At 47.7% G+C, this 70,842-nt stretch overlaps 3 protein-coding genes, 1 long non-coding RNA gene and 2 pseudogenes across 5 annotated transcripts; 5 read left to right on the forward strand and 1 right to left on the reverse strand.

The window, feature by feature from the left end:
• The first annotated feature begins 6,617 nt into the window (after positions 1-6,617).
• Positions 6,618-10,921, forward strand: LOC123077124 (protein IWS1 homolog 1). The gene is made up of 11 exons (XM_044499340.1): positions 6,618-6,749; positions 6,828-7,395; positions 7,981-8,100; positions 8,830-9,050; positions 9,167-9,296; positions 9,413-9,475; positions 9,569-9,646; positions 9,734-9,825; positions 9,960-10,022; positions 10,126-10,276; positions 10,387-10,921. Exons 1-11 carry the CDS (start codon positions 6,742-6,744, stop codon positions 10,483-10,485), a joined length of 1,593 nt encoding a protein of 530 aa, XP_044355275.1. The 5' UTR covers positions 6,618-6,741; the 3' UTR covers positions 10,486-10,921.
• Positions 10,922-11,681: 760 nt separating this feature from the next.
• On the forward strand, positions 11,682-13,310 carry LOC123073941 (uncharacterized). 2 transcript variants are annotated; one of them, XR_006435805.1, is made up of 5 exons: positions 11,682-11,784; positions 11,909-11,992; positions 12,329-12,535; positions 12,964-13,053; positions 13,141-13,310. XR_006435805.1 is itself a non-coding variant. In XM_044496926.1 (5 exons), exons 1-4 carry the CDS (start codon positions 11,758-11,760, stop codon positions 13,000-13,002), a joined length of 357 nt encoding a protein of 118 aa, XP_044352861.1. In that variant the 5' UTR covers positions 11,682-11,757; the 3' UTR covers positions 13,003-13,049; positions 13,141-13,261. The 2 variants fall into 2 exon arrangements, 1 of the variants encoding a protein (XP_044352861.1); XM_044496926.1 differs by having other exon boundaries at positions 12,964-13,049; positions 13,141-13,261.
• A 615-nt stretch (positions 13,311-13,925) lies between these two features.
• LOC123073942 (uncharacterized) lies at positions 13,926-15,075 on the forward strand. Its single transcript, XR_006435806.1, has 4 exons — positions 13,926-13,973; positions 14,076-14,151; positions 14,257-14,315; positions 14,780-15,075. It is a non-coding gene; the product is annotated as an uncharacterized lncRNA (long non-coding RNA).
• A 17,076-nt stretch (positions 15,076-32,151) lies between these two features.
• LOC123073945 (RHOMBOID-like protein 1) lies at positions 32,152-39,993 on the forward strand. The gene is made up of 6 exons (XM_044496927.1): positions 32,152-32,524; positions 32,934-33,097; positions 33,211-33,374; positions 33,463-33,722; positions 33,812-33,941; positions 39,552-39,993. Exons 1-5 carry the CDS (start codon positions 32,244-32,246, stop codon positions 33,858-33,860), a joined length of 918 nt encoding a protein of 305 aa, XP_044352862.1. The 5' UTR covers positions 32,152-32,243; the 3' UTR covers positions 33,861-33,941; positions 39,552-39,993.
• Positions 39,994-40,499: 506 nt separating this feature from the next.
• On the reverse strand, positions 40,500-42,903 carry LOC123076098 (formamidase-like; annotated as a pseudogene).
• Positions 42,904-58,869: 15,966 nt separating this feature from the next.
• On the forward strand, positions 58,870-59,493 carry LOC123076099 (ethylene-responsive transcription factor ERF010-like; annotated as a pseudogene).
• Positions 59,494-70,842: the final 11,349 nt, after the last annotated feature.

Raw genomic sequence — 70,842 nt, forward strand, 5'->3', positions numbered from 1 at the left:
CACCCTCCTGGCCAGGGTGTGGGCCCCCTCTGGTATTTTCTTCGCTCAATAATTCTTAATAATTCCAAAAATAACTTTCGTGGAGTTTCAGGACTTTTGGAGCTGTGCAGAATAGGTTTCCAATATTTGCTCCTTTTCCAGCCCAGAATCCCAGCTGCCGGCATTCTCCCTCTTCATGATAAACCTTGTGAAATAAGAGAGAATAGCCATAAGTATTCTGACATAATATGTAATAACAACCCATAATGCAATAAATATCGATATAAAAGCATGATGCAAAATGGACGTATCAGTCATGGTGGACAAATTCACCAAGTGGATAGAAGCCAAACCAGTCAAAACGGCCGAATCCGGACCCGTGATAGGCTTCATATCGGGTGTAGTACACCGTTACGGTGTGCCCCACGGCATCATCACTGACAACGGCTCCAATTTCACGGCCGATGAGGTGAAAACTTGGTGCGGCAAGATGGGCATTAAGCTCGATTATGCCTCCGTCTATCACCTTCAAACAAACGGTCAAGTCAAACGAGCCAATGGTCTTATTATGAGCGGCATTAAACCTAGACTAGTGCGATCCTTAAAAGAATCAGACACGCACTGGGTTGAGGAGCTTGACTCCGTACTCTGGGGGTTGCGGACCACGCCAAATCGCACTACTGGATATACACCCTTCTTCATGGTGTACGGCGCAGAGGCTGTGCTGCCCTGCGATATTATTCATGACTCACCTCGAGTGCGCATGTACAAAGAGAGAGAGGCCGAGCTCGATTGGCAGGACAGTTTAGATGCCCTGGAAGAGGAGCGCGACGTCGCAAAAGCCCGTTCCGCATTCTATCAACAACAGGCTCACGGGTATCAAAGCAAAGAAGTACGGGCCAAGACTTATAACATTGGCGAACTCGTTCTACGTTTACCGGAGAAGAAAAAGGACAAGCTCAAGCCCAAGTGGGAGGGTCCCTTCATTATTGACAAAGTCCTCACCAGAGGAGCGTACCGACTGCGGGATGCATCCGATAATCGCCTCGAGCCGAACCCATGGAACGCAGCCAGACTCCAAAGATTCTATGCCTAGCGCCGAACTCCCTGTTCGTCTCCTTCCCTCTGTTGCTTTTTTTGATTTACTTCTTAGCCCTCTTCTCACCTTTCCTTTTTGAAAAGCTTTATAGTGGCCAGACTACATACTTGTAACGCACTAATTTTCAAGTATGTGCACTCATCATACCTGGGGGCTTCTTATACAGAAGCTTAATATAATGGTACAATTGCATTTTTGCCCCTAGTTGGTTCCTACCCACGGGTTTTGCCCTTACTTTTCGAGCTTGCTCAGTTTTGCCCTTACTTTTTCTGTCGTGGTCCCTCGAATGCCCTTTGACCGTTTGACCAAAACTTTGAAAATTCATAACTAATTCATATGAACTCAGAAAAATGCAAATAAGATATCAAAATGTTCACATAAACATTACCTTTATGTGCATATCATTTGCATTCAGGACAAAAGCACTCTTTAAAGTACCTAAGGTAATTAATGTTATTAACATTATTAAAAATAAAAATGTATAAACAATATTTTTTTCATGAATAAAAATTACATGCAAATGTAAGTGATGTTTTCTGAACATCCAGATATCTTATTTTCATTTTTCTGAGTTCATATCATCTTGTTATGAATGTTCTAACGACTTTGACCATTATTTGGAAACTTCATAACAAGTTCATACGAACTCAGAAAAATGCAAATAAGATATGGGGCTATTGATAATCCGGACTGAGCGAGTATTCTTATCTTGCTCATCAATTGAAGGACCTCCCTGTTATCTTCCTCTATGGGGCTCCGGGGACGCCAGTTAAGGCGTTTTTTCAGCGGGGCGTTTGTAAACTCAGGAAGACCCATTCGGATTGGGTCGGGAAGGGAGACGTCCTCAATATAAAACCACTCGGAGGGCCACTCTTCGGGTGCCTTCTTCGGTGTGCCAGACAAGTATCCGGTACCAGCGACGCGCCATATCTCGGCTCCGCCCACTTGGAATATTGATCCCCCTAGATTACGGGGGACGAGGCAGAACAACTTCTTCCATAGCTCGAAATGGGCTTCGCAGCCCAAGAATAGCTCGCAAAGAGCGACGTAACCTGCGATGTGCAGGATGGAGGCAGGTGTGAAGTTGTGCAACTAGAGGCCGTAGAACTCCAGAAGCCCGTGGAGAAACGGATGGATTGGAAATCCGACACCCTGCAACAAGTAGGAAACGAGGCATACTCGCTCCCCCTGGATGGGTTGGGAAAGTTCTCCGCCTGCTCCCCGCCGTCAAAGGAAGCCAGTCCGGCTCGAACGGGGACTAAATATGCAGGAGGTAGGTACCCTTGGGTCTGCAACTTCACTAATCGGCCGTGGGATACGGTACACTTCTCCCAATCGCCCGACTTGGTGTTGCGAGAGCGGGAGGAAGAGCTGCAAGCGTCGGCCATGTTGGAGTGGTTTTTTCGGGCACGCTCTGATGATTCCTCGCTTGGGGGGGGGTGGTGTGGATCAGATCTGAAGATCCCCGTCTCTTTAATAGACAATTTATTTACATGGCTAGGGTGGCAAATGTAAAAATGCCCCGACTTCTCGCATTCGCTCGACACGTGTAGGCTGAGACTGTTAAGGCGCAGAAGCGGATGAGCGTAACATTAAATGGGGAGCCGGACACTGCTTTTTATGATAGGTATTTTGAAGAATTTGGAGAAGGAACCCGCCTTGCAATGCCGAAGACAATCTGCGCACCGGACTCATCGTCATTGAGCCTGGTTCGGGGGCTACTGAGGGAGTCCTGGATTAAGGGGTCCTCGGACAGCCGGACTATATGCGTATGCCGGACTGTTGGACTGTGAAGATACAAGATAGAAGACTTCGTCTCGTGTCCGGATGGGACTCTCCTTTGCGTGGAAGGCAAGCTTGGCAGTTAGGATATGAAGATTCCTTTCTCTGTAACCGACCCTGTGTAACCCTAGCCCCCTCCGGTGTCTATATAAACCGGAGGGTTTAGTCCGTAGGACAACAACAATCATAATCATAGGCTAGCTCCTAGGGTTTAGCCTCTACGATCTCGTGGTAGATCTACTCTTGTAATATTCATATCATCAAGATCAATCAAGCAGGAAGTAGGGTATTACCTCCATCGAGATGGCCCGAACCTGGGTAAACATCGTGTCCCCCGCCTCCTGTTACCATCAGCCTTAGACGCACAGTTCGGGACCCCCTATCCGAGATCCGTCGGTTTTGACACCGACAGCTGTGGGGAGGTGCACTCGTCAAGGGCAGCAGGGGGGAACGGCGGTGATGTACAGGAGGCACGCGGCGCTGGGTAGCGCACGGCCGACGCGACGGTGTGTAGGCGGCAGCGGGGCGCTAGAGCGGGGCTGCACGGGGGCACGCAGGGTTGCGGCCGGACGAGGCGTAGGCAGACGGCGGGGCGCGTGTTGCGCGGCACGGGGGTCGAGCGCGCGCGGGGGGGGGGGAGGAGTCGGGGACGGGGTCCGGGGCGGTTGCAGCAAGCGGCGCAGCAGCAGCAGGGCGGCCGCGCGTGCGTGGGTGCGAGGTCGTCGCGGGCGTGCGCGTGCGCGGGACGAGGCCGCGGCCGTGTCGCGAGCGCGAGGGCGGCATGAGGAGGAGAGGGGGGAAGAGGCTCACGGGGGGCAGTATGCACGGGCAGCGGGGGTCGGGGTAGATGACGGGGACGCGCGACGACGGAGAGAAGGCAGGCCGGCGAGGAGGAGGAGGCAGGCCGGCGAGGTGGCCGTCGACGAGGTCCAGGCGGCGGCGCGGTCGGGCGTCGCGGGATGAGCGCCCAAGCCCCGATCCGATCTGGATCGGGGGAAGGAGAGGAGAGCGAGTGAGGGGTGGGAAGTGGGGTGAGTGGGGGCGACGGCTAGGGTTTTGGGAGGGAGTAAGGGTTAAGGTGGGATGGGATGGGCCGGCCGGCTGGGCCTGGGTGGCCAGTTGGGCCGAGCCCAAGGAGAGGGGGGCTTTGCTTTTTTTAGTTTTGTTTTCTGTTTTGTCCTTTTTCCTTTTTCCTTATTTTCTTTCCTGTTTTCATTCATTTTAAATAATTAGGCTTTTTATAAAAGCATTTTTTTTCACTATAAATACTTAGAAATTTATTGGCACGCTCCGAACATTTTAGTTTTAGGATTTGAATTTTTTTGATGTTTGACAAAAACTCAATTTGGAATTCGAATAATTTTGTACTAACGTGAGATTAGCAACAACATTAGAGGTGAACTGGCACCATTAGCTAGGTTTACTGTAGCATAATTATCCGGGCGTTACACCAGCAACCCCTGACCATGCTGTCTCCACTACTGCCTTCAACGTCGGATCCTGTTTCCAGCATTGCTCATATCGAAACTGCCGCCGCACCCTTGTGCAAGCATGCACGTCCGCATGCTTTAAGAAGATTGGGTCGTGATCACTGGTCGCCGCTGATTTGTGCTCCAAGGTCGCTATGGGGAAAGCTAAAGACCAGGCCAGGTTGGCCACAGCTATGTCAAGCCTAACCCGCGTATATGTTCCTCCACTGACTTTCTTCTCCCATGTCGGTATAACCAATATCAGATAATCCGCAAGTGTCCAGCGCATCATGAAAAGCGTCCATCTGAGCTTGACTCCTTTCTCCCACTCCGTCATGTTCATGAGCTTGTAGTACCTCATTAAAGTTTCCCATAACTACCCAAGGCATCGTGCTTGATCCAACTATTCCTCATAGCTTATCTCATGTTTTGTATCGCTGGTTAACTTGGGCTTCCCCGTAGACGAAGGTCACCCCAGTTTTTGTATCCATGGGAGCATCAACTGTCACATCAATGTGATATTCCAAATAACCAACAATTTCAAGCTGAATTTCATCATTCCAAAATATTCCAAGACCTCCACTTCTACCATTACTACTGACTGCAAAACTTTTATTGAAACCTAAAGTGTCTACCAAACTTTCAACTCTAGAGCCCTATATTTGAGTTTCTACGATACATAATATAGAGGGGGCAAGTTGCCTCGTGATATCACGAAGCTCTCGAACTGTCGCTGGATTGCCAACACCGCGACAGTTCCAGCATAACAGACTCATTGCACGTGGCGCGACCCCCTCCTGGGGGCCAGCCAAACGCACATCAGAAGTGGTGTTCTTGTCCTTGCCTTTTTCAGTCAGAGAAGTCTTGGTTCTCTTTGGTTCTTGCTTCGCAGATGGGCTCTCTGGCACAGTTGAGGAGGTTAAGGCTAGCTTTAGCTTCCCATCAGTCTCAGGTGGGAGGGCCGGCACATTGCTCCTGTCAGAAGGTTGGCCATGAGCCAGCAACATCAGCGTTTGATTTGGGGCAACCCTCTTCCGGTTCTTGTCAACATCCTCCATCTCTGTATCGGTCCTCTCGACACTGAGATCTTCACAGAACTGACTAGTCTGAGAGCTGCCCCTGCCTTGGCCTCTACCAAAACCTACGCGACCCCTGCCGCGTCCTCTTCCAGAGCCCCGTCCTGCTCCTGGGCTGCGCCCTGGTCCTCTGTACCATACCGCTTGGAGGTCTTTGTAAACCAGTGCTGCCGGGAGATGGATTCCATCTCCACACTCCTTGTACTTGTGGCTGAGGTGACCACAAACCGCACACCAGTCCGGCATTCTTTCGTACTTGACCCTGGAAATTTCTCTGATGACCTCCTTGTTCTTCTTTATGAGAAGCGACACAGCATTATTTAGAGGCTTTCTGACATCAATTCTGATCCGAACCCTATAGAAGTTGCCCTCGAAATCCTGGGACTTTGGCTTGACGAAGATGAACTCACCAACCGTGGCCGCGAAAGACTTGATCTTGCAGAAGTACCCATCAGGTAGGTCGTGGATTTGAATCCAGATCTCCACCTTGTTTAGCTCAATCGTGGATGGTTTTGTGAAGCCATCATACGGTGATAGGACCACCGTCTTCCCCTTGAAGGTCCAGGGCCCCTCCTCCATCACACGTTCCCAATCGCCCAGGCAGGAAAACTGCAAAGTGTAGAGGTTCTCCTCGAGGGGACGGATCTTCACCTCCTGGGCAAGATCCCAAGCCACTCGCATATTGCGAAAATACCAGTATTGACTGTAGGTTTTGTACGTGTGGACACGAGCGCAGCGCCATCCATCTGGATGCCTCTAGCGGAAGTTCGTCGACCTCGATCACCACGTCCTCTAGGTCATCTTCCTTAAGCCCCAGCTCTTTCATCATCGCCTCCACATCGCTCACGGCCATGCCCGAGCTTGAAGATGGTTCATCCATTGTAACTCTCGCCCGAAGAAAACTGTTGTTCCGCGAGCGGTGGTTCCCTAGCGTCTCCCTAGATTGCCGTCACCAGAGATGAGCTCCGACGAGGAACAATCGGCGGGAAGGGTAGGGGATCGTGGATCTCTAAAGCGACCACCGTCTCCTGGAGGACAGGAAACCCTAACTCAAGGGGATTTTTACACCTAGGCATGTTGCTTGTCATTTATCATGTGCATTTCATCAATGAACCTTGCTACGAGTTAACCAATGGGCCCAAAGGCCCCAAACGCACGACGCGGTAACCAATGGGCTTAAACGTGCCCCTAGCTAACCCAAAGCCCAGAGGGCGGCCCGGTGATCTCTTCCTCCTTCCCCGATCCTTCTCCTGCTCCAGCTCCTCCTCTCTAATCCATCTCTGTCACGCACTCACACCGAGGCTAGGGTTCCGATCCGCATCTCGCCGACGTCGCCATGGACGAGTAAGTTCCCTCCCCCCCTCCCCCGGCCCTCCCCCCCTCTCCCGCACCTCGCGCTAACCCCCCGATCCCTCGCCGCAGCTTCTTCGACGAGGACGGCGAGCAGCTCATGGACCCCGACGCCCGCTCCCCCTCGCCCGAGCGCGGGGCGCAGCCCTACGACGGCCTCGAGGACGACCTCGACGACGACGGCGCCGACTGGAACCGCGACCGCTCCCCGACCCCCGTGCACGGCGGCGGCGGCGACGACGGGTCCTCCTCCAGGCCCCGGAAGCGCCTCCTCAAGAAGGGCGGGGGCGGGAAGGGCGACGGCGGCGGCGGCATGCCCGCCGACGACCTGGAGGACTGGGGCGAGGACGCGGCCGCGGGGCTGGCCGACGACGACGTGGGCGGGGACCCGGACGCCGACAGGAAGAGGAAGGGGTCCTCGAGCCTCAGGGACCTCGCGAGGGGCGGCGGCAAGGACAAGCATGAGAAGAAGAGGAGGAAGGAGGACGTGGGCATGGTGAGGGAGAAGAGGGGCTCGTCTTCGGGCGGCAAGGGCTCCGGCGGCGGACGCGGGGGTGGGGATAGGGGTGAGGATCAGGATGAAGAGGGGGAGAAGGAGATCCAGGAGCTCTGGAATACCATCGCCGGGGACGGCTCAGAGGTGAGGACCATTGCTTCCAATCTTCTTTCAGTCTGTTGTTCATCACTCTTTATCAGTTGTAGGTGCTTGTATGTTGTAGTAGTAAAGACTTGCGCCTTATATCGGTTTTAGCAGCTCATGAGCTTGGTTAGAAAGGGTTCTAGGATAATCCAGATTGAAGTGGTGATTCTATTGGTTAAACTGTGGTTAAGTTGATGTTATTTGTATGTTTATTAAGTGTTTGTGCTTATTATTGAACCAGTTGTGCTTAGGCAATGCATTTGTTCCGGGTCCATCAAGATTCTGCTGTCTTAATTTTGCAAGCAAAGCTCTGTTAGAGATAACTGGGATAGCTTTTGGTTTCTTCTCAGGATATTGAACTGTTCTCCTTGATCCATTGTTCTGATGATAACCTGTCGCCAGCCTCTTGTTCTGATGATACTAATTGGAACACTGTTCCACTGAATTCTATGTGCATAATACCATATTTTTAAATTATGCTTTGTTTCCTAAGGTTTTTCTCTTGCCATGATAATTGAGTTTGTTTCTGCTCCATGATAGCGGCAAATTAACTGGCTGTGCTAACATCTTTTTCTCATGGAACAGGATGATGAAGAAGGTGTTAGAACCTTAGATGATGATAATTTCATCGATGACACTGGGGTTGACCCAGCTGACCGTTATGACAATGATAATGATGGCCACTCTCCTCGACGTTTTGCACAGGTGTTCATACTTAACTGCTCATATACCATTGTTAATTCTTTTAGTTTCAGTTTTTAGACAAAACATCGTAATGGTCAAATCAAAGGTTTCTTTAGCTGAAGGTGACCGATTGAAGTGATCAATGTATTTTAACCCTACATCAGACCAATGGTTTATATGGGCTTTGACTAAGTTTTTTATTTCATATATATCCATGGTTTAGTATGATGATTTCCAAGCCGGCAAGGTTATGGACTCTCTCGGTGAATAACGATATATAAATATGTCATGCCCTATGATTCACGCAAGGTAACCGATTAAGGTGTTCATTGTGTATTTTGCCCCTACATCAGATCAATGGTTTACATGGGCTTTGGCTAGGGTGTTTTATTTCATATCAATGGTTATCATGGTGACTTCCAAGCCGGCCAGGTTATGGACTTCCTGGGTGAATAACGAAATACACATATGTCATGTGCTATGATTGTCTTAATGGGTGCTGGTATTCAACTAGAAGAATGATGCTAGTATATACCTGTCATGTAATCAGATAACCCTGGGGAATAGATAGTAGTTTTACGGGGTAAAGGGGCCTTTTTGACTGAGCTTTGACACCCTGTCGTATTTTAGCAGTTTCCAATTAAAATGACATGCTTTTACATTTTTTGGGATTTATTACAGAACATTTTGTTGACCCTGTTTGTTTCTTGTTTGCGTAAGCACGATGTGAATTTGTTCTTTTCATTACAGGCAGAGGAAGCTGAAGAGGACGACGAAATTGAGCGGCTCTTTAAGGGTGGTAAGAAGAAGAAGAAGAATGACCGACCACGTGCAGATATTGGTCTTATAGTTGAACAGTTCATTGCTGAGTTTGAAGTAGCCTCTGAAGAAGATGCCAACCTAAATAGGCAACATAAACCAGCCATTAACAAACTCATGAAGCTTCCGCTCCTCATAGAAGTTCTCTCAAAGTAAGATATTCAGATGTAGTCATTCGTAGCATCAGAACTTTCTCTCTGGTGCTAATCTGGTTGCTATCTATTGTAACTAGTTCTAATTCTTATCATTTGTATATGACTATTCACAGGAAGAATCTCCAGCAGGAATTCCTTGATCATGGAATACTCACTCTTCTGAAGAACTGGCTTGAGCCTCTACCTGATGGGAGCATGCCCAATATGAATATTCGATCTGCTGTACTGAAGTTACTATCTGATGTAGGCAAAAACTTTTTTTCCCTTCTGAGACATGGAACCACATTAGTTACAGCATAAGAGCACTGTTATACTTCGGGACCTACTTTCTCATTTAAGATTTGTTTCTGTTTACACAGTTCCCAATTGATCTTGAGCAATTCGACAGAAGAGAGCAGCTCAAGAAAAGTGGCTTGGGAAAGGTATGTCTTCTTAAGGATTGCATTCTGGAAAGTTTTGTTCAGATTATTGGGGGTGTGCTTAACTGCTGACTATATCCCATTATCGATGTCTAGGTTATTATGTTTTTGTCAAAATCTGACGAGGAGACTACTTCCAACAGAAAATTAGCCAAGGAACTGGTTGATAAATGGGTAATTTCTTGTTCTTCCTAATCATTTCTATTTGGTGCTGAAGGTTCATAGTCTTATATATGACTAACTGTGAATGAACAAATACAGAGTCGACCAATATTCCAAAAGAGCACAAGATTTGAGGATATGAGGACATATGATGGTGAAAGAGCTCCTTACAGGAGGCCTCAGATGAAGAAGTTAGTACTGCACTTTTCATTGACTGAATGACTGATGATCTATTAGATGGCATATCATCCAAATGACAACATTCTAATTTGAGTTAGCTGTCCTTATTCTGTATTCTTATTTGTTATGTTTTCTCTCGATTTAGGCCTTCGTCAAGTAGTTCTGGAATGGAATCAAGAGACGATGATCTTGATGCTGACTTCTCTCAGTAAGTCTACTCACACATCGTATTTGAGTTACATTTGACATCTGGTGCAGGTCGCATACTATTCCCCTTTCCTCAATTAATTTTTTCTGTGCTCCGAATACAGGCGCAAGTCCGGGCAAAGTGGTTCTAGGCAGCATGCTTCTAGGCCAGAAGCATCACCTTTGGACTTTGTCATTCGTCCACAGTCCAAAATTGACCCCGAACAGATACGGGCTCGTGCTAAGCAACAAGTTCAAGACCAGCGCCGGCTGAAGGTTCTGCCCCCACCTCTAGACTGATTTTTTTTCTAGCATATTTTTTAGCTGGCATGTGGTATGTCATGCTGTGGAAGTTAGATCACTAATCCTTAATGTTGTGCATGCAGATGAACAAGAAACTGCAGCAGCTGAAAGCGCCGAAGAAGAAAAACCTCCAGGCTTCGAAGCTTAGTGTTGAAGGCCGTGGGATGGTCAAGTACTTGTAAGCTAGACACCCCCGACAGCCTTGCGATGCATATGATTGTGTGCGCTCAGCAGCGTGCTGCTGAAGCAGTATCAAGCACTCTTCCACCATCGCCATCGGAGGGCAACAAGATCGGTGGAAACGGAATTGCTTGGCTAATATAGTACTTGTTCCCGTACTCTCCAAAGCCTGGCAGGGTACATTGGGCGAGCTTCCGAAAACTTGGTGATTTGGGTTATTTATCAGATGCTCATATATAATACCGTTATTGTGGACGATTACAGCATGGTGCCTTTACTGTACAAATGTTTGGCATGTTTGAGAAAGGCACCTGACTGGGCTGTAAGTTTAAGTTGGAATCTTTTGACTGGCTTTTCATGCATCTCTACTTGTACTGGAAGGGCCTGATGCATTATATAATCGAAACATGGCGCAATAAACAGATTAACTGTGCTTGAGTGACTATGGTCATAGATAGTGAAGCTTGGCTAGGATTTTCATGCAACTAGAAAATGTTGTGCTGTACAAACTGTACTTGAATGAAGATTATAACTATAGATATTAGCAAGGAATGTACACAAGGAAAATTAATATAAAGTTTGTTACTAAAAATGACTGAACATTGAACATATAAACCCTCCTATACTGCTAGGCAGAACGAACCCCTCCACGTCGCCCCTAAAACGAAGCCCTCCACGTCGCCCCTAAATTGGTGCCACCGCCTGTAAATTTTAAACCCTGCCGAGGGCATTTTAGTCTTTTTACGTGCAGGGCTATAAATTGCAGCCGCTCCCCTGGAGAAACCCTCGCCGCCGCCTCCCGTCCCACTCGCCTCCCCCTCCTCGTCGCCCTCCTCTCTCTCTCTCGCTGACCCCTCTCTCTCCCCGTGCAAGCCAGCCTCGGATCTGGAGGAAGAGGAGAGATGCGGGCGCCTCCCGTCCCACTCGCCTCCCCCTCCTCGTCGCCCTCCTCTCTCTCTCTCTCTCTCTCTCTCTCTCTCTCTCTCTCTCTCTCTCTCTCTCTCTCTCTCTCTCTCTCGCTAACCCCTCTCTCCCCCCGTGCAAGCCAGCCCCGGATTTGGAGGAAGAGGAGAGATGCGGGATCTGGAGGAGGAAGAGGAGATCCGGGCGTCCCGGCGGTGGATCGACCGATGCCAGATCGGGCGGAGGTCGCCGCCATGGGAGGAGCGGGAAAGGGTGAGGCCTGGGCTCCACCGGCAGCGCACGCTCTTTAGGCTGGTGCTAGGCTGCATCTTTTCCTGCCCCCGTCCTGGTGCCTCCTCCTACCCGCGTAAATGGCGAGCAGAGGGCGTGAGTACCAGGTGAGATCTTCCTCCACACTGTTCCTCCATCCTGCAAGTGTGATTTCTTTCGTTTTCTATGAAGATCATTCACATCTATTTATTTTTCGTTCCTCTCCCATCTTAATTTCTGATTTGATTCCAGAGTTTGGATGTGGATGTTACTTCAGGGAGGAAGTTGGTTACAATTTTCATTTGTATGATGCAGCAGGCACAAACTAATTTACATGTAAGTTTTCTTTCAATGATTGGTGAGTTACAGGTCAACCCTGTCTCACCTCACTAAATCTGGAACTCATGCTTTTTTCCTTGCTTGATATTAATTCTCGATATTCTTGGCACATCCTTACAGGGATATCATGTGCAATGTATGAGTTGCTTTGCTTCGGTTGAAGATATATGTGTGCATGTAGATATAATCTTACATGCGTTTTCAGTATGATATGAGCACTCTTTTGTTCTCTGGGTGTACATAGGTTGCAAGAATGAAAAGGCTTAGGGGATTATTGTAGAGTTTTGATTCACATGGATGCTCTATTCATGACTAAACTTTCTTTATTTGCAGAATTTGTTGGTGTTGCGGTCTCTCCCCATCTTAACATTGTCTTCCGCTGCAAGGAGAGGAAATTTGTGTATATCACACCTATCAGCTACATCCCATGGAGAGGAATTTTGTGTCAGGCATTGTCATTGGAGAAGCTTTCACAGGCATGGCCCTTCTTTCGGTCATAAGATTTACAGATATACTGATTCTAAAAGATTTGATTCACAGGTTAGTTCTAATGGAGCGACACGTATTGTGTTTGTGGTCTTCCAGTTTGCCTTTCTTCCATGCATCTGAAGGACTCATACTTCCATTTCCTCTTGCGAATTCATCCATCCATTCCTCTCCTTGCAGCTTTAAATTTGTGAAATCCAACGTATTTAGTTAAGAGAACATTTGCCACATAATTATGCTAATATTCTATGAATAATTGCACTTTTGTGGCTGTGCTAATAGTAATAGATGACTCTTAGCGACCCTGCGCATTCTCTAATTTTCCGTACATGAAAGTTTATTAAATGCATGCAGTGCTTTATCCTGATTTGCAAGAGGAACAACATGAAATTCCTATTTCACATAAGTGAAGAAAATCTATAACACTGATTGTTATAGTTGGTGGTCCGGTGATTCCAGTTTATTTCTCTAATTTGATGTAGGAAATGGATTGTAAATTGCAAGTGAGTTGGGGCTTCTGATTGGACCTTGTGGTGGTTGGATCTGCTGACAGATAGGGAGAAGCATGATAGGTTGCTACTGCTGCACCTATTATTTGATTTCTCTCAATGTTTCAATCAGTTTATCTAAAGCATGATTTTAATATGCAATTTTATCAGTCCGAGATTACCTGAATGATTCGTGGAAATTAGAATGTGGGGATCTCAAAGAATGTTTCACAAGAAAAACAAATATTGGCCATTTCCAAACTTGCTCGGTGGTCGAGGTACTATAGAGGACATCAATAGAATGAAAGCAAGAGCAACCTGACAACATTATTGATAGTCAACTTCCATTATCAGCAGCTTCACATGTGTATGTATTCTTTTGTTCATTTTCATCTTTGTGGTATTTTCTTACTTCCCCTTGTTGGGATTCTTGACAGATCAAGAATTGTTGATGCAGGTATATCTTTCTTTTCGAAATGGAAGTTGTTGTTTCTTCCCAGGTGAGCTGAGGTGATAACTGAACTCTCTTCTTGCACTAGCAATCCATCTATTTTGATTTCATGATCATGGTTCTCCCGTCATGCTCTTATGATTTTATACATGCCAACAAGCATCCACGCGATTTGTTCTTTACTTCTGCACATATTACCATGTTTTCTCACAAAAATACACACGCCGCGGCGCCGCGGCAATCATGTTCTCAAGTTTTAAAGCGTATAAGATAAGAGCATGTATCTTAGTTATTTTGGCACTGCCATCCTTTACATTATAGGGTGTCTACATATGCAAATTTGCAAGTTAAATTTACCACACCTTTGAAACCTGCAGTTGTTTACTATTCTCTTAAATCTTTAAACTATGTGCTCCATTCCTTTAATTTCAGAACTAGGAAGGTGCGGATAATAAGAGTTGTTCACAGAGGCAACCTGCACATGTGTAAACAGTGGCTATGGTGGCTCAAAGGGAAGCAGCGGCGGCTCCATGGAAACACGCAACTTAGTGATGTACTTTTTGTTTCTAGATTTTGTTCACTCTCATTAAATTTTAAGCAAGAAAATCCACTACCCTGCAAAAAGTTCTTCCAACAAATATTTTTGTGTGTGCAGCTAAGATCAATCTTCCTATTCATTCATTGCACGCTGTTATTCTGCAGGACCGGCGAAGTGCAAGGTCATGTACAAGGTGGGGGTTGATTGTCTCAGTTTTCTCTTTTGGTGTCTTGATTCTGTTTCTTCCTGGTTTGCACAAGATTCACTTATGAAATTGATTTTCTTGCCAACTTTTCAGGGATAAGCTGGTCAATGAAGGAAATTCTAAAAGAAAGCGACTACAAGCAACATTTGAAGGTACAGCTTGTATTATGTTACTTTAGAAATTAATATCATGGTCTGTTATTGAGAATCACGAGTTTCTTGACAATGAGACTCATTACATTTTCTTTTCATAAAAAAATCCTTGGAAGAGATTGTAAAGTTTAACGAGCATGTCCCTTTTACATCTCTTTACAGTGTGTTTTCTTTTGGTTTCACAACATTTTAAGTTTTATATTTTTTACAGGCTGTGTATAGAGTAGGAGGTATTGATGATGAAATATGAATGTCCCTTGTTCTTGTCTGCTCCTGATCACAGTAGACTTGTCTGATGTGCTCTAGATCCTTTCTCTTTTTTCATTAAATGATTATGTGACTGAGGAGAGCATGTTCTTAATTAGGTTGCCATTGTGAAACTTGTTTTCGGTTTTTTTATTGTATAATACAGAGCTTCCAAATGGTTTAATCCTAGATATAAGTTACCAATTTTCGGTGTGTAGTGAGCTGGGAGCCGGGGTCATCCTTCTCACCACCAGTCGAACATACTACTTCAGCCACCATGTTGAGCGATATAAAAGTGTTCTCTATTTCAGAGAGCAACAACACGAGATTGTGCCCCCTCTTGCTCCAGGTGCATGTTGCTGTAATTAGTATCAACAGATTAAATCATGGGCCATGTCTCTGTTTCATACCACCTCTGTTCATAAATAGATAGCTTCCTAGAGATTGTGCAGTCCTAAGGCCATCCACACTATTGGCCGTTAAAGCGTATTGAGTGCATCAAGCCTAATTTTCTATTGGACAGATTTTGTTCTGTAATCTATTAGTGTTAGAACAATACAAATTTTCCTATTTTGCAGAAACTAACTTAGTGCTTCCTTCTTTCGGGTTTGAAATTCAGCAATTCTTTTCCTTAATCACAAACTGAATTGTTCGTCGTTGCTATTTGGTTTCCCTTCTGTCTGTGGCATATTGATGATTTGATCCGCATTCAAGAAAGAAATATTCCATGCAAGCCTCCAGCCTAAGTAAAGAAATTTATTTGCTTGCCATTTGAATAAAAAATTTGAGCACGACATTACAAATGAGAAAAAAAATATTTTTATGCAGATCCACGACACTTCGCAAAAGAGTATACATCAACATTGTCTGCTAAAAAAACAAAGTAGTCTTTTAGTTCTTGCTTCAAATTTGTCTCGCGTGCCAAATGGCGCGACAGGTCATCTAGTGAAGTGAACAACTAAGCGAGGGTAGCTCACCATTCAGAGACCGAAAGTAGATGAGATTTTAAAAATTGACGGTTGTGGCTGGGACATGGAGTTTTTGCTCCTGAGCTGAAATGCATCCTCGTGTGAACAGTAAAATTTGAAAATAGTAAAAAAGATCATTTTTTTGCAACAAACACTGTTGGATGTTCTAAAAAGAATATTTCTAAAACACTTTAAAGAGCTGTTTTTTGTTAATTTTTCTGGACCTTCACGAATGTGATTTCATCACGAAAATTTGCCCGCAGACAGAAAACTAAGCAATATTTGTTGTGAAGATTTTTTTTAAAAATACTGTTCATAGGAGGAGCATTTGAGCTCGGGATTAGAATGACTGCCATGTCCTCCACCACCGTGCCCTCCACCACCAAGCCCTCCACCACTGTGTCCTCCACCACCAAGCCCTTCCTCGCCATGGATCATGGTGATCTCTAAGAGGTTCTCATGGATGGTCTATTGCACTGGGATTTCAATCCTGGCCTTGCAGTGGCTGAACAGGTTCGTCGTCGTTTCATATCCACGGTTCATTTCTCTCCTTCTGCCTCTACCAAGGAATTCTTCTTGGTGGTCACTTTCTCATCTGCCTCTTTCAAGCTCTCCGTTTCTTCAGTTAGTCTTGCGCTTCAATGCTGCATTGGTGGATTTGCGGATGGTTTCAATGTGATTCATCTACATGATCGTGCCTATCGGTTTTCTGTGGCTTCGAATAAAGTTGGTCATTTCATTTATGGGCTTAGAGACCGCATCTGGCCGGATTTCTGTCATTTCAATCTTTTTGGCCCTCATCATCATTTCTGGTTGACGGTTGATCACAATTACGATGATGACGAGTTGGGTATTCCTTTGGCTCTTTCTCGTAGCCCTATCGCGGTCAAGACCAATTTAGATTTCCTACGTAATTCTGAGGCACCTATTGGTCATCAATCTTCTGAATTGCTTAAATTTGGTTTGATTCAAGTTCTTGATCATGGTGTTCATCCCGATCAGCCAAGTATGAAGGTGCTCCGGGGAAAACATATATGGACGTCTCCGCTGATAAAGGGATTGTTTTTGGTCAATTTGCTCCGGTGAAATCACAGGATATATTGCCAACCAAGAAATTTGTGGGTATTAATTGTCCTTCCAAGTGTTGGGATTTGATTCCGGATACCACCCTTTATGATATTCTTGATTTTTGGCAAGCCAAGTATGAGAATGATGATATTATGGCAGCTTTGAATTTAGTGTCAGTGCCTAATCGGCAATATATTATTGCCCGTTTGGGTCTATGCCATCTTTGTTCTAGACTGGGCCACATTGCTGCTGATTGCACGTTGCAGTTCCGTAATTCCGTTAATTACTCTGGGAAGGTTCCTTCAGGCAACATGAGAAATGCTGATACACGCCGAACTAGTTGTGATTTTTGCAATAGTGTCTCTCATATTGCTGCCTGCTGCCAGTCTAAGTTAATTTGTATACATTATGGATTACTGGGCCACCTGGGCCGCCAATGTGGAGCGGATACAGCCTTATATCTCCGCTGGCAAGTTTCCTGCCAGGCCCACAAGCCTCCAGCGAGTATATCGAGGAGTCCCAAACCTTCCTTGGTCACATAGATTTGGGTACCCAAAAACAGGACTACTGGGGATTCTGTGCTACAGAAAGGTACTCTCTCGACGCCTCCTCCGCTTCTGGCTCTTTCTCATTCGTCGAGTCTGCCACCCATAGCTCTGTCATTGCAACCTCCCCCTGCTCCTCCACCCCTGCCTGTCCCCAAACTGCACACTGGGGTGGCAATGGCGAACTTCCCTGCTGTGCCTTTCCGTTTTGTGCCGGAGGGAGCTGCGCTCGAGCGGGGGCCGGACCACCGGCTGCAGAGGAACACCATAGTCGTGGATGACCCTCCGTTGAGCCACGATAGGTATGCTATTGTCACTGTTACCCCTGCAATTCCGGATCATCGCAAGGAGTTAGTGCTGCAAGATGTACTTAATATTCTTCGAGATGATTTTCATCTGAATATCCCCGATGCTTTTGTGTATCCGATTGGAATTGGCATGGTTGCTTTTGAGGATGTTTTTATCCGGGATGAGTACATCAGACAAAGCCCTCACCAACTGGATCCTGTTGATGAAAGCATGACATTTTCTCTCGTTCCGCATGATGAAGGGGAAAATATGCGGTTGTGTCCGTTTCAGTATGTGGCCTGGATACTCTTTCTTGCTTTCCCAATGGACTATCAAACAGATCACTATATCAATAAAGCACTATCCTGTTTTGGTAAACTTGAGCTTTGGCACAGACCTGGGCAGAGCAAAGAGAGAGTGTTGGTGCGTGCCATAGTCAGCGATATTGCTTTGGTTCCACATAGTCTGATTGTTAGGAGGTCCAGTCACCTGCCAGGGATGGGGCGCTCGTGGTCGGTGCCAGTTTATATATTGAATGGTCGTCACACGCTGCCTGGATTAGTTGGTAATGAGGATGCCCCCCCGCCCATGAATGCTTCGCCACACCCATACGAGCTGCCGTTCCTGTCTGCAGCACAGCAGTGGCAACTTGACCATCAGCAATGGATCCAACAGCAGGTCGATGAAGCTTGGGCTCAGGGGCTTCCGCAGCAGCAGCATGAACGGATGCAAGAAAATGGCTGGGGAGCTTGGCCTGTTGTACCACCACCGTACCGAGGCTTTAGTTTCAGAACATATTTTCAGTACACTGGAAACTCTCTGATGGATGGCGTGGAGTATGATAGTAATTTTTCTGATGATCCGCGGGATGAATGGTCTATGTACTCAGATATTTCTGAGGCGGCAGATAACTTTGTTCGTGGTGTTGACACCCCTGGGTTGCAGTTTGTCCGTGCTTCTGGCTCTGAGAGGTCCGTGGTTGTTGACCCTTTGGCTGCTCTGCTTGACACCTTTGGTCTCATTTACGCCGGCATCTGGACTCCTAGGCTCTGCTATGATAGCTCTCCACCCAACTCTTTTGGTGCCTTTCAGTTCCCTATCAATCCGCTCAACTTGTTTGCAATTGTGGGCACTGCTATGGTTCATGCCTGGAATCAATGCGGCAATGATCTCATGAGGGAGGACTGTATCTGGGTCAGACTCCCTAAAGCTCTCTTTTTGGATAATGGGACCTACACTATCTGCATTTCTGTTGAGCCTGCTGGGTCGGGGTCCATTCCACCACTTGCTCTTTCTAGGACTGGGAGCAGTGGGAATGTTGGTTTGGTTTCTGATGGAGATGCGACCAGTGGGTCTGACCGTTTTGGCAAAATGATTCTGGATGAGTCTGGTCATGTGGACACCATCCAACTACGTCGCAGTACTCGATCCACCCGTTATGATGGGTTTCGTGTCCCTCAGCCTTCTGATCTCAAAAGAGGAATGTCCAAGGTGAAACCAAGGAAACTTCCTGTTGTCACTCGCAACTTGTTTGCTACGGCCCCGTCTGGTCTTCCTGCTATTTTGGATGTTAGTTCAGAGTCTATCCCTGAGCCTACACCAATCCCAGTTATCCAGGAGATTGGCATTGTCAGATGTGGAGTGTCGCCTGAGCATCTCACTGCTGAGAAGCTGATGGTCGACCCGCAAGCTCCACCCCCCCTCAACGATGCCGCAAACTAGGAGGTGGAATATCCTTTGCTGGAATGTTCGTGGGCTTAACGCGGACAAAAAACACCTTGCTATCCGTAATGCTATTGATATAAGTGGTTGTGATGTTTTATGTTTGCAAGAAACTAAGCGTGAGAATTTCGATAGGGCTTTTGTTAAAACTATTTGTCCCAAGCGACTTGATATGTTTGCTTTTATTCCCTCTAATGGGGCATCGGGTGGTCTGTTTACTGCTTGGAATTCGTCTGTTTTCTCTGGTATGGTTTTCCTTGAGGAGTCTTTTGCCCTTGGAACTAAATTCACTTCTTTACACTCCAATGCTGTATGGACTCTAATCAATGTCTATGGCCCATGTGATGGTATTGATCGCTCTAACTTTACGGCGTGGCTGTTCAGTATGCACATTCCAGTCTCTGAAGATTGGATCTTGGCTGGCGATTTTAATTACTGTCGAGCACCTGATAACAGAAGTAGGCCGGGTGGTAACGCCAATGATATGTTGATCTTCAATGATTTTATCCGCACCCAGTCATTAGTGGAACTACCCATCAAAGGTAGGACGTACACGTGGAGTAATATGCAGAACGACCCTTTGCTGGTGCAGTTGGATTGGTTTTTCTCATCGGTTCACTGGACTTCTTCATATCCTAATACCACTATCTCGCCCTTGGGTAAACCTGTCTCAGATCACATCCCCTGCGTCATTGGTATTGATTCGTGTATCCCTAAGAGCAAAGTGTTTCGTTTCGAAAACTACTGGATACATCTTTCAGGGTTTCATGACACTGTGCAACGCTCTTGGACCCAACCTTGTTATGCGGCTAATTCCGCGGCTCTGATCTGTAGAAAACTGAAGAAGCTGCGTTACGCCTTAAAATCCTGGAGCAAGAAACTCTCAAGATTATCCATTCTCATAGATAATTCCAATGCAACTCTTCTGAATTTGGATACGTTAGAGGATAAAAGACCTCTTACTACTCCAGAAACCAACTTCAGAATCATTCTCAAAGCGCACCTCCTCAAGTTACTGGAGTATAACCACATGTATTGGCAGAAAAGATGTACCATCCGGAGATTTCAAGTTGGGGATGGTAACACGAAATACTTTCATGCAGTGGCCACAGAGAGGTACCGCAAGAACTCAATATCCACACTTAAACTTGATGATGGTACGCTGATTGAGGACCATATAGGTAAAGCGTCCTTGCTGTTTTCCTCCTATAAACAGCGTCTCGGTTCCTCTGACCCTCCCAACATGCGTTTTGACTTACATCACATCATTAAGAAAGTGGAGGGCCTTGATGATCTGACAGTTCCTTTCACCACTGATGAAATTGACCTAGTGGTCAAAGAGATGCCATTAGATAGAGCACCGGGGCCAGATGGATTCAACGGTTGCTTCATGAAGTCATGTTGCACTATTATAAAACATGACTTTTATAAGCTTGTCATGGATTTCTATGAGGGGGGCCTAGATCTTGACAGCATTAATACTGGGTTCATTACTCTGATTCCTAAATGCCACTCCCCGGAAACAGTAAATGATTACCGCCCCATCACACTTCTAAACTGTTGTCTGAAGATCATTACCAAATTGCTTGCGAATCGTCTTTAGAGGATCATCTTGCGCATTATTCATACAAACCAATACGGGTTCCTCAAGAGCAGATCGATTCAGGACTGCTTAGCTTGGGCGTTTGAGTACACTCATCAGTGTCAGGCGTCAGGGAGAAAGGTCTTGCTGCTAAAACTAGAGTTCGCCAAAGCGTTTGATACTATTGAACATGCCCCTATGATAGAGATCATGAGAGCGATGGGGTTCAATGAGAAGTGGCTAAACTGGATTGCTTGTCTCTTTCAATCAGGAAAATCTTCGGTCCTTCTAAATGGCACACCAGGAAGGCAGTTCACTTGCAAACGGGGAGTGCGCCAAGGGGATCCTCTTTCACCGCTCATTTTTGTCCTAGCGGCTGACCTGTTGCAATTTGCCATCAACCATGCTTTCCGTGAGGAGATACTTCAGAAACCAATCCCGTCAGCTGAGACAGACTACCCGGTAATCCAGTATGCGGACGATACGATTGTCTTTCTTCCAGCTGTGAAAGAGCAGGTTGAGGCTCTGAAAAAACTCCTGGTAGACTATGCCGCGTCCATTGGGTTACGACTCAATTTTCAGAAATCAACCCTGATTCCGATTAATGTTACGCACGATGAAGCACTGGATTTCGCGGACATGTTTGGTTGTGTTGTGGGGAAAATGCCATTCACATATGTAGGGCTCCCGCTTGGGACTACTAAACCCACAATAATGGATTTCATGCCTCTTGTGACGTCTGTTGAGAGAAGAGTCTCTGTGGCCGCTAACCTGCTAGACTACGGATCAAAACTCACCTATGTTAATTCCGTGGTGTCATCGCTTATGGTGTATGCCATGTGTTCCCTCAGAATCCCTCCTAAGATAGTGGAACACCTGGATAAAATCCGTAGGCATTGCTTCTGGAGCAGGAAGACGGGGGATGGGACAAAAAGCAATTCTCTTGCCTTGGGGACTCGTATGCGGCCCCAAGGCGGTAGGGGGACTTGGGATTGTGGACCTTAAACTTCAGAATCAAGGCCTTTTGCTCAAGCAGCTATACAAGTTCTACAATAAACTAAATGTGCCATGGGTGAACCTGATATGGAGTTCATAGTATTCAGTCGTTGTACCGCATGCCTCGGCACCATGTGGCTCCTTCTGGTGGCGGGATCTCATGCAGTTTTCAGACATCTTCAGAGGAGTGACGAAGATCAAAGTTGGGGACGGTAGTACAGCCTTGTTCTGGAAGGATCTTTGGAGTGATCAACCACTGGAGACTGCATACCCGAGGGCGTTTTCATTTGCGAGAGACGAGCATGTGTCAATACAGACATTGCTGAGATCTAGCACCATTGGAGAGGCTTTTCACATACCATTCTCTCCTCAGGCAAGAGCAGAAGTTGAAGAGATTCAGGCCTTAACTGTGGGGATTAATCCTGATAGTGACACGAATGACAAATGGTGCTGTGTCTGGGATGCTAGAGCGCTAGGTGCTTTCAAATCAAGTGACTACTATAAGTTCTGCTTTAAAGATGTTATTGTGGACGCAGTTTTTCCCTTGATCTGGGAATCCAAATGCACGAACAAATGGAAAGTTTTTGCTTGGCTTCTGTTTGCTGATCGTCTGAATACTCGAAACATGTTGAGGAGGAGGCAGTACAAACTGGAAGATGATGTGTACACCTGTTTGCTTTGTGACGCCCCCCGGAGGAAACAGTGACACACCTGTTCTTCAAATGCCCGTTTGCAACTGAGTGTTGGACTACGATTGGAATGCACTGGCATGATTCCCAATGCAGGCTGGATCTCATCCATGAGGGAAAAAGATCCTGGGGTGGTCCATTATTCATGGAAACCTTCATCATAGCAGCTTGGGGGTATGGAAAGAGAGAAATAATAAACATTTTATAAATGTGCTGCCATCAATGGAATCCTGGAGAGACAGGTTCAAAAATGATATGTCCATGATGGTACACCGCACCAGAAACTCTCTCCACCCCTTCATCAGAGGATTGGTGGCCGCTGCCTGATCTATACCACCCCCTAGTTTGCTTCTTTCTAGTAGGCTTTGACACCTCTTTGCTCTAACAAGTTTGCATTGTAATACTCAACTCTATACCTTGTAACTATGGGGCCACACCTCCCCTGATCCTGGTGTTGCATTAATTTAAAAGTCAGTAGGAGCCTCTCCTACTGTCAGTGAGCTTTCAAAAAAAAATTAGAATGACACTTTCATGGTTGTGGTTACTGTAAAGTCTTTTTACTACATAAAGTTATTACTCATAGGAGTACAAATTTGTGAAGATTTACTACATAGACAGTGATTAAAAGTTTGAAACTACAGTGCTGAAACAAGAAAAAAGAATCTCAGTGTTGAACAAAAAACATCCATTAGCAGAACACAAGATACCAGTCAATTATACAAAAATAAAAAATGACCCCCGAAATGTGTGGACGAATTCCGTTCAAAGGTAATTTGCACCTATATATATATTTTCATAAGACAAAGCTTCAAAAAAGAGCAAAAAAGAGGGGGTGGGGAGGTTGGAATTCATCCTAAATTAAGATCGTTAGCTCATGTATCTTTTTTAGCCAGCACATTGTCCCACGTTCATTTTTATGTATGAATCTCAAAGCAAGACACATAACAATCACTGTTCGTTCGCACCTGCGAGCGAACTATGAGCTGGCGATACTAAACGGTTCGCTCAGGATGACAATGTGAGCGAACACATCCGGATGACAAATTCGGTTTTTAAAGCATGACAATTTTCACCAATTCCCTGAGATGTAGAATGGCAATTTTCTTCTGCGAGCATGGCAAATCTGAACAAGTTGGATTTTCCTTTTTAGGCTGGCGATTCTCCATGTTGCATCATGGCAAATCCTCGAAAATGCAAGGCAATTACTCCGCTGCAACACAAAAAATTCCTGGCAATTTTTTTTACTAGCATGGCAATTTTTCTTCACAACATGCCAAATACATCTGTTTTAGCATGGCGATTCTCGAGCGTTTGTTGGGAGTGGTTTTCTAAAGGAACACTCCCAGATCATGATGTTCACTTGGGTGATCTTCTTGAACTGCCATCAGTGAGTAATTGAGATTGAAATTCATATGGTAGATGAATGTATGCAGTCTCTGCTTGTTATGGAACTTTCAAGAAAATTTCAATGGCCACACGAGTAACTTTGGAGTTTAGGTAGGGATAGATCAAAAGCTCGTAGTCGTGAGCTTAATAAGCTTTTGGTAGCCCAATTCATAGCTCACTTCTTATGGAACTGAGTCAATCACTCGTTTCAGATCATTGACTTAATGAGCTAACGAGTTTCACAAGCTGCTTACTAATACAAAATAACAAGAATTCTGACCTTAAATGACATCATTTCATGGCACATCGATCCAATTATATTCATTTAATCAACCAACCCAACCCTTCATTCTTAAATATAGTGCGTCTTAGATTCAGCTTCAATACCAATGTGTGTGCTGGTACATGTACTTGGGACTAATATACCCCTCCACTAACTTTGTCCAGCCCCCATGTGCGCGTCACCTCATCCCACATGGACGCCGTGATGAACAAAACTAAGCGGCATGGGTGAGGCATCTTCTACATGGACGCCACATCGGCATCCTGGGTCACGAGCGAACCTTGGTTAGTGCCGCCGACATCAAATCTGTTGACGTACTCGAGCAGGTCCTCCTTACTGAGGGCATTCAGCCATTCTCCAGCGCAGTCCTCGCCAGGGATCTCCTCCTCTGTTTGTTCGAATTCCCGCTGCCGCTTGCAGAATCGTTGAGCATCTGGACCGTCCACACCTTGGGCGTCTGGCCTAGCAACGGCTTGATTTGCTGTATTGTCGCCTTTGCCTCCTTCAACAGAGCCAAAACCTTCCTCCAGGGCCGGCCCTGAGGGGGGGCAGGGGGGCGGCCGCCCCGGGCCCCCCAACTCCAGGGCCCCCCACCAAGGTACGTACGTGGTAGCCTACCGACGTAAAGATCAGCAGATACGTAGCAGTTTCGCAGCTACGCGCTGGCCCTGGGCTAGGCAAGCAGTCACACATGCAGCTCTCGGTAGCCCACACGCACGCACATATCCCACTCGTTCAGTCAGGGCCCATGTATAAGTCGATCTCCTTGTAGTCGTCGTAGGGTTGTACGAGTTGATCGCGTGATGCCTGTTAAAGTTTACTATAATTCCCTTCCTTAAAAGAAGTATCCTAATTCACATCTATTTTTAAAAGAGTTTCCCTAATTTCATTCCCAGATCAGATCGAGGCTTAAAGTCTTCGAGTATCCCAGCCGCGATCGCGATCTTTAAACGGAGTCGCCGTTTCATGGCTGAACTCCGCCCTTCCATCTCTAGTGCTCTACTCCATCAACGTCATCACGGGAATCACCCAGCACACACGTGATCATCACATAGCCAAGCGCTTGCCCCAGACGCATATACACGCCGCGTCAATGCCGAGCACCCGATTAGACAATTATTGACACCGATTCAACCAACCTAAGGTAATATCATATTCATGATTTTGTATGGCGGGCGAAACGGCCAAGATTGCGGCGCAATCCTGCAAGAAAATTTCTCGGCGATTGACATTTAGGCTAAGATCACGGGAGATCGTGCTGATTTAGGATAAAATTTTGTTGTAAATTTGGTCGTGCTGATTTAGGCTAAAATTTTGTTGTAAATTTGGTTGCTGCGTTTTCCTTTATCCGACAATTTTAATCATTGGTGAAACTATCATTCATTATTCCTTATACGTTAATTGATAATTAAGTAATTATCTTTATCAACATGATGCTTTGTTAGTTTGTCATACTCCTTCCGTTTCTAAATATAAGTCTTTTTTTGCGATCTCAATATGGACTACATACATATGTATATAAACATATTTTAGAGTGTAGATTCACTCATTTTGCTTCGTATGTAGTCTCTATTTGAATCTCTAAAAAATACTTATATTTACAAAAAGAGGTAGTACTTTTGATGCAAAATTTCTTTATTTCAACATTGTGTGTACAAACAATTTCATATGAATACTGATTTCGGAATTATTATTAAATTTTTGGTAGGCAAATTTACTGTAATGTTTGTTGGTAATATATATACGCTTATATCTACTATAGTTGCTATGACGATTATATCAATAGGCCTATAGCCTCCGTCGAAACAATATATATATTAAGGGCCCCTCATTTTTAGTTTCGCCCCGGGCCCTCAAAATCTCAGGACCGGCCCTGCCTTCCTCCTCACCTCTCCCTCAACTCCTCCAGCCATGAATGTTGGGGAACATAGCAGAAATTCAAAATTTTCTACGCATCACCAAGATCAATCTATGGAGTAATCTAGCAACGAGGGAAGGGGAGTGCATCTACATACCATTGTAGATCGCGATGCGGAAGCGTTGCAAGAACGCGGATGAAGGAGTCGTACTCGTAGCGATTCAGATCGCGGTTGATTCCGATCTAAGCACCGAAGAACGGTGCCTCCGCGTTCAACACACGTGCAGCCCGGTGACGTCTCCCACGCCTTGATCCAGCAAGGAGAGAGGGAGAGGTTGGGGAAGACTCCATCCAGCAGCAGCACGACGGCGTGGTGGTGGTGGAGGAGCGTGGCAATCCCGCAGGGCTTCGCCAAGCACCGCGGGAGAGGAGGAGGACTTGGTAGAGGGGAAGGGCTGCGCCAGACCTTGGGTGGTGGCTGCCCTCCCACCCCTCCACTATTTATAGGTGGGGGGAGAGGGGGGCCGGCCCCCTTAGATCTCATCTAGGGTTGGGGCGGCGGCCAAAGGGGGAAGGAGTGCCTCCCAAGTCAAGTGGAGGCCCTCCCCCTTAGGGTTTCCCCTCTCCCATGCGCATGGGCCTTGGGGGGGCTGGTGCCCCTGGCCCATTAAGGCTAGGGCGCCCCCTTACAGCCCACGCTGCTGTATTGGATGTGGTGGAACATTTTCCGGACCTCCGGACCCCTCCGGAATCCTCCGGAACCTTCTGGAAGCTTCCCGGTACAATATTGAAAAACCCGAACTTTTCCCGGAACCCGAACAACAACTTTCCATATATAAATCTTTACCTCCGGACCATTCCGGAACTCCTCGTGACGTCCGGGATCTCATCCAGGACTCCGAACAACATTCGGTAACCACGCACATGCTTTCCCTATAACCCTAGCGTCATCGAACCTTAAGCGTGTAGACCCTACGGGTTCGGGAACCATGCAGACATGACCGAGATGTTCTCCGGTCAATAACCAACAGCGGGATCTGGATACCCATGTTGGCTCCCACATGTTCCACGATGATCTCATCGGATGAACCACGATGTCGGGGATTCAATCAATCCCGTATGCAATCCCCTTTGTCCATCGGTATGTTACTTGCCCGAGATTCGATCATCGGTATCCCTATACCTTGTTCAATCTCGTTACCGGCAAGTCTCTTTACTCGTTCCGTAACTCACATCATCCCGTGATCAACTCCTTGGTCACATTGTGCACATTATGATGATGTCCTGCTGAGTGGGCCCAGAGATACCTCTCCGTTTACACGGAGTGACAAATCCCAGTCTCAATTCGTGCCAACCCAACAAACACTTTCAGAGATACCTGTAGTGCACCTTTATAGCCACCCAGTTACGTTGTGACGTTTGGTACACCCAAAGCATTCCTACGGTATCCGGGAGTTGCACAATCTCATGGTCTAAGGAAATGATACTTGACATTAGAAAAGCTCTGAGCAAACGAACTACACGATCTTGTGCTAGGCTTAGGATTGGGTCTCGTCCATCACATCATTCTCCTAATGATGTGATCCCGTTATCAACGACATCCAATGTCCATGGTCAGGAAACCGTAACCATCTATTGATCAACGAGCTAGTCAACTAGAGGCTTACTAGGGACATGGTGTTGTCTATGTATCCACACATGTATCTGAGTTTCCTATCAATACAATTCTAGCATGGATAATAAACGATTATCATGAACAAGGAAATATAATAATAACCTATTTATTATTGCCTCCAGGGCATATTTCCAACAATGAAGACCGCCGGCTGCACCACACCTCTCGCCCGCGATCTATTGGACGGCTCTTGTCGTGAGGCGGAGATCGATGAGAGAGGGAGAGGAAGTGTTGCGGGAGGTGGGCAATTACCACAAACATGATAATTACAAAAGTAGGAGTAAATTGCAAAAAACCACCACATTTGGGGACGCGAAATCAAAAAATCACCACCTTTCGTTTTTTTTGCAAAAAACCGCCACTTTTGTGCTAACAGTTTGCGGAAAACGCTGATCGGGCGATCAGCGCGGTTTGAGGGCAAACGTGACGCATAGGGCCCGCTGTCAGGTGCCACGTGGCCTGTGCGCACACGGCGCCCGTCAAGCGCCGTTAGACGGCGAGAGACAAACTGGTCGAACCCAACCGGGTCGGCCATTCCCCACTCCTCGCCTGTCGGACCCCGCCGCTCCCGCCCCGCCGTCGCCCCTCCCCCCCCCCCCCCCCCCCCCCGCCGCCGCCGACGGCGACCGCAGCAGCCATGGTTTCCTGGAACGACGGCGAGACTAGTGACTCGTCTATTTCTCTCCCCTCATACGAATCGGAGCCCTACGTGAGTTTTCCTCTCTGTCAGTTAGGGTTAGGGTTCTTCCCGAATTCAAGTTTGATTTCACCGATTTGATTTGTATTTGACTGTCACGTTCTTCTCTGGTTCTAATAATGTAGATACCACGGACCACTGTGGATCCCGAATGGTGTGGCATTGTTTCTGGAGGCCCGATCTGCAGTCATAAGACGCCGGTGGAGAGGGGAGTTGCATTTCAAAGCATCCACACCGGCCGTAGGTTTTTGGGGTGTTCGGAGCAGGTTAGTAATTGTGATCCTTGTGAATGGTTAGTAGTGTTAGGTGGTCAGTGTTCATGGAGTGCAGTAGTGATTATGTATACAGCTCTGTTGTGCCTTCTACTCCTTACTGTTAGCAGTAGATGTTAACTGAAGAATTAGGATTGTTAACTGAAGCAATAGATGTTACAAGTGGTTTATTTAAAAAATTTTATGAATGGTCAAATCCTGAGTAATTATGTTTAATTGGCATGGTTTCTAGCTGCTTGTAGCAAGTAGTACACGCATAATTATGTTTGTTAACTATATGAACTGCTTAAATCCTGAATAATTGATTATAATTTTTGTTGTAATATTTATTTGGTTAATCAGGGAGGTTACAGCTGTGGTCTTGTTGAGTGGGTTGACCCAGAATGGCCAGAGCCACTTAAGAATGCTCTGCGCAAGCTTTGGGGTATGTATGAGCAGAGCCAAGAGCAGATCAAGGTTAAAGAAGATGTGATTGCCCTGCTAGAAGAAGAGAAGCGTCTGATGCAGGCAAAACAGAAGAGTGTTCAGGAAAGCGGCGCTGATCAGGTTGCACCTGATGCTAATGAAATCAAGACTGATCTTGAGAAGGAGAATATGTCACTGAAGGGAGATGTAGAGCTGCTGAAGAAGATCCAGGCCACTCAGGCTGAACTCATTAGCAGATGGAGGAAAGATGCACATGTTGATGAAGTCAATCAGCAGAAGGAAAGGCTTGAGTTTGCCATATCTGACCTTTTAAAGGATGGAGAGGCCAACAAGTCTAAGCTGAAGAGAATCAAGGCTATATGTGATGAGTGATTGCAATAATTATGTATGGTGCTTATTTATAATAGAAGGAATGGTTGGAAAATTATGTATGGTCCTTATTTATGGTACTTGTTGTAATCCAAGATTTGGTATTTGATGGCACTGGTTAAATTTTAATCTGCCATGTGATGCTACTTGTTGTAATCCAAGATTTGGTATTTGATGGCACTTGATAAAGTTTAATATGAATTATGATGGTACTTGTTAAAGTTTAATATGAATTTTGATGGCACCATCGAGGATGCCACCAACTCATGTAGGGTTAACCCTACCCCTCGACAACCGTCGAGGATGGCCTCAACTCATGTAGGGTTAACCCTACCCCTCGACAACCGTCGAGGATGGCATCAACTCATGTAGGGTTAACCCTACCCCTCGACAACCGTCGAGGATGGCATCAACTCATGCCAAAATCCAGCAACACCATGATCATTTCAGCATGGTCATTTGATGAAAAAATTCAGCAACACACAGCAAGATCGTTACATGAGTTTCTTGCTCCATAACATCATATGGATCATAATAACAGCAAGATAAAGTATCATATGGATCATAATAACAGTGCATAACATCAGCATCATCATCCACTTCCTCTCCAGCTACATCCTTCCCCATGCCATAATCAGATTCTGAACTCTCATCATCATCTTCAGAGCTGTCAGCATTTGTAACTTCTTTCTCCACAAACATTTCCTCCTCCTCCATTTGAACTTCTTGCACTACTGGCATGTCATCAGCAAACTCATTGAGAAATGCATCTAGCTCATGGACACCTGCAATGTCCTTCCCCTTTCTCACATTGCAGCTCTCCTGAGTGAAAAGGTAATCTCCAATAGAATCTTGTGTATAAACACTTATAGTAGGAACAGAGCACTCTGCTCTTTCACTGGACTGACTTGGATAGAGCACACCTGCATCATCTATATCATATACTTTAGGTGAACCAATCTCTCAAATAGGTATCTGCTTCTCAACTTCATCTCCATTGTTGATGTGCAACTGTGGCCTAAGTGATGTTCTTCCTTTCATAACTGTGATAGTGATACACCTTTTCTCCTCATATAATTCCAGCATTTCTTCTACATCTTCAGTACATTTAATCAGCTGCATTCCTTCCATTCCTAAACCATCTTCCTTCACATAGTACATGGAGTCCTTCTCATCATACCCCTCTGTCCCAATAAGAGCTAAAAGATTGATGTAGGTAATATCTGACTGACATAAGGTCCTTTCCAAATTGTCACAACCATGGAAATGAAACCGAACATCCCATATGTCATCATCCAGACTGCAAACACAAAACAGAGCACATCATATTCAGTTAACAATATATTCAGCTCATTGTAATTCAGTTAACAGTACACTACATCAACACCAAATAAGTTAACTGACAATTCAATCTACTCTAAATTCAGTATATACCATATTCACATAAATGCAGTTAACAGTACACTGAAGCAACACCAAATCAGTTAACTTATATTTCTCTCCAATTTAAGTTTTCAATATTGCAGAATCAATAAATTGATTAAATTCAGTTCAGTTAACTGAAATCTAGTGAACCAAATTACAGTAATTATCCTCAACAAAAAATTTGGACAACTTGTTCAGATCTGAAACCAATATTTCTAAACCCTAGTTCCTAAACTGTAGAAATAGCGACACAGATTTATAAACCATAGTTCCTAAACAGCAGTGACAACACAAATTTATAAACCATAGTTCCTAAACAGCAGTGGAAACCCTAATTTCTAACACATAATGCAAATAAATGTACAGACAGCGACACAGAACTCACTCTACGCCGCCAAGACCAGAAGTGAAGTTCTGGCTGTTATGCGGATTCGCCTTCCAGACGTGCGCCAACCTTGCTGCCGCTGACATCTCGATGTCGTAGCTGCCGGGTTCCGGGGGGCGCTCATCTCCACCGTCGCACGCGGCCGCACCAGGGACGAGCGTGCGCGCACACTGAACGTGGGAGAAAGATTTGTCCCCGCCGTCGAGGGAAGAGGAGTTCCCGCGGTCGTCCCTGCCATCTCCGGCAGAGCCGCCGCCGCCGCCGTCGGCGGCCATGGGTGAACACGACGGGGGTGAGCGGGAAGGAGGCGGCGCGGTGGGATTTGGGGGTTGGGGGAATGGTCGACCGGGTTCGACCCGGTAGGGTTTTCTCTTGCGCCGTCTAACGGCGCTTGACGGGCGCCGTGTGGAGGCGGGCCACGTGGCACCTGACAGCGGGCCCTATGCGTCAGGTTTGCCCTCAAACCGCGCTGATCGCCCGATCAGCGTTTTCCGCAAACTGTTAGCACAAAAGTGGCGGTTTTTTGCAAAAAAAACGAAAGGTGGTGGTTTTTTGATTTCGCGTCCCCAATGTGGTGGTTTTTTGCAATTTACTCCAAAAATAGGGCATCGGTGGTTCTTTGTACCACTGGACATTTGCGTCCGCCTTAACTAGCCGAGCAGATCGTTAATCCATCTTAAGTTTAACTAACAAATTTCTTCTCGCAAAGAATAAGAAGGGATTCTTGTCAATTTCTGCAGCGGTGTAAAAGAAATACAAATGCACATTTCAAATCCATCTGTCAATTTTCCCTTTTGGGAAAAATTACCAAGAATAGATGGTCTCCCCCGTTTCTTCCACCTCCGTCCTCCGTCGCCTGCCTCTCCCTCTCCTCCGCCCAAAACCGTCTCATTTTCCACGACACAAAAGCGCGCGAGGCGCACCAACCAACCCGCCACCTCCCGCAGAACCCCGCGTCGCCCGCGCCCCGCACGCACGCACGCGCGCGCAAGCCCGAGGTCCCGGGAGAGGACCGACCGGCCCCGCGCCCCGCGCCGGCGGCGGCGCCATGCCGCGGCGGGGCGAGGCGCAGGAGTTCCGGCCCTTCCGGCGCTGGTTCCCGTTCCTCGTGCCGCTCTTCGTCGCCGCCAACATCGCCCTCTTCGTCCGCACCATGTACGTCAACGACTGCCCCGCCCACGCCGCGGCTGCCGCCGCCGGGATCGGCGACTCCGTCGGCGGGGCCGCCGGGGCTGCCGCCGCGCACGGTTGCATGCTCGAGCCGGACCTCGGCAGGTACGCGTTCCAGCCGTACAAGGAGAACCCCCTCGTCGGTCCCACATCCGCGACGTAAGTAAGACGCCGGCCCAAAGCTTGGACCTTTGGCTCCTTCTATTGTCATAGAGATGCCTGCATTTTGTGGAATTGGTTCAGATTTGAGCTAATGCGCTTTGCTTTCGGCCTAAATTTTGATAGTTTTAGGCATCACCTTCAAGTAATTCAGCTGTTATCAGTTTATAATTTCGTAATTTTGTAGGAACTTCTTGATTTGATATGACATCCATTGGCCTTTCTTACATTACTATTTATAAAATATTTATATATATGACTAAGTTATGTATAATTCAGATGCTTTTCCTACATTGTACTACCTTCCTATATTTGATAATATTTTTAAAAAATATCTGCGATGTGTTTTTTTTCACCCTTGCTAGTATTGTCTGATAAGTGGCAACTTACATGTGTACCAATTCTCCAGGCTGTTGGAAATGGGGGCACTAGAAACAGGTAAAGTTGCCAAAGACCACGAATGGTGGCGCCTCATCACTTGCATTTGGTTGCATGCTGGTGTTATCCACATACTTGCCAACATGTTGAGTCTCCTGATGATTGGGATCAGGCTTGAGAAGGAATTTGGTTTCCGTAAGTGTCGAGGCGATTTTGCATCTTCACTTTTCTGCCTAGACAGTTCCTTCAAGGCTTCAAGAGCTAATAGCTATATACCTTGACCATGTGTAAATGTTTGTTTATCGCAGTGAGGATCGGCACACTATATGTGATCTCGGGGGTCGGCGGTAGCTTGTTATCTGCTCTGTTTATGGTGTCAAATATCTCTGTTGGTGCTTCAGGTGCACTGTTTGGATTACTGGGCTCCATGCTGTCAGAGCTGATAACTAACTGGACAATATACGAGAATAAGGTCGGTTCTTAAATCTAAGGATTATTTTTCCAAACTTGTACTTATTATATATACTGTGCCTAATTTCATTCTTGTTTTGAAAATACAGTGTGCGGCTTTGTTGACTCTTGTTATGATCATTCTTATCAACTTGGCTGTTGGGATCCTTCCACATGTTGACAACTTTGCTCATATTGGTGGATTTGTATCGGGTTTTTTTCTTGGTTTTGTGCTCCTAATGCGCCCACAGTTCGGATACATCAACCAGAAGAACTCTCGTCTTGGAGTTCACTCGGGCACGCCTAAATCCAAGTACAAGATATATCAAATTATACTCTTGGTGATTGCTTTGGTGATATTAATTTGTGGGTAAATATCTTCCCTGTCAGCAGAAGAGTAACAATGTTCTGTTCGGTCTCTAGGTTTCAACTGCCTTTGCTAAACTTTATCATTGGCAGGTTCATCACTGGCTTTGTATTGCTAATGCAAGGGTTCGATGCTAGCTAGCAATGTTCTTGGTGCCATTATCTGAGCTGTGTTCCTACTTCACAGTGGGACTGTAATAAAGCACCGAACAACTATTGCCTCGTAAGTTCTTTTACACATATATAGTTCTAAGAAATGTTGTCGTCCCCTGAAATATCGGATGTTTGCAGTTGCGTATATAGCTTCTTTGGGGCATTCTGGACAGGTGTTTCTAACAGCAAACGAAATGAGTATATTCTAAGAGATGTGCTTGATTCTCATACCTGAGCAGTTTTCTCTTCATAAAAATTCTCTTAGATGAAAACCATTAGAGCGTCAACCAGTGCATCCTGCTATGAACTGATTGTTAGATGTGTATAGTCTCTCTTGCATTTTACCATACACATATATATCTACTGGCCCTTGGCCCTCCTGTGAATGTAGTTGCCCATTCCTAACATGGTATCAGATGCTTAGGTTCCTCTCCCGCTCCCGCACGCTCGCAGCTCCGTGCCTCGCTCCCCCGTCGCCGGCCTCGCTCCCCCATCGCCGGCCTAGCTCCCCTGTCGCCGGCCTCCCTCTACCTCGTCGCCGGCGCCGGCCACCTCCTCCCTCGCCCCCGGCTCTCTTCCTCCCCGCCGCCACGCCGTCTCGCCCCGGCCTGCGCTGCCCCGAGCTCGGCCGCGGCCTGCCGTCGCTGTCCCGCGCCGCCCCGAGCGCGGCCGCGGCCTGCCGTTGCCGCCTCGCGCCGCCCCGCGCCTTCCCGTGCTCGGCCGCGACCGGCAGCCACCTCCCCGCGCCCGGCCGCGACCTCCCCGCGCCCTGCCGCCCCTGGCCGCCTCCTGCTGCAGCCGGTGTTGCCCAGGGCCGGCCCCTCCCACGCTCGCCCTCCCCCCCTGCTTCCTCCATCGGGGCTGGATCGAGCCAGCGCGAGCCCGATCCCGATCTGGATCGGGGTCTCCTGTAGCAGTTGACCAAAAAAAGAGCTCCTCATGTCTTCTTCGGGCTATGTCGCCGTTCCTCGGTGCTCGGTGATCTTCGATGGCACCAACTATGCCGAGTTTGCGGGGTTTATGCGTATCCACATGCGCGGTCTCCTTCTGTGGGGTGTTCTCTCTGGCGAGGTCCCCTGTCCGCCTTGCCCTGTTGCTCCAGTGGCTCCTACCCCGCCAGCACCGCCGGTTCTTGCTGCTGATGCTTCTCAGGCTGATCGCGATGCCGCCAAGGCTCTCGATGATACTGCAGTTGATGCCTATGATCAGCAGATGTCAGCCTATTCGGATGCCCTTTCTGCCTATCGTGATGATCTGTCTGCTTACACTCAGTGGTGCAATGATGATGCTCATGTTGCTGCTGTTCTTACTGCGAGTGTCCTTCCTCAGTTCGCCTCGGAGTTCATGGGACTTGGCACAGTTGCAGCGATGTGGTCTTATCTCTGTCAGCGCTATCAGCCCTCTGGTGATGCTCTCTACCTATCTGTGGTGCGTCAGGAGCATGCACTCCAGCAAGGTGATTCCTCTGTTGATGAGTTCTATTCACAGTGCTCTGCCATCTGGCGTCAGCTTGACTCTCTTCGGACCGTCGTTTGTGGAACTTGCCGTTGCTGTCAGACTACACGGTCCGATTTGGAGTTTCAGCGGGTTCACGAGTTCTTATCTCGTCTTCGCTCTGAGTTCGAGCCTCGCCGTGCTCACCTGCTCGCTCGTGGTCGTGTTCCTATCTCGGAGGTACTTGCTGAGCTTCGTGCTGAAGAGACCCGCCTACGCTCTGCTGGGTTACTTGTGGTTCCATCAGTGTTGGCCGCCCGAGCTCCTATGCCACCTGCTCGCCTCACCGCTCCACCGCTCCTGCCTACTCCTTCAGGGGGGTGGGTCGTCCTTCTTATGCTGAGAGGGGCCGGTCGCGCCGTGACACCTTCTGTGGCTACTGCTCTCGGCCAGGTCACCCAGAGTCTGATTGCCGTGAGAAGAAGCGAGACCAGAGGCGCTCCTCTTCCAGTGGGACTCCTGGATCCTCCTCGACCCCGTCACTCACTGACCAGGACATTATGAGGCTCAAGCGTCTCTTAGCTTCCTCAGGCTCTTCGTCGACCGGTTCCGCTGCTGCTGTGACTGCAGCCACTGCTCCACCACCGCAGGCATCTACACAGTCAGGTACATCTTCGTGGGTTCTGGATTCTGGAGCCTCTTTTCATATGTCTTCTGATTCTTCCGTGCTGTCTTCTCTCCGACCTCTTGATTCGCCTGTTAATGTTCTTACCGCTGATGGCACACCTCTTCCTGTTGCTAGCCGTGGTCTTCTTTCCACTCCATCTTTTTCTGTTCCTAGTGTTTCACATGTTCCTCGCCTCACCATGAATCTTTTTTCCGCTGCCCAACTTACTGATTCTGGTTGTCGTGTCATTCTTGATACCGACTCTTGCTCCATTCAGGATCGTCGCACCAAGGCTTTGGTTGGTGCTGGCCCCCGGCGCCGTGAGTCAGAGGGCCTTTGGGAGGTTGACTGGCTTTGTGTTCCTTCCGCTGCCACCACTTCAGCCAGCTCCCATGCTCTTGCTGCCTCTTCGTCTGCGTCCTTCCAGCAGTGGCATCATCGCCTTGGTCACATATGTGGCTCTCGCTTGTCTTCTTTAGTTCGTCAGGGCCTCTTAGGGTCTGTATCTGGAGATGTTTCTTTACATTGTAATGGCTGCAGACTTGGCAAACAGACCCAGTTACCTTATCCTACCAGTGAGTCGGTATCTCAGCGTCCTTTTGACTTAGTTCATTCTGATGTATGGGGTCCTGCTCCCTTTGATTCGAAAGGTGGTCACCGCTACTATATCTTGTTTATTGATGATTTCTCTCGCTACACTTGGCTCTACTTTATGAAATCTCGTAGCGAGGTTCTCTCTATATACAAACGTTTTGCTGCCATGGTTCACACCCAGTTTTCCACGCCCATTCGTACTTTTCGTGCTGACTCCGCTGGTGAGTTTATCTCCCAGCTGTTGCGTGGTTTTCTTGCGGAACAGGGTACTCTTGCCCAGTTCTCATGTCCTGGTGCACATGCTCAGAATGGCGTTGCCGAACGTAAGCATCGTCATCTACTTGAGACGGCTCGTGCTCTGATGATTGCCGCTTCTCTCCCACCCCATTTTTGGGCTGAGGCTGTTTCTGCATCCACCTATCTCATCAACATACAGCCATCGACTGCTCTGCAGGGTGGTATTCCTATGGAGTGTCTCACTGGTCGCTCTCCTGACTACTCAGCTCTTCGTATGTTTGGATGTGTGTGCTATGTCCTTCTTGCCCCGCGAGAACGCACCAAACTGACTGCTCAGTCGGTTGAGTGTGTTTTTCTTGGCTACAGTGATGAGCACAAGGGCTATCGCTGCTGGGATCCTGTTGGTCGTCGTTTGCGCATCTCGCGTGATGTGACCTTTGACGAGTCTCGCTCTTACTACCCACGTCCTTCTACCTCGAGCTTCTCTGTGGACGATCTTTCTTTTCTTCTTCTCCCTGATACACCCTGCTATGTGCCTCCTCATGTTTTTCCTCCTCCGCCTGCACCTCTCCTTCCTTCTCCTTCACCACCGACACCATCTTCCCCATCCTCCTCCTCCAACTCTCCACCATCATCTCCAGTCCGTCGCCCTCTCTCACCATTTCCTCTTCACTATACTCGTCGCCCTCGTTCTGAGGATGTTTCCCCTGATGCGCCTTCCACCTCTGGTGCACCTCCTTTCACGCCTCCCCCGGTTCATAACCTCCGTGCTCGGCCTCGCCCCCCGCCTGATCGCTACTCTCCTGATCGGTACGGTCTCTCTGTTATTGCTGAGCCCACTTCCTATCGGACTGCCATGACTCAGCCTGAATGGCAGCTTGCGATGGCCGAAGAGCTTGCTGCCCTTGAGCGCTCTGGCACATGGGATCTGGTTTCCCTCCCTTCCGGTGTCCGTCCCATCACCTGCAAGTGGGTCTACAAGATTAAGACTCGCTCTGATGGTTCTCTTGAGCGCTACAAAGCGCGCCTTGTGGCCCGTGGTTTTCAGCAGGAGCAGGGACGCGATTATGATGAGACATTCGCTCCTGTGGCCCACATGACCACTGTTCGCACTCTTCTTGCTGTTGCTTCTGTTCGTCATTGGTCTATCTCTCAACTTGATGTTCAGAACGCTTTTCTTAATGGCGAGTTGCGTGAGGAGGTTTATATGCAGCCACCACCGGGGTACTATGCTCCTGATGGTTTGGTCTGTCGACTTCGCCGCTCCCTCTATGGTCTTAAACAGGCCCCTCGCGCCTGGTTTGAGCGCTTCGCCTCTGTGGTGACTGCCGCTGGCTTCTTGCCCAGTGATCATGATCCCGCGTTGTTTGTTCACACGTCTCCTCGTGGTCGGACTCTGCTCCTTCTCTATGTTGATGACATGATCATCACTGGTGACGACTCTGACTACATAGCCTTTGTTAAGGCTCGCCTTCGCGACCAGTTCCTCATGACTGATCTTGGTCCACTTCGCTATTTTCTTGGGATTGAGATCTCCTCGACCTCTGATGGCTTCTACATCTCCCAAGAAAAATATATTCAGGATCTTCTTGCTCGCGCTGCTCTCGGTGATGAGCGCACAGTTGTGACTCCTATGGAACTCAACGTTCAGCTTCGTGCTTCTGATGGTGACCCTCTCCCTAACCCCACTCGCTATCGTCACCTTGTTGGCAGTCTTGTCTATCTTGCTGTTACGCGTCCTGATATCTCCTATCCTGTTCATATCCTGAGTCAGTTCGTTTCAGCCCCCACCTCTGTCCACTATAGTCATCTCCTCCGTGTTCTACGATATCTTCGTGGCACGCTCTCTCAGCGCCTTTTCTTTCCCCGCTCCAGCTCTCTTGAGCTCCAGGCCTACTCTGATGCTACCTGGGCTAGTGATCCCTCTGATCGACGCTCGCTGTCTGCTTATTGTGTCTTTCTTGGTGGCTCTCTTATTGCCTGGAAGACAAAGAAACAGACTGCCGTTTCTCGCTCGAGTACAGAGGCTGAGTTGCGAGCCATGGCTATGCTGACGGCTGAGGTGATCTGGTTACGGTGGTTACTTGAGGACTTTGGTGTGTCTGCTACTACCTCGACTCCCTTATTGTCAGACAGTACTGGTGCTATCAGTATTGCGCGTGACCCGGTGAAGCATGAGCTCACCAAGCACATCGGTGTGGATGCCCACTTTGTGCGTGCTGCTGTGCAGGATCAGACTCTCGCTCTTCACTATGTACCCTCTGAGTTACAATTGGCGGACTTTTTCACGAAGGCACAGACTCAAGCGCAGCGTAGTTTTCTTCTCTCCAAACTCAGTGTTGTTGATCCACCATGAGTTTGAGGGGGGGGGGGGGGGGGGGGTTGTTAGATGTGTATAATCTCTCTTGCACTTTACCATACACATGTATATGTACTGGCCCTTGGCCCTCCTGTGAATGTAGTTGCCCATTCCTAACACTGATCACATATTATAACAGTCAAAAGGTTCCCTCCTGCTGGCTTTCAACTACTCCTGTCTCATCGCTCTCCTTTCTACATAGGACTATGTGTTGACATTATCTTACCATAGAGTGGACTCGTCTGTTTCATTTACGTAAAACAAATGTCTGCCATTGTTTTTGTTGCTACATTTTGGAACCCTATTTCAGTCTGAAAGCATAACTAGAGCTTTCATTTTAGTTTTACTTACTTGCCTGAAGTTTTCCTGACACCAAGCTTCTCCTGCAGTCTTCACAGCTTGGAGACCAACTAAACCTGACATGTCAAAGCACCGGGAAGACGGAAACATACGTTATCAGCAGCCCAAGCAACCCGGAGGCGGTTAAGCACCTTTGTCTCAGTCTTTGCAGCTGACGGATTGCGAATGTATGCGCTTTCGTGGCAAGAAACCGATGTCTGCAAATCTTTGGAAGGGAAAGTAGAAGCCTTTGTTCACAATGAGTGTGGCCTGTGCAATGCTTTTGGGCTTCTATAGTTCTCTTATGTTGTATGTTGTACATTGCAAATGTCGATCGGCAGTAATGAAAGATGGATGCTTGAGTGAGGCAGTAGTTCCTGAAATCTCATGCGAGTGCTTGCATTCTTATATATCTTGTGTTATGGATGTTGAGCTTAATTAAACTGTTGTGCCGAGAGGAGGAAAGTTTGGTGAAGAAAATTTAACAGAAAACCTCACCCCATCTTGTGCATGAAGAGGAAGTATATAGAACCCTCTGTTCTCATTCAGGAGCCGGAGCAATCTGAGACGGTGTGACCGATCCGATCGTGTATCACCAACCATTGAAAGATGAACTACATTGTTGGAACGAGAGCCTAGGTCTTGGACTCGTACAAAGAACTTCAATCTTAAAGCTCTGTTGAAACATCTCAAAGGTGCAGATCGGCAGCACAACCGCCATTATTACCTAAAAATGGGTTCGGAACCTATTGCCTAGAGGGTTAGAGGACCTCTAATTTATTTGGAGAGTTGCATAATTTCAATAGTAATAACAAGCAAAATGCTTGCATGACCTACATCACAAAACTTTGCAGCAAGAGAGAACTCAATAGACAATATGGCATTACAACTACTGGTCCACATTCCGGGTCACACAAACATAAATGATTGTTGAAATAATAAAGATGGTTACTCAGATTTATTATAAGAGATTGTGTAAACATGATCGGGCATTATTTTTAGACGCTTGATTGATGCCATGGTGTCCTTGTACCGCTTTGGTCTTGTGCTCCACTGCATATATGGTCCACCGTATGTTCATCTCAGAACATCCGGAAGTTTCCTCAATTTTGGTCCATGCCCCAGGCGTTTTGGCCTTATATCCTACATATGTTAACAATTGAAATGTCATGCACCTGGATTTTAAGTAAAATTACTCATAGCAATGAAAATGCCTACAAATGAAGGAGATACTATCAGGAGCCATGATTTGCACATTACTGACTAGACTCACAATGCTTTTGGGTAAAATAACCTAGCAGTATCAGCATTGATCTGCTGTCTGTGCTACATAAAACATACATACATACTATCAGTGGACACCAATTTTAGGTTTCTCCAAAGAAATGTAGCACAGAAAGCTTAAGCCAGATCCAAGATCAGACCAAAGGCATCATCCGCAGCCTTTGTCGTTCTGTCCTTATTAAGAAGATGAAAGTTTTTTGGCACAAAAGATATTGTGTTGGGGCTATTGGGGGATACCTGGTCGAATATCGCTGTCGGGATAGCAAGTGTCGCCACTGCGTTAGGGGCATCTACTATTCCGGATATCCTACCCTCACATGGACAGCATGACAACAAAAGATAGACCTGCATACATAACCCAAAGTTCAGAACACAAGATAATGTCCCTCTGTAATTTACATGGTAGAGTACTTAATTACAAGGTGACAATATAAAATTAACCCTGGTTAGTGCCTACCTGCTCCTTGGAGTACCCAAACTTGGAAAGGTCCTCAATGGCATTGAGAACTGCACGCTTGTAGGCAACTAATGCATCAAGGAAATGCTGCTTCCCCGACTCATCGACGCTGATGCCCTTGAAGACTAACCATTCCGAGAAGCGCAGCTCCACCGGACCTATCTCGAAGATAGGGTTCACATGAAGTGCTGTTGGACCAACAAGAGTCAAGTACTCCTTCATCCCACCTCTTATGATCTCACACCTACGCAAAAAATAAATCAGCAGAATTTCACATGGCAGTTTTCTGTCATCCAACCAGCAAATTCAGCAAGTCGTATACAGTTGATCAGCTGAGAATTAAGGCAATTACTTTAGCTCAAGGAATGCACTCATTTCTATTGCTCCGCAAAATGAGACTTCACCATCACCTTGGGAGAAGTGCATATCACCAGTACTCAAATTTGCTCCTTCAACAAATACTGGCAGATAAACTTTGGAACCTCTGCTTAGATTCTTGATGTCACAGTTGCCCCCATTCTCTCTTCCAGGAATGGTCCTTGCTGCTTCATTTGCAATCTTTGGCCACTCAGGTCAGGAGTCCCTTCCTGGATCTGCAGAACATTGCATATATTGTGAGCATAGCTCTTTAATAACCATATATAAACAAAGTATCGATGGACACGTCGTACCTTCCCAAGTAAGCAGCTGTGGGAGGTTGGTAAGTTAGCAAGGGGTCTCTGGTGTAGAACTTCACACAGTTTCAGAGACTCGTGGCCCGTCTCGACCAATTCTCTTTCCCTTTGGTTCCATATACTGAGAAGCTCGGCCGACGGCGCAGTCCCCACTATACCAGGATGAGTTAACCCCGGAAACCGAACACCTGGTATGCACGAAATGGAACTATTTGAATGATCTGAAGCTGAAACTCTTCATTCACACCAATGCATAGCAGCAACTTCTTACCTGGTATCTGAGGGGAGTGTGCGTAAATCCCTTCGAAATACCAAATGGCCTTTCTTGCACCTGGGAAGTGGTCGGTCAAGAACCCTCCCCCATTCTCCCTTTCGAATATCCCGGTATAGCCCCACTCGTCGCCCGGAAGCGGGCCGAGGTTGCAGTTCTCCACCGCGAGAAGATCGCCGGGTGAAGCTGGAACCCCCTCAGCATCCACTACTCTAGGTGGGCCACTGAGATAGTGAGGCTGTGGAAAACCCACACATATTCAGTTTGGTGGCACTAAAGACTTGCTTTTGTCTAATGCATATGAGAGAAATATTACTCTTTCTATTAAAATAAACAGCGCATCAAAAGCATAGTCAACCAACAGGAGCAAATTCGAACACCCCCTGATGTAGATCGAACGACGATCTTCCGTGCCTTGTCTAACGAATCCGGTGATATGCTATTATCAAACAACATTTCTTCCAAAAAAAAAGCTCATAAATAAAATGCATACTTACAGTGGTGAGATCCAGAGATTTGATGTCATCTGCGGAGTCATCGTCTCTGACCTGTCCTCTGGTCCAATCGACCATCTCAACACGGAATAACTCCCCCTCGGTCACATCGGCGACGGGAGGGATGTCCGGATGCCAGCGGTTGTGGAGATGAACCTCCTGCTCCCATGGCTTCTTCTTCACATCGATGGGCACCACAAGCCTGGGAGTCAGAGGAGCCATGTTTTGTTATGCCAACAGCTTCAGAGCTTCACCCTTTTGTAATAAGCTTCAGAGGAGCGTCTTCATAAAAATGGCAGCGCTAGTTTTGAAGGCGCACGCCCCGGGAACGTGGGAGACTATAATAATAGGATCCGTTGTGAGGTGTGATCCGTGAGATCAGTTTTTTTAGTTTAAAAATTCTCGAAACAAGTGGCAGCGCACATCCATGTCACATGTAAAATCTCAAGAATCATGTTAGTCTTTTTTGTTTGTTTATCTAGCATTCTAGCTACAAATCTATTTTTTTTAGGAACTATGTTGCTATAGATTGAATTTCGAGCTGAATGTTTTTGGAGTTGTAGAAATATCCCGTAGGTATGTTGTAAAAAAAATCCACAAAAATGTTAGGACGAATCTCACGGAATAAATCCTACAGACCGATGTGGCAAGCTCAGATTGGAATAAAGTGGCCCACAGCTGAAATCACAGTGGAGGGAAGTGATTAGTCAGAGGACACGCCTGTCCGTAGATTGTTCCCGTAAGGCACAATCCGTAGGTATAGTACTCCCTCTGTAAGCTAATATAAGAGCGTTTAGATCACTAAAGGAAGTATTTTTTGAAAAAAATTATTTTTTTATGGTGAAAAGGGGGCCCTTATTTAGTTACTGACTAGCATAAATGCCCGTGCATTGCAGCGGAAGAAAAAAAAAAGGCAAACTTCACATCAAGAGACATTGGCAATGAACTGGCAAAAGAGCAACAAAGGCCCTGGTGAGTCGACGAAGATGTGGATGGAGCTGTGGGCAAAGAGGAGGGAGCCACTGATGACGAGTCATACGAACTCATTGGGGAGACGACGAATCACATGCCGCACAAAGTGGCGTGGACGAGGTTGACTTGAGTTCTTTGACGTTGACGGATGCATGGGCCAGTGGTGTGAACAAACTCCCTCTTCTTGTGCTTCATGGCATGCTCTAATCCACCGTAGTGTCTTCCATCATCCAAGTGATCGCGCTCATAGCCATCGAAGCCCTAATCATCCATGATTGCTGCCGCTGCTGCAGATCTAACCTTCGCGATGTTCCTGATGGACGCGAGTATTTTTCTTCTTCTTAAATTAAGTACTCATCAATCCAACTCCATATAGGTTAGAAGTATCTAAAGAAACATATAGGTTAGAAGCATGTGGTCAAGTAATGTAGACTAAAACTTAGACTGGTCTGAATCTTATGGTATATAGTTCAAACTTACTCAACATCTCATCTCTTGTTTAAAATCCACTTGATCAAACCTGCAGTGACTCACCCGTCACCTAACGCTTATGTTTTCGACATTTTCTAGTTCTAACTCATCCAAATTAATTCGTTCGTTTATACCTTTTATTCAATGATTGTACTCAGCGACCTACTCTCGTTGTGCAGCAACGCGTGAGATTTTTCGTTACTTTTTGGACTTGATTTATTTTTTGAGAAGCTATAAATTTTTGTGTATGGAGAGATACATTACGGAATTAATGATTTTAAAAAAATAAATTATATGCATAATATGATCAACCGTATGGGAGCATACTACACACGTAAAGGATTTTTTTGTTAAGGACACTATCATTAGGAGAATTAATTAATTTTCTGAGAAATCGTAAATCTGTATACTTGCGTACTGCATGCTGCTTGTTGACCGGATGCAACTTGTTCTGGCGCTCGAGGCGTTCATGTCCGACTGACTGGGCCAAGTTCCTTTGACATTTACAGGAGTAAAGTCTATTACAAACCCTAAGAATGTAAAGGACGACACAAATGAACCCCAACCTCTAAATCCCTGAAGTCCGTACCCTGACCTCTTCGATTCCGGTCGTTTTTGACCTTTAGGCTGTATCCAAACAGAGGATTCCGGTCGTTTGCGATCTCAGATCACACACCATTGCTTCTAGACTCGGGTGAGGCTACCCATGTGGCAACTAAAAATGCTTTCTCCTTCGAACAAAGTTGGTCTGAGAGAGAGGGGTTTTTGGAACTCATTGCACGTGAATGGGCTAAGCCGGTTAGTGGAAGGACGCCTGTTGAGAGATGGCAAAACAAGATTAGACATCTCCGACAGTTTTTAAGAGGTTGGGCCAGAAATGAGAGTGGGTTTTACAAACATGAAAGAGAGCGTCTTACTCAATTAATTGAGGCACTTGACTTAAAGGCTGAAGCCACTCTTCTTTCCGTTAATGAGCAAGCTTCCAAGTCCGAAGCTGAGCAAGGTTTACGAGCCCTCTTGAGAGAAGAGGAGCTCAAGTGGGCACTGCGCGCTAAAACACTTAAGGTTGTCCAAGGGGATGATAACACACAATTCTTCCATATGGTTGCAAATGGCAAACATAAAAAGAAGAAGATCATCCAGCTTGAACAGGACGAGGGGACAATTGTGGGGCACGAAAATCTGAAAGCATATATCTCTAACTATTATAAGCAACTTTTTGGACCCCCTAATACAAGCAAGGTGACACTGGATGAGTCCAGCTTTGAGGATATACCTCAATTACAGGCAGCGGAGAATGATTTTCTCTCTGCCCCGTTTACTGAAAAAGAGGTTCTTCAGGCAATCACACAAATGAAACCAAATAAAGCATCGGGACCAGATGGGTTTCCTGCTGAATTCTACAAGAAATGTTGGCATATTATTAAAGATGATCTTATGCCTATGTTTCATGATTTCTTCAACGGTCACTTAGAGTTGTTTCATCTCAACTTCGGTACGATAACGTTACTACCGAAGAAAGAAGAGGCAATTCAGATAGAACAATTCAGGCCCATATGTCTGCTGAACGTGAGTTTTAAAATCTTCACAAAGGTTGGAACCAATAGATTGACGCAGATTGCTCAACATGTGGTCCAACCAAGTCAGACGGCGTTCATGCCAGGGCGACACATACTAGAAGGGGTGTCGTCTTGCATGAAACGATCCACGAGATCCACTCGAAGAAACTAGATGGGGTTATCTTCAAAGTGGATTTTGAAAAGGCGTATGATAAGGTCAAGTGGCATTTTCTTCAGCAGGCAATGCGCATGAAGGGCCTTAGTGAAGCCTGGAGGAACCAAGTAGATACCCAAGTCCAGAAAGGCAGTGTCGGAGTCAAGGTGAATGATGACATCGGTCATTATTTCCAGACTCATAAGGGGTTGAGACAAGGGGATTCCATGTCTCCTCTTCTGTTTAATATTGTGGCTGACATGCTAGTTGTCCTTATTGGCAGGGCCAAACAGCGTGGCCATGTAGAAGGTTTAGTTCCTCATCTAGTCGATGGAGGGGTATCCATTCTACAATATGCGGATGACGCTATTCTTTTCATGGAACATGACCTGGCTAAGGCACGTAATATGAAACTCATCTTATGTCTCTTTGAACAATTGTCTGGATTAAAATTAATTTTCATAAGAGCGAGTTGTTCTGCTTTGGGAAAGCCAAAGATGAGGAACACACTTATAGACAATTGTTCGGATGTGAATTAGGTGCTATGCCATTCAATTACTTGGGAATACCGATTCATCACCGTAAATTATCCAATAAAGAATGGAAGTATATTGAAGAACGAATTGAAAAAACTCAGCTACTGGAAGGGCAAGCTTATGTCATATGGAGGTAGACTAGTCCTGATTAACTCGGTATTGACTAGTATGCCGATGTTTTTACTCTCGTTCTTCGAAATTCCGAAAGGAGTTCGGAAGCGTCTTGATTTCTTTAGATCTCGTTTCTTTTGGCAGTCTGATAAGGCCAAGAGGAAATACCGCCTGGCGCGATGGGATATTCTTTGCCGACCTAAAGACCAAGTGGGTCTCGGTATTGAGAACTTAGAGATTAAGAATAAATGTCTTATGAGCAAATGGCTTTACAGGCTCGAGACAGAGCCAGAGGGTATGTGGTCACAAATCCTGCGCAGTAAGTATCTACAATCCAAAACATTAGCCCAGGTTACCATGAGACCGACTGACTCGCCATTCTGGAAGGGACTTATGCGAACGAAGAACTTGTTCTTTCGTAGGGTCAAATTCTTGGTTGGCAATGGGATGTCAACAAGATTCTGGGAGGATACGTGGTGAGGAGAGACACCTCTGGCCGTCCAATATCCCACCCTTTATAATATTGTGCAACGTAAGGAAGATTACGTAGGCACAGTCTTTCAAACTATTCCCCTGAATATCCAGTTCCGACGTGCGTTAGTTGGTGAGCGATGGAATGCGTGGATGCATTTGGTTCGGAGATTGATAGAAGTTCAACTCTCGGACCAGCCGGATTCGATACAATGGAAGTTAGCTAGGAACGGGATTTTTACGGTGAAATCTTTCTATTTGGATTTGATTAATTCTGGCCCAATCTCAAGGTCATTACACATCTGGAGGGTTAAGGTTCCTTTGCAGACTAAAATCTTTATGTGGTTTGTCCACAAGCAAGTGATACTCACAAAGGACAACTTAATTAAAAGGCGATGGGTAGGGAGTTCACGGTGCTGTTTTTGTGATCATGATAAAACAATACAACACTTATTTTTTGAATGCCCACTTCCCAAACTACTTTGGAGAACGATTCATATAGCTTTCAATATTAATCCTTCAGTTGATATTGCGTCGTTGTTTGGGACGTGGTTAGCTGGGGTTGAACAGATTATAGCGGCTCGTATTCGGATTGGAATATGGGCGCTATTATGGGCTATATGGAACTGCAGGAATGATATGATTTTTAATAGACAACACTCTTTAACTTTTTTGCAGGTTATCTTCAGAGCTACAGCTTGGATCCGTACGTGGTCCTTACTCACTCCTATGGACTACAGGGAGCCTTTGGTTATTGGGTGCAACCAATGAAAGATGGTAGCTCGAACTATATTCAACCGGTTCGGATGGCGCTCGCATAACAGGATAGGAATCTAGGGAGCTTATCCTACATATCACCGTATCGGCTGCTTGTGTCAGCATGTAATTTTATTTTTTATTTCTGCTCCTTTTGCGAGCTGTTAGACTTTTTTGTTGATACTCTGTGGATCTCTCTAATAAAATGACTGTATGCATCTTCATGATGCAGAGGCCGGGGGCTTGCCCCCGCCACGCGCAAATCCATCGGCCGGCAGATATGTTGTGCATTTGCACGTACGCATGTCATGTATGATGAATTGTGTGTACGTACTTGAGTAGCACTTGGGTGTTGAGTTATGTGACGCTGTTTTCCCCCGCACCGGCACGGCCACGGCAGGCGACCAGCTGACTCCAGATCCTGTTCATCCATGCCACGGCAGACACAAGACGCTGACGCTGGTGAAGCATACTTCGCGGTGAACACGCTGATGTTCCAGACTGCAGAGGTCGTGCCGCTCCCGCCTCTCCGTGCGCGTGCTCCACGAACTTGTGTGCAGAGGAGGCCGAAGAAGTGCTAGCGCCGTGTAGCATCTGCCGCGGCTCGTGTGCTTGGCAATGGCACCGCCGCCGGTGCCACGCCTTGCCTCGCTGCTAGCACGCGAGCAGGAGCAACACCCACGACGTACGGCCCCATTGCACCAGCGACCATGCATGGTGACTGCGCATTCCCGGACCTGCAGACAAGTTACACGCCGTCCGTATTATCATGAAAGTGTTCTTTTTGTACTACTGTTGTTGCGATATTCCTCAACTGGTCCAAGCCGTTTCAGCACAATAGATCACACATACAGTCTCGATGCATGTTAAGATCAAACTCCTGCAGAATGGCTGACGCAAACCGACTCCACGAAGAGCAGTGATCAAACAATTTATACGCCTCACACCAGTGCTCCGCATTGCCATGTAGGTGTAGAGAAGCGGACATGACCTTGAAACTGTGAGGAATTTGATATAATTGGAAATAGACCTCCCAATTGTCTAGCTAAATACGAACTCTATCCCCTTCAGACCTCAAAAATTCCATCTTAGACATCCACGCCCGCTTCGACCCATGCTCGTCAAACAAAGAGGAATACAGTGGAGTTGGGCGTACCTTGCCAGCATCCACTCGAAGAGGAGGGTGGTGTTTTTTTTTCGAAACGGAGGCAAAAGATTTGCCTCATCGATTAAATAAGTAGAAGAGAATTGCCCAGTTAATTACCGAAAACCGGGCAAAATCAATACAAATCAACCGCATGTGGGCTACTCACTCGACAACCATATCCAACATGTAACGACCATCTAACCCCACACTGCTACATCGCAAAGACACCCCAAACGAGAGTAACTTGGCTAGCGACCATGGGCACCACCAAATCCACAGACAATGCATGCCATAAGGACAACGCAAGAGAGTGAAGATCATCCATTAAGCAGCCGCCGATGTCTTTTCTGTGGCGTCACTCTTCTTTCCTTTGCTCCTAAAAGCCTCCTCCACAATCGCCTTGCCAGATTCAGGGCTAGCCGCCTCCAAACGTTTAAGCAAGCTATGAAGCTCTAACTCAAAGAGAATGTCATCGACCTTCTCACGCACAGAAATCTGCATCACAGTCACGTGCGAGTGGGTTACCGCGACATCAGAACCTCCATCCTCCACAACGGCGAGCGGCTGGCTAGGCTCCAAAGGATCAGACACCAACATATTAATCGCCTGAACATCATCAACCACAGATACAACCGACACGATGGACTCAGACATCTCCAGTTGCTCACATTATAGGGCCTCAGAGTTAGGCACCAACACACCTGTCTGGCTGTCTCATCAACCTTGCCACTCAAGGACACCTCATGCCCAACGGGCATGGATGAGAGAGTGACAGAACCATCCAAGCATGCACTGTCCACAAAGGCGAGCGGCTGGCAGGACTCTGACGGTGATGGTGAGGCCAAGGACTCCATTGAGCCTGGCTTCATCAGCTGCATCATAGTTGATTCCCCACAGAGCTCCTGCAGCAGCTCAGGCATAATCTGCAGAACTGGAGCCACAACCTCAGTGACGATCACACTGCCACGGACAGACGACGTCGCATCCAGAGCACGAGGAGAAAACTCTCCAAAGAAGCATTCATCCGCCTCATCAATGGAACCAGACTGGAGCTCAGGCACCAAAGACACAACCGATGCAACCTGAAGCTTGGCAAGAGCGTCGCGAAGCTCGGTGCGGAGGAGCTCAACCTCCTGAAGGAGCTCCGTGCGTAGCAAGGCAAACCGGGACTCCAAAGCAGAGAACAAAAAGGCACTGGCATTGGAATCCTGGCGACACCCAGATTGGGACCTTGGCGGCACCGACACACGCAGCGACGAGTTGGCCATGACCTCTGCCCAACTCCTGGTCAACGAAGAACAAGGCTGGACGAATGGGGAGCGGCTCCGCTGGCGAGGAGCGTGAATGACCGGAGAGGCCGCACGGGTGACCGGAGAGCGATCGCGAGCAACCGGAGAGTGAGCACGACAAAACCTCTCCCGATGACCAGGGCTACGACAGCGAATGCATCTGAATGGCTCACGACATGCACGGACTTGGTGGCCACGTTCGAGGCAAGGGAAGCACCTTCCTTGAGCCCAATGCTTGAAGGCGAGGCTAAGCTCGAGACCTTCTCTCGACAGCTCAGGGGGGACACCCCGGCCGGAACGGTGTCCCCGTCTCACATGCTCCCAGCCCGCCTCCGCTTCAAGAGCGGCAGCGGCAACAGAGATGCCGACGCAAGCCGACTCTGAAGATGGACCAATCAACTTCTGTGGTGTCTTGTCGTCATCACATCCTGCAGTGAGGCCCTCAACATCTTCCACACCCTTGACAACAGGAGATGTGCATCGCTGGCAGACCCGTCGGGCAACGGCGGCTGTAGGACGAACTCCTCATCGTCGACCTCATCACCGTTGGCGGCGCACCAGGAAGCAGGCCTGGAGTCGAGCACCACCACCAAGCCAACGTCAGGTGCAGGGACTCGGCCCGCCTGAGGCGTCAAAGGCAGTGTTGGGGCCGCCGCCAGATCCGGCTGCACAAGGAGAGCCTCGGGGATCAACGCCTGGTACTCCAGTAGCTGACCAGAAGCCCAGCGAAGCTTCACGGGGGAGAAGCGAGAGGGCGCTGAGGAGATTCCAAATCCGGTGCCAACGGCTGCAGGGGAGGCTACGGGGAGGAGATCGAGGCCGCGCCGCTGGCGCGCTCACCCGACGCCGACGCGGTCGCGAGAGCAACAGCCCCGCCGCTTCATTCTTCCGCCTTTGTAGACCATGGAATAGAGGAGGGTGGTGTTGTTCCTTCTGTTGGCATAGGCCCGATCAAACGTTGCACGACGGCCCCTTGACGAGTACTTTCCGTCGGCCGAACACGTACGTACGAAACCACGCTTCTTGATTGATTCTTCCTGAGGCAATATGCACGTACAAAACTAGCTGATGAATGTTGAAGCTAGCTAGCTTAGTACGTAGCAACGGCTGGATACTTAATCGATCTGGACTAGCACAACTCGGCGAAACACAAGATATTTGATGGCTAATAGGTGTGTGTCGCACCTATGCTTTGTATTGCTTTGATCTGAGTTAATATTACAACGTAGGGGTACAGCAGTATATAAAGAAGCTAAGCTAGCCTACTCTAAGTACGACTCGGTGATTGCTCCTAGTCCGTACCGGACAGGACACTAAATCGCGGTTAACTCCAACAATCACCCCCCCTTAACACGATGTCCTCACTTTACAGCTTGGACGCCGATCCTTCCCCGCATCTCCGTAAACTTCTGTCGTCTTGGTCAGGATATCTGCAAGCTGGTCGTCGGTGCAAATATAGTTGACTTCAATCTTACCTTCTTCCACGCAATGCCGTATGTAATGATACCTTATATCGATGTGCTTACTTCTATCATGATGCACTGGATTCTTACATAGAGCAATCGTGGACTTGTTGTCAACATAGAGCACCACTCCTTCCGGTTCCTTGTCAGTGAGGTCACCGAGTAGCCTTTCTAGCCACACACCTTGACCTGCCGCGGTTGCAGCTGCAATATACTCCGCTTCACAGGATGATAATGCGACCACCTTCTGCTTTTGTGATAGCCAACTCACTATGCTTCTTCCCAAGAAATATGCCACGCCCGAGGTACTTTTACGGTCGTCAATATCTCCTGCCAAGTCGCTATCACTGTAGCCAAGTAGCTCCACCATCTCCTTCCACTTCTCTCTCAAATAGACACAACCGAAGTTAGTTGTCCCTTTGATGTACCTGAGTATTTGTTTCACAGCTGCCCAATGTTCTGTCGTGGGTGCTTCCATGAAGCGACTCACTACGCCAACGGAATAGGCCAAGTCCGGTCGTGTATTCACAAGATACCTTAGGCTTCCGACCACACTTCTATACTCCGTTGCATCAACCGCGGGTGCTTGGCTCCTCTTGCTAAGTTTAAGTCGAGGCTCCATTGGAACATGACTTGGATTGCAGTCCTCCATGCTACAGCTTTCAAGAATCTTCTTTGCATATGCCTCCTGGCATAGTGTGATTCCCTCCGGCTTTTGATGTACCTCGATCCCGAGATAGTAAGTCAAGAGCCCTAGATCACTCATCTTGAAAAGCTCCTTCATTTGTAGCTTGAATCTAGCAATCTCCTCATCTGCTCCAGTTATCAAGAGATCATCAACATAGATGCCCACTAGGAGACGATCCTTGCCTTTACCTCGCTTATACATAGCATGCTCAAGTGGACGTTTCTCAAAACCAAGAGAAACTAGTGTACGATCAAGCTTGATGTTCCACTCCCGACGTCCTTGCCATAGTCCATACAAGATTTTGTGTAACTTCAGTACCTTGTGCTCTTCTCCCTCTTTGATGAAATCCGGTGGTTGATTCACATACACATCTCCTATCTCGCCGTTCAAAACCATAGAGCTTGCATCCATGTGATGTACTTTCCATGATTTCTGAGCCGCGAGAGCGATGAGTAATCTCACCGACTCCACTTTGCAATGGGAACGAACACATGTTTGAAGTCCATAATTTCCTCTTGCACATACTCTTTGGCCACAAACCTCGCTTTGTGCTTCATGCACCCTTCCACATCTTTCTTGACCTTGAATTCCCACTTGAGCACTATAGCATCATGTCCGTTGGGAAGATCCAGGAGCTCCCACACTTTGTTGTCTCGGATCAACCTCAACTCTTCATCCATAGCACGATGCCAACACTTTTCCGTCTTTGCGTCTTCAAAATTTTCCGGTTCCTTGATGTGTGAATGTCGTTGCCCTTTACTTTTCATCTTCACCGAATTAATTTGAAGCACTTCCTTTGGAGAGATGTCCAACACGCGTCGTTCCCGTGCTATCGAAGAAAACACGCTTGCTTCTGAAGTTGCCACCTCTTCTTTTTCTGGGTTGTTGGGCACACACAAACTGCTCTCTGGAGGGCCTGCAACACTAGCACTAGATGAGTTGCTCTTTATTTTTTCAACCTCCCTTTTTGCTAGAACTGTCCCAACTTCATCTGGCGTATCCATTAGGCCTCCACGTGAGCTCCTTAGTGGAGCTGCTGTATGCAGCTTGTAGTGGCCAGCTCCTTCTGGCCAATGCGTAGCAGCACAAGGCCATGCACTAGCTCTGTCACTGCTGCTGCATACGTACACGCCTAGCCCCGAGTTGGCAGCCTGCGACTTGGTCTGTTCGGCGCGCACGCCTTCCTTTGCGCACAGCCTAGCCGAAGCTAACGCATCACCACTTGTGTCTTGGTCTCCTGGCACGCGCCCGCCGCTAGAGACGTTCGCGCTTTTCGTTGCACCACTTGACATCGTGTATGCGTCGTGCTCGTCTGGCCCGAGTGCAGTTTGCTGCATGTCTCGTTCTTTTGGCATGACCACTCCATCACGCCTCGTGTCGTGGATTTCTGGCGCCACTTCTTTGCCTGCTTCTAGCGTAATAACACTGTCACGCCTTGTGTTATGGTTTTCTGACGCTACAACTTCGCCTGGCTTCAGATTTTCTGAACTGCTCTTTCGGCCGCAGCTGGCCACTCTCGGGTGCGCGGCGCGAAGGCTACTTCTTCATGGACGAGCACACGCAGCTTTCGCTGCATCCGCTCCAGCAAAGTTAGCACTTACGTCCATAGCATTGTCGTAAGTTTTGGAATCACCCCCTGCATCTGTAGCTTCGACACAAGTTTCCGAAACATGATCATGATGGCAAACTTTTTCTTCCGCAAGCTTGACAATTTCTTTAGTCAACGCTTGAGAGTCTGGATCCTCCTCGTCCACGAGTTCACTCATCAACATCATGTCACCATCATCTCCTTGCTGGGCCATGAGCGCCTTCTGCTTCGGTGTTTCCTCGCAGTCAGCCTTGATGTGACCGAGGAGGCCACAGTTATGACACCTCACTTTCCTGATGTCAAACTTTCTCCTCGGGGGTGGTGCAGCCTCATCGTCCGAGTCGTCGTCCGAGTCGGTGAAGTTCTTTCTCGCCGAACGCTACTTCCCCTTCTTTTTGCTGCTGCTCGTGGATCCGCCTTGCTTTTCCTTTGACAAAGCGATCCACTGCGCCCTTGTGAGCAGTTGTTGGCCCAGACCCGACGCCGAGTACTTTCCGACGTAGGGCGACACACGATGAACGACGATGAAGCAACGTTGACGATCCCGGCGAAGTTCTTTTACGCTGAGATAGACGGTGCACCGCAGTGCAAAGCTAGCCTAGCTAGCTAATCCTGATCGATTCTCTCCTGACTCATGTACTAGTATGCACTAGTAGTACTGGCCGGGACACCAATACGCACATACACAAACGCACGCACTTGAATCGATTTTGGATGGCCATGGGAGCGTGTCGCTCCCGTTTTTTCTTTGTATTGCTCTCACAAATCCACGCCCGAGGAGCTTGGCATAGCCCGTACAATGCCTTGTGTAGTTTCAACACCTTGTGCCCCTCTCCTTTTTTGATGTAACCCGGTGGTTGCTTCACATATACTTCTTCTTTCAACTCCCCGTTCAAAAAAGCGGATTTTACATCCATGTGATGTAGCCTCCAAGATTCTTGAGCCGCGAGAGCTATAACTAGCCTCACCGATTCCATCCTTGTGACAGGAGCGAACACTTCCTCGAAGTCTACACCTTGCTCTTGCACGTATCCTTTGGCTACGAGCCTTGCCTTATGCTTCACCAAGTTTTCTTCGGCATCTTTCTTGACTTTGTACACCCACTTGAGCCCGATGATTTTATGGTCATTGGGTGGATCCACGAGCCCCATGTTTTGTTGTCTTGGATCGATCCCAACTCCTCGTCCATAGCACGACGCCAACACTCCTCCGTGTTTGCATCTTCAAATTTCGTCGGTTCCGCGACGCTAAGCAGACACCGCCGTCCTCTTCCTTTAATTTTCACGGGACTTACTTTTGGAAACGCTTCCTTTGGATATAAATCCATCACTGGTCGAAGACGTACTGGTGTCGGTGGACGTTCCCTTGCCTCCTGTACAGTCGAAGACGAGGAATCATCATCTGAAGTTGCCACACTTCCGTTTTCAGGCGATTGCTGTTCTTCTGAACTGGCTGTAGCTTCAGACGAACCAGCCAAAACAGGTGTACCATCTTCACGTACATGGCCTTCACGTACAAGGACTTCATGTGCTCGTGGTGCAGCACGTGGGCTGCTTTGCTGCATGCTGGAAACACCTCCAGCCGACAGGCTCTTGCATGGGCTAGCCGGTGCTGTGCCACGTGAGCCACGAGCTGGTGTGGCCTGCTCTGGCCCTCCTGATGGAACAACGCCACCAGGGCGAGCGCTACGCGCGCTGCTGCCGGGCGTGCCGTACGTGCCCTCGGACACGTCGGCTGCTGCAGCTTCTGGCGCGTGCCTCCTCGCGTCCTTTTTCTCTGCTGCACCGCTCGCACTACTCGTCGCGGCACTCGACATCTTCGGTTGATCATCAATGTCCGCATGCTCATAATGATCGTAAACAACGTTGAAAATTTCATCGGAAGATGGGTATACCGGCTCGGTGGAGTTCCAATTCCATGACCGCGCTTCTTCAAAGACCACATCACGCGTCACAACCACCTTATTGGTCGAGGGGTTGCATGCACGGTATGCCTTTGTTCCCTTTTCATAGCCAACCAACACCATCGGAGTACTCCGATCCGCTAATTTGCTAGTATGCCCGGTCACTGTCTTCACATGCGCCACGCACCCGAAAGTGCGAAGATGATCAACCGTGGGCTTGTGTCCGTACCATGCTTCGTACGGCGTCATCCCAACCACACTCTTGGTTGGAGCCCGGTTCAGCAGATAAACGGCCGTATTGACTGCCTCACCCCAAAACTTGTCCGGCATGCCTTTACTCTTCAACATGCTTCATGCCATCGCCACCACGGTCTGATTCCTCCGTTCCACAACACCGTTTTGCTGCGGTGAATATGGCGCCGTAAGATACCTCTTGATCCCTTGAGCTTCGCAAAATTTCGTGAATGCACGAGACTTGAACTCACCCCCCCCCCCCCCCGATCGGTACGGAGGGCCTTCAGCTTGGCTTCAGATTCTACTTCAGCTGCCATCTTTATTATCCTGAAGGCTTGCAAAGCTTGGTCCTTTGTCTTCAACAACACGATCCACATGAATCTGCTGAAGTCGTCGACGACGAGCAAGAAGTATCTATTTCCGGCAGGGGTGGCCGGTGTAATCGGTCCGCACAAGTCTCCGTGGACCAACTCAAGAGCTTTACTCGCTCTAAAGTTTCCCTCTCTTGGGAACGGGGCTCGCCTTTGTTTCCCAATGAGACAACCGTCGCACACTTGGTCGACATGATTGATGCACGGTAGACCACGTACGATCTCCTTTTGTCCAAGTTGCCGAAGAGCCTGGAAATTTAGATGACCGTAGCGCGCGTGCCACTTCCATGCCGAGTCGTCCATGCTTGACAAGAGACATACTGGATCCACACGATCCAAGTTGAGGACGTAAAGCCTGTTCGGTGACCTCTGCACCTTCATAATTAGCATCCTCTGACGATCATACCCCATAGATAGCCATCTTCGAGCACAATCTTGCAACCACGCTCCTCGAGCTGACCAAGACTTATGATGCTGCTCTTTAGCTTGGGAATATAGTACACATCCGTGAGTAACTTGTGACCGCCGTTCTTCAACTCAAACAGGATAGTACCTCGCCCTGCGATGTCAACGGTCCGTCCGTCGCCGAACCGAACCGTGCCTCCCACCGAAACACTGAGCTCAGAAAACTGGTCCTTGTCACCGGTCATGTGGTTGCTAGCGCCCGTGTCGAGGTACCACACGTGCCTCGACGTGTTCATCCTCTTCTTATCGTGAAGATAAACTGCCTCCTCTATGAGCGTGACAACCTCTGTAGCCGGCGCCTTCGGAGCTGGACTGTCCTTGTCCATTAGCTCGCATACTTCGACCATGAGCATCATGTCTCCATCATCGCCTCCTTTGGCCAGGAGAGCTTTCTCCTTCGGTGGTTTCTTGCACTCCGACTTGAAGTTCCCCATGATGCCACAGTTGTGACACTTGATCTTGCGCTTGTCGAACTTCTTCTTCTTCGGAGCGCCGTCGCCGGCGTTCTTCTTACTTTGTTCTTTTGGCGCACGATCTTGGCGAGTGTTGCTGCTAGAGCCCTCGCCTCCTCTCCTTGAGTCCAGCGCCAGCCACTGAGCCCGTGTGAGCATGACATTCTCATCGTTCCTCCCATCCCCGAGACTGTACCGCATACGCTCGTCATGAGCCTTGTAGCGTCCGACGAGATCGTCGATGGAGAGAGTCTCGAGATCGACGCACTGCTCGATCGCCGTGACGATTTGCAGGTACCGGGGAGGGGCTGCGCGCAAGAACCGCCGGACAACCGAGGTCTCCGTGAGGTTTTCACCAAGCGCGCGGATCCGATTGACGAGAGTAACCACCCGTGAAGCAAACGCATCCACGGACTCATCGTCGCCCATGACCAAAGTCTCATAGTTCATTAGGAGAGATTGGAGATTAGCTTGCTTGATGCGGGTGTGTCCCTCGAACATGAGCTTCAAAGTATCCCACACCTCCTTTGTTGTTGCTTTGCCGATCAGGTGCTGGAGGATATCCATGGGCATCACCGAATAAATCGCCGACGCCGCCTGCCGATCCTTCCAGTGCTCGGCTCCCTCTTTGTTGAACGCGTCGCCTCCTGGATCGACCGCGTCCCATAGCTCGTTGGCGCGGAGACCACACTCCATGAGGGCCTTCCAGACCCCGAAGTTCTCGCGATCAAACCGTGGGTACGACGAACCGGGCACGGCAAGTACTTTAGCCGCGCCGGACGCTTTCATGATCTCCTTGCCCGCCATGACCTTCCGTTACTAGAAGATTAACCTTGCTCTAGATACCAATTGTTGGCACAGGCCCGATCAAACGTTGCACGACGGCTCCTTGACGAGTACTTTCCGTCAGCCGAACACGTACGTACGAAACCACGCTTGATTGATTCTTCCTGAGGCAACGTGCACGCACAAAACTAGCTGATGGATGTTGAAGCTAGCTAGCTTAGTACGTAGCAACGGCTGGATACTTAATCGATCTGGACTAGCACAACTCGGCGAAACACAAGATATTTGATGGCTAATAGGTGCGTGTCGCACCTATGCTTTGTATTGCTTTGATCTGAGTTAATATTACAACGTAGGGGTACAACAGTATATAAAGAAGCTAAGCTAGCCTACTCTAAGTATGACTCGGTGATTGCTCCTAGTCCGTACCGGATAGGACACTAAATCGTGGTTAACTCCAACACCTTCGACGTTGACCCGCTTGCTTGTGCCACCGCTGCTGTGGGCGAACTGGTGAAACACCCTGGCACCGCCATCCTGTCGAGATTCGCATCCGGCACACTGTTGGACTCCTTGAGCACCCGTGCCACATGAACCTGATCCCGATGGATCTCCCTCAGAGATCTCACTAAGAGCATCTTCAACAGTGGCTGCAAAAAACGCGCGGGGGGCGGTTTCGCACGCTTCAACAGAGGCGGGAAACTCAGGCGCGTGGAAAAAAGCGGCCGGTCGCATGCTAGATTTGACACGTCGCATCCGGCGCGCCTGTAAAATGCAGCGCCCTCCACGTGCCCTCTCCCGCTTCCTCTGCCGCTTTCTCGCCTCGCCAACGACACGCCACCACCGCGCCACTATGCCGTCGCGCCGCCGGGGAGCTTCGGGCTACCGCGGTGTACGCGCGCGCCCCTCCGACACCTTCTCCGCCGAGATTCGGTCCGGCGACGTGCGCCTCGGCCTCGACACCTTCAACACCCCCCACGAGGCCGCCCGCGCGTACGACGCGGTGGCGTGGCGCCTCTCGAGGCCTCGCGCACAGATGAATTTTCAGGACGTCTGAACGCGCGAGCAGGCGCAGGACCTCGCCCCTCCGCCGCGGCTAGTAACTGACGCCGACCGTCAGGAACACCGTCGACAGCAGCGCCGCCTCCTCATCGCCGAGGCGGACGAGCGAGCCATGGCGGAGTGGCGCCAGCGCCACCCAGAGGACGTCGCCAATGAGAACGCCTTCTGGGCGGAGAGCAGGGCAAGGCGGCGTGTGGAACGGGCGGATAGGCGTCGTCGGAAGGCACTGGCGATATCGCAGTGCGATCTGGGACAGGCATCATTCTTCTCCGACAGTGATGATGATACGTTGGACGACACAAGCAAGGAGGAGGAGGACAACGACTCTGAGTAGTCCTCGTAGTTTCTAGTTTGTGTTGTTTGGTTGAACTTTGCTATTTGTATCAGACTAGTTTGTGCTGTTTGGATGAATTTTGCTATTTGTATCGTTGAATTATCTATTTGGTTGAACTAGTTTGTGTTCTGGTTGCTCGTGTGCGACGATTTTTTGCAACGTCTGTTGGAGCGGGTCGCGCATGCAATACTTTGCAGCCGCTGCTGGAGCCAGCGCCCTGCCGTGCGTAAAAAACCATTATTTCTGCGCGCAAAAAACTATTTTAGCGCATCGCTCGTTGCGCGTCTGTTGGAGATGCTCTAAGAGATTTACCTTGGATTGGACTTGATCTAGCCGGGACACTTGTCCTCCAACCACGCCCAGATTTCTGCTATCCCTTCCACTTGTTCCTGCAGCACCTCCTCCTCAATAGAGCACATCGCTTCCTCCAGATGCCTTGTCTGAGGGTTCAGCTTGACAAGTGTTGTCGCCACTCCCTCTGAATTCCTCCCGCGCCGATTTTGGATTTCTAGCCAATCGCCCGAGAGCAATCAACAACCAATAGGTCGATGTTACAGAGGAATCTCGAGATTGCGGAGCGCGAATTGGATAGATCTAGCTCTGAGTACCACTTGTCTAGGATTACTTTCTCATATTTGAGTACAAGTGGGAAAACCAGAGGAGGAAGACTTGGGAAAGAAGAAGATACATAGGGGATACAAAGGAAGGAGGAGGGACATGTGAGCTAGTTCAATTACTCGCTGATCTCACCTACAGAATGATCAAGCTTATATACGACCACTCCTATTTGGCGCGTAGATCACCTAATAGCGAGGTGGCGCGTACCCCTTACAACGTTGGCTCCTTATCGGACCCCCTACGTTCTAGAACCTTCACACAACCGGGTTTTTTTTCATTTTTTTCTTCGCTTTTTTCTTTCAGGTTTTTCTTTCTTTTTCCTTTTTTGTTTATGTGTTTTTCTTTTTCATTTTTCTTTACTGTTCTGCTTTCCTTTTTCTTTCTTTTCTTTTCTTTTCCTTTTTTTGTTTTTTCAGACATCTTCCAAATTTGCAAACATTTTCTCTCAAATTGTGAACATTTTTTGAACACATGAACATTGTTCAAATTCGTGAATATTACTTACAAATTCGTGATTTTTTAGAAAATTATGAACATTTTTTGAATTGATGAATAATTTTTGCCGATTCGCATTTTCTCTGGAAAAATTAAACATATTTTAAAATTCATGAACATTTTATTGAAATCGTGAACAATTTTCAAATTCCCGGTTTTTTCTAAATCACAAAACATTTTTTTAATCCGTGAGAATTTATCATTTCCCGAACATTTTGCAAATCAGGAATAGTTTTTTAATGCACGAACAATTCAGCAATTTGCAATTCTTTTGAAATCCCGAATTATTTAAATACAAAGAAAAAACTTAAAACAGAAAAACAAGCAAAAATGAAAACCAAGGGGCTCGGCACCCCGCATATCGGCCGGTCGATTAGGGCACGTGGGGGGAGCGGGGAGGGTGTGCACTCCCTGGCTTCCGGCGGCGGAATCCTATACGATCGCAGTGGTGCGTACCCCCTCGCAGCACGGATGTGGTACCGGCTGGCCCATTTCCCTGTTTTTTCTTCTTTTCTATTTTACTTTTCCTTTTTTTCTTTTTTCTTTTTCACCTTTTTCCAAATTTTCTTTTCAAATCAACAAACAAATAGATTATTCATCAAATTCAAAAAATGTTCATCAGATTTAAATTTTTTTCATCGGGATTGAAAAAATATTCATAAAAATTCAAATTTTGTTCGTCGTATTCAAAATTTGTTGAGCGTTTTAAAAAATGCTCATTAATATTCGAAATTTGTTCATTGATTTTAGAAAATGTTCATCAAATTCAAATTTTGTTCATCAAATTAAAAAAAATCATCCATGTTTTTTCAAAAAAATGTTCATCGTATTCAAACTTTGTTCACCATATTGTTTAAAACTGTTCATCAAATTTAATACAAAATTCACCATAATGTTTATCACGTGGCACCCCCTCGAGCGCCCATCTGAGCTGACCCATGAGAGGCGGCGGGGTGCCTCCTCTTTTCTTTGTTTCTTCTGTTTTGGTTTTTCTTATTTAAATAATTCAGGATTTCGAAATAGTTCCAAAAAATCAAAAACAATTAGAATTTCGAAAAAGTTTGTCGAGCCAAAAAAATGTCCCTGAATTTGAATAATGTACACGAATTTAATAAATATTCATGATTTCAAAAAATGTTTGTTGTTTCAAAACATGCCAGTGAATTTGGATATTGATTAACATTTTTTGAATTTTGTGAAGTTTTTTAAACATTATGGTGAACAAAGTTTGAATAGGATGAACATTTTTTTCAGCTACATGAACAATTTAGAAAAAAACATGGATGAAAGAATTATGAACTTGATGAACAAAATTTGAATTTGATGAAACATTTTTTGAAATCAATGAACAAATTTGGAATATTAATGAACATTTTTGAAATGCTCAGCAAATTTTGAATTTCGATGAACATTTTTTTAATCCCGATGAACAAAATTTAAATTCAATGAACATTTTTTAAATTCAATGAATAATCTATTTTGTGCACCTTACCAGGGTTAGAGTTTTTGTCATCCTTGGGCACCAGGCCCAGGGCCTTTGTTTTCACCCAAGGGAAATTTTTCCACTCCATGGTGTTCGATGAGAAGACAGCGACGCGCCCCCGCACCAATAGCGATCATGACGGATGCAGACCACACTCTGCAGCCCCTGGTCCTCCTGGTAGGAGAGTGTGTGGAACTCAAGGAAGATGTTGTCTGCCAAAATTTGCCTGTCGGGGAAGAGGGACGGTGCCTACCTCAACGGGTTGTAGCTGGTTCGCTGCTTCCGGTGGCGATGCGAATCTCACCGTCCAAGATGTAATCGAACTCCTACCCGGGGTCGTCGTCGTGCTTGGGGTCGTACATGCGGCGAGTCTTGAAGAAATCGGCATCGCGGAGGGCGGTGATGAGGTCCGTGTCAGAGGGGCTTGTAATAGCGCTGCCTGGGGGCCAACCGGCGATAAAATCGGCGTGGGGGTGGTCGGTTTCCCAACCGCCGCCCCAAGCTGGCCCTAGACGCCGCTTTTTCAAAATCAAATTCGGCCAAACTTGGAGGAAATTCAGGCGTTTTCATTGATATTTGTAAAAACTTAAACATAATTTAAAAACTAACCTAAAAACTACTACTACGCCGCCGCCTTGAGCCTTCTACATGCCGAGGAACCTGTAGAAGTTGGTGTAGTCGTCGCCGTCGTTGTCGCCGTTGCCGTCCTGCACGCCGCCGCCGTCCTTGTTGCACGCCTGCCCTAGGTCGCCGTGGCGGACGGGGTTAGACGGCCCAGGCACATCCTCGTCGCTATCGTCAAGGATGACGATGACGCCCTCCTCGCGGCCGCGGCGCCGGGCGGCGATCTCCTGGAGGGCGCGACGCTGGCACTCCATCTCCCGCTGAACGTAGTCGTCCCACGCCCATTTGAGGCCGGTCTCCTCGTCGGCCGGCATGGTCTTGTGCTCCTTCACGGGAAGGAGTGCTGGCTCGGTCATCGGCTTGACGAGGCGGGAGGAGGGAGGAGAAGGGACTCCGCCCTCATTGATGAGGAGGGCGCCGCCGCGGGTGCGCCGCCCGAGCGGCGTCTCCCGTGGCTCCTGCTTGACGGGGAGGAACGCCGGCGACCCGAAGGAACGGGAGCCCGACGAGGATGAGGACGTACCTCGGCTGCTGTCGCGCGTGCTCCGGCAGTGACGATCTTATGCGCGCGATCTCGGCGCGCTGTTCAGCACCGGAGGGCGGCGGTGGCACCGGGACTCCGCCGCCGCTGAGCCTCCATGAGCCCGGCACCCGCGTGTCTGGTGGCGCCGGGTAGTCCACCTCGTAGAGGAGGCGAGCTTCCGCCTCGTGCAGGTGGCGGCAGCCGAAGCCATTGGTCGCCGCTCCATCGCCGGGGTAGCGCTCGACCATGGTCGGTGCGGAGACGGGGAGCTAGGGAGGGGCATGAGGGAGAAAGGGGAGAGGGGCATCGGCGGCGAGAGGGCAAGGGGAGATCAGGGGCTATGGCGAGGGGGTGTGCGGCCACCGGCGAGGGAGGGGCGACTTTTATAGCGACGGGTGGGCGGCGAGCAGGCGGCAGCCGTGTGTACGCGTGGCAGGAGGGGGCGGGATGCGCGTCAGCGTGCCTTCATTGCGCCGCCCGTGAGGAATCAATGGAAGGCTGACTGGCGGCAGCCTTCGCATTGATTCCCGCGGAAACCGAGGCGGTGAGGACGACGAAGGTGGCCAGTCGCTGACTCGGCGGGTCCACATGATTTGGCGCCAAAACCGTTTCCCTCGGCGCCCCCGGGCGCGCCCAGCGTGCCGGGTTCGGCCTGGATCCGTCGGCGCCAAATTCGGCCCTTACCGGCGAAAAATGGGCTTCTGGGAGCGCGACTGGGCCGATTTTTTCACACCAACGATAAAAAAGGGGCTTGGGGGCCAGTTTGGGGGGGGGGGGTTGAGTGGAGATGCTCTTAGAGAGCTACTCATGAAACTTCGTGAGAAAAGGAGAAAGATTGGAATGAAACTGAAAGGAAAAATTATTCCAGCCATCATCCAACAAATTCATAATAGGACAAGGGGACTTAAACATTTGAAAGTTGGGAAATATGGAGTTGCAAGTTTTGAGGTGAGGGACACAAGTAAATACAACTTGCGACAGGTTCTGAAGAGTGACCAAAGCGAGTGCGCGTGCCTGGAGTGGCAACACACAGGAAAGCCCTGTGAGCGTGCACTTGCTTTCTTGCTAGATAGAAGGAACCTAAGATGGGAGGACTATGTGCATGACTATTTCTCTCTAGAGAAGTTCCGGGAAGCATATGCTGGAGAGGTTGAGCCATTGACGGATAGGTCTCAATGGACACATGTAGAATTTCCATTTGACATGGAGGCTCCAATAGAGAAGAAAAGAGGTGTTGGAAGGCCTAGAAAGAATAGGTATAAGAGCTTCCTCGAAGTTGGAGATGGTGGTCCTAAAAATAAGGAAGAGCCAAAATAACTAAGCAACAAGAATAAATGCAAAAGATGCCACATTTTTAGGCCACGGACAATCCACATGTCCGTTAAATGGACCAAGGCCGAGGTATCTGAAATGATCAATGTTCATTTTACCACTTGTTTAGTATGTACTAACTTGTTTATATTTGTGCAGGAAAAGAAAGAAGAGGGCACCAAGATATCCAGCTGATGATGATGCCTCGGCACCGGAATCTGAAGTTGACACTTCCAATAGGCACATGATCACTATGGACAAAGTCTTCAAAGCAGTCCCAATCCAGTAACTTGCACTTATTACATTTCTAAATACGTGCAACATGTTGACTTCGGCGTTGGCTGATGAGGCAAGACATGCAGTACCATAACTTGATGTGGTTGTCACTCCAACAAGGCACATGATCACTATGCCACAGAGTCTCCAAGGAAGTCCCAATCCAGTGACAAGAAGGATGCTGGCCATGACATTGGCTGATGAGGCGTCGTAGAAATCTACCCCAACCGTGGAGAACGCCATGATAGCATATGACATGATCTCAAGCTCAAAAGCTAGAAAGTTGACCCCGAAAAGAAGTACTAGTGTTGTGCTTGATCTTCTCTATACTTTTGGTTGTAATATGACAAATTTAGCATCCTTTACTTTGGATGTAACATGGTATCAACTATTGCTTTATTCTTTTGGTTGTACATGGCAACTACTATGGCCTTGTGCTTTTGGTTCTTAAATATGACAACAATTATGGCCTTATGGTAGATGATGTACGTACATGTTAAATGCTTTATTTCGCTATACTATCTTAATATTGTGTCATGGTGTATGAATATGTCCATCTGGAAATATACGTTTGAATATGGATGTTGTGCGCATACATATCTTCAGAAGTGAAAAAAAAGCAGGCAAAATGCTGTTCAAATTGAGCCAAAATGCTGCCCAAAATTTAAACAATTTTTTTGAACCACCCAGAAAATTTCAAAGAATTACCAAAAATCATTCATATATGTGTGACTAATCGGGAAAAGTTTCATGCAATTTAGATCATCGGTTCAACGGCAAAATGCATTTCAACTTTGAGCTTAACTAGTTTAATCACATTTTGGCCCAAATTTGAAAGTTGTCAGAAAAGTTTCAAATAATTTCAGAAATCCATTCATATATTTATGACTAATCTGGGAAAGTTTATGCAATTTGGATCATCGGTTCAACGGAAAAATGCATTTCGACTTTGAGCTTAACCAGTTTGACCAGGTTTTGACCGAAATTTAAAAGTTGTCAGAAAAATTTCAAAAAATTACTGTAGATCATTCATATATGTGTGACTAGCCGGGGAAAGTTTCACACAATTTGGTTCATTGATTCAACGGCTCTGTGGATTTCAACTTTGAGCTTATGGAGATGTATAATGGAGCTCATGTGGAGCAGCGGGGCAGGCCGCGTGCGTGAGGCAGCAGGAGGAGTCGTGGAAGCTTTTGAGGCAGCAGAGGGCAAAGGCAAGGGCCGGCGGGGGAGCAGCAGGTACAGCGGCGGCGGGTACACGGGTACAATAGTCCTCTATATTTTTTTTAATTAGTTAGTCTATTATTTTCATAGATTGTTTTTGTGTTGAAAAGTGGTAAAAGATCAAGGGAAACCCTTATCTTTGCCCGACTGATTTCTTGGATGAAATCAACCGCGTCACATGATCGTCACGTGTCCTACCCAAGCGTCGCTCTCCCTCTTGCTATCTCACGAAACAAACTACAACCACACATTCCTCCGTCCTCATGCGCGTTGAACGAGTTGACCGCTCTAGGCAACGAGCTTTCCCAGCTAGGCTTCCAAGTCCCTCCTCCGCCCCGGCCGCCATGCAGGCGCAGGCCGCTCTCATCCGCCTCCAGGCTCAACCCGCTGCATAGGCGCCCGCTGCCTCCGCGGGCGCCTCTAGTTCACTGCCGTGGTCCAGACCCTCCGGCGTCAGGTCTATGACGAGCGCCGTGGCGACGCGGCCTGCTGCTTCGTCGCCGTGGCCGGCGAGACCCGTCTCTATTCTGCTTAATATATCTCGCCGGCCACCCTGTTGTGATGAAGCATCATCGGTGCTATGATGGAGCATCGCCGAGCCACCAGAGAATCATTGGTGCCAGGTCGGAACATTTTTCAGGCAGCTGGAACCCCGCGGGTGCTGCGATGGAGCATCGACAGTTGCCGGAGCATCACCAGTGTTGCTATGGAGCATCGTCGGGCCACCGGAACCTCGCGACTGCTGCAATGGAGCATCGACGGGTCGTTGAAGCATCGCCGATGCTACTACAATGGAGCATTGTCGGGATGCCCGAGCATCACCGACCTGTGCTGGGATGGAGCCTCATCTGGACGTCGGGACCTTGCGGGTGCTGCAATGGAGAATCGACGGGCCACCGAATAATCGCCGGTGCTACAATGGAGCATCGACGGGCCGCCCGAGCATCACCGACCTGTGCTGGGATGGAGCCTCATCTGGACGTCGGGACCTTGCGGGTGCTGCAATGGAGAATCGACGGGCCACCGAATAATCGCCGGTGCTACAACGGAGCATCGACAGGCTGCCCGAGCATCACCTGTGTTGTGATGGAACATCATCGGGCCGCCAGAACCACATGTGTGCTGCAACGGAGCATCAACGCGTCGTCGGAGCATCCCCGGTGTTGCAACGGAGCATCGACGGGTCATCGGAGCATCGTCGGGCCGCCGAAGCATCACCTGTGCTGTGATGGAACATCGTCGGGCCGCCAGAACCACATGTGTGCTGCAACGGAGCATCAACGCGTCGTCGGAGCATCCCCGGTGCTGCAACGGAGCATCGACGGGTCATCGGAGCATCGTCGGGCCGCCGAAGCATCACCTGTGCTGTGATGGAACATCGTCGGGCCGCCAGAACCACATGTGTGCTGCAACAGAGCATCAACGCGTCGTCGGAGCATCCCCGGTGCTGCAACGGAGCATCGACGAGTCATCGAAGCATCGTCGGTGCTGCAACAGAGCATCAACGGGTCGTCGGAGCATCATCGGTGCTGCAACGGAGCATCAACAGGTCGTCGGAGCATCGCCGGTGCTGCAACGGAGCATCGACAGGTCGTCGGAGCATCGTCGGTGCTGCAACGGAGCATTGACGGATTGTTGAAGCATACTCGATGCTGCAACGGAGCATTGACAGGTTGTTGGAGCATCACCGGTGCTACAACGGACCATCGATGCGGGTCGTTGGAGCATCGCCGGTGGTGCAACGGAGAATTGCCGAGCTGCCGGAGCATCATCAGTGCTGTGATGGAGCATCGGCGGGTCGCCGGAGCATTGATAATGCTTCAGAAGATAGTCGCAATAGCATCGGTGTTGCAGCCGTGGCTGCTGTGTGACGAGCTCATCGGCGTTTTGCTTTGAGAAGCCCGGTGACCTGGCTAATATGCAACCTAAGCGTTGCGTCTAGTGCAAGCAGAAGTTGATAGTCCATGTCAGCGACTGCGGCTTGTCGCATGGGAAGCAATGATCCTTCGTTGCATACGATGGCTGGCGGGAGTCGTTGCATGAGATATATGGGCGCGTATTGTGCTGGAAGTGGTGGCGTGGTGCAGAGATCAAGCGGCTCAAATCAATGCAAATGAACGGCTTGCAAGGCGGCTGATCTTTTCGTAAGATCAGCCGGTTGACGCCTAGCAATCCTTAAAGATCAAAGCCCAAAGAAATAAGTGTCACTAGATCAATTACAATCTCTTTCGCAAAAAAAAAGGATCAATTACAATCTAACCAGCGGCAAAATGTCAAAGTCCAAAGTAAAGGGGGGCAAAAAAAATTAAATCGCCCTACGAGGTATAGCTGGGAATCGAAAAGGCAACGCGGCAGTCTAACCGGCTGATGAATGAGACCCGGTCTCATACCGTCCCGCTGCCTCCCCACACATCAGCGCCGGCCAGCTGCCTTTGGTTTGGTCTCCAGATTGTATGATGTTATGTTACCTTAGAGCACTGGATTACCGTAGTTTTGTTAAAACTGTTATCGAACACTTGGTTTCAGATACATGGCATGCCTGATTTTTTATCACCATTGCTCTATTTTTATTTATTTTTTACCATGAGGTTTTGTGCAAATTAAGCACAAGGCACTCCTGATATTTGTATTTTGAAATTTTGTACACTAAAATGACTCCATTACAATTGGCAACTACCATGAGATGATTACTGTGGAGCATTTTTTTACTTTTGTTGCTTGTGTTAAATATAAAAGGTTGGTTTGTATCATTAAAATCTATAGCCTTGCATAAATGTACACTCGTATTTTTCTTTCTCTTTTTGACAGGATGGTTCAGAAGCCAACGTTACTAAAAACTGTGTTGCAGATGATAGTCCCATGCATAAAGAAAAACCTTGTTCTATCATTTATCACAACATTGCGATCTTTCAAAGAAGCTTTGATTGATGATGATGAAGCAAATACTACCAAGGAAGCGGCCTTTTTTCACAATTGAGGATGAGAAGATGTCTCTAGTGAGAAAATCACTACTGTGGATGTACAGTTGGCAAATGCAAGAGATCATGTCCTGAGGTTAAGTGTCGATTCTGCTAAAACCAATATACCATGTCTTAACAATGATTGCCACTTTTGCTTTTCATCACATATTTACAGTTAGATGGACGATGAAGTTAGAGTGAGTTGAACTTACATTTCTCATTTCTCGGAGGATGCTTAATATTCAAAGGCTCGAGTTAGGTCCCGAATTCTATAAAATGAAGTAAGGGGTTGTTTGGTTTGTGACTAACTTTGTCAAAGGTTGCCACACCCAAGCTTAGACAAGTTTGACTAACTTAGGTGAGTGTTTGGTTCAAGCCACACCTTAGGCAAGCCACACTTGAGCCCCACATGGCATACACACAAAGGTGTGTCAAGATTTCCTTAGGCTTGCCAATTTGTAGCTCTCATTTTGATGAACTAAGCTTAGGCAAGGTTGGCAAAAAAATATGACAAAGTGTGGCAATACTAGGCCTAGAACCAAACAGCCCCTAACTTAACCCACCATGGATAGTGATTATTTTTAGGGACGCTGGTGCTCTGCAGCGGGTGATTGGATTTTTGCCAGTGACAACTGACAAGTAAAGAGCAGCTGCACAGTTGTTTCCAGCTCTTTGAGGGTGAGTTAATTTGCGGTGTACACCTTATCTACGTAGATGTCAAGGCCTCATGGTTATGTGAACAACACCGCTAGTCGTTGTATGTTGAATGATTGCGTCATCTTTTGTGTATAGAGATGCAAGAGGACGATGTACGCTTGTCCGTGAAGCAAAAATTGCACTAATATTCGTTACTTTAAAAACCTTGTTAGTTTATTTTTTCTTTTTCATGGACGATCGCGGACAAGCGGACTACATTTGAACCAGGAGATTTGCAGCGCATATGGATGTCAATATTTCCAACCTTTGGGTGCTAGAGCTATTGTGTTGTTTAGCTTACCAGCCATCTTGAAGGTTCGCAAAATTGCATATCAATGATGGAGCAGCGTCGAGCTCAAGTGTGGAGGTGATCCATTATTTTTTTCTTTGGCGGCTGCTATGGTGGTGAGAGGGGCAGGTGACTGACGTGGGTGTCAAGCTCAAAGGATTCTTCAGCCTTGTTTGTAATTTTACTTCTTGTCTAGTGTTTCTTTGTGCAAAGGCTAGCATTCTACGATCTTTTCAATTTTGTCAGTTCGGTATGTACGTCACTTATACTATGGTCCTTGTGATATAAATGAGACATGTATTATCATGAAGAAAGAAAAACAAAACAAAAACTCCATTGCCCAACCGATGCAGAGCCAATCGATGAACCGGCAGGGATTTCTCCCGCACCCCAAACTCCATTGCCCAAGCGATGCAGAGCTAACTTGTCGCCCACCAGCATGCGCCACCGCGGTCTTGATGCCACCCACACTGTGACGCCCGGATAATTAAGCTATCGTAATTCCACGTTAATGGTGCCATGTCATCGGCATTACTGTTGCTAATCTCGCCTTAGTACAAACACGAGTCAAATTCAAATTCAAATAACAAGCCAAAATATTATTTCTTCAAACAGTAAATTAAAAATGTTACTTGGGTTGGAAATATTCACTAACTAATTGTCATTTATTAACCAACATTTTATAAGGTGGCTGAGTGTCCTAAAATAAATGAAACATGGGCCAATTCATTGTTTAAAATGCTTTTCCTAATTTATGAAAATACAAACTAATTTAATTAACCCCCCAATAATTTGTTGCAGTGTCTAATATTGCATCACTAAATATGTGCCAAGTTTCATATTTTATAAA

The sequence above is a fragment of the Triticum aestivum genome, chromosome 3D (assembly GCF_018294505.1).
Source record: "Triticum aestivum cultivar Chinese Spring chromosome 3D, IWGSC CS RefSeq v2.1, whole genome shotgun sequence".
Lineage (NCBI taxonomy): Eukaryota > Viridiplantae > Streptophyta > Magnoliopsida > Poales > Poaceae > Triticum > Triticum aestivum.

Excerpts from the sequence above, each read along its gene's own strand:
- LOC123077124 (XM_044499340.1), top strand. Across the intron at positions 8,101-8,829 it reads CTCCTCGACGTTTTGCACAG|GCAGAGGAAGCTGAAGAGGA; the intron begins GTGTTCATACTT and ends TTTTCATTACAG. Across the intron at positions 9,826-9,959 it reads AGGAGGCCTCAGATGAAGAA|GCCTTCGTCAAGTAGTTCTG; the intron begins GTTAGTACTGCA and ends CTCTCGATTTAG.
- LOC123073945 (XM_044496927.1), top strand. The coding sequence starts at position 32,244 with ATGCCGCGGCGGGGCGAGGCGCAGGAGTTCCGGCCCTTCCGGCGCTGG. Across the intron at positions 32,525-32,933 it reads GTCGGTCCCACATCCGCGAC|GCTGTTGGAAATGGGGGCAC; the intron begins GTAAGTAAGACG and ends CCAATTCTCCAG. Across the intron at positions 33,098-33,210 it reads TGAGAAGGAATTTGGTTTCC|TGAGGATCGGCACACTATAT; the intron begins GTAAGTGTCGAG and ends TGTTTATCGCAG.
- LOC123073941 (XM_044496926.1), top strand. The coding sequence starts at position 11,758 with ATGGCGAGCAGAGGGCGTGAGTACCAG. Across the intron at positions 11,785-11,908 it reads GCAGAGGGCGTGAGTACCAG|AGTTTGGATGTGGATGTTAC; the intron begins GTGAGATCTTCC and ends ATTTGATTCCAG. Across the intron at positions 12,536-12,963 it reads CTAAAAGATTTGATTCACAG|GAAATGGATTGTAAATTGCA; the intron begins GTTAGTTCTAAT and ends AATTTGATGTAG.